The sequence below is a fragment of the Rhododendron vialii genome, chromosome 9a (genome assembly GCF_030253575.1).
Source record: "Rhododendron vialii isolate Sample 1 chromosome 9a, ASM3025357v1".
Classification (NCBI taxonomy): domain Eukaryota; kingdom Viridiplantae; phylum Streptophyta; class Magnoliopsida; order Ericales; family Ericaceae; genus Rhododendron; species Rhododendron vialii.
The window spans coordinates 17,188,651-17,260,739 of NC_080565.1; the positions used below are offsets into that span (position 1 = coordinate 17,188,651).

The window sequence follows — 72,089 nt, forward strand, 5'->3', positions numbered from 1 at the left end:
TCATGGTGGATGGAAGGATTATGACCATTTTAGGTGACTCCTCTATTCGTCCGCATTTGGACACTCCGATACAAGAAGTAGGGGCGAAAGCTGAAGAAACCTTCCTCACTAGGTTTAGTCTCGACGAAGCAGTTGTTGTCCAAGCCCTAATGGCTGATAGGAACTTTTACGTAAGTGCTTCTGCCATACGGATGATGAAAAAGCAAAACTACCTTCCCGGATGGGGTTTAGGCAAAAGGTTGAAAGGCATACCGCAATTGATTGACTTACCGCACAATCAATATGCCTTTGGTCTTGGCTACACCCCGACGCATGGTGAGGTGGAAAAGAAGAGAAAGGACCATGGAAAGAGCTATGGCAAGAGGAGGCACTGGTAAAGGGAAAAAAAGCTGGTGGTCCCAAAAACGCTCAATGGATGGTTTGTAAGAGAAGGAGAGGATTTCCCATTCTGCGGTTTTGTGGAAACATGGGAAGATGGAGCTTCCAAGCAAAGGTATCTTGGGTTGCAAATCTTCTTTGATCAAGAATGGATTGACAGTAACATAGAGGAAGAACCACGAAACCCATCTCCTGCCTCCAAAGACTGGATCGAGGTGTTGGCTGAGGTTGATCTACATATTCTATTTGGCAAGAAAGTGAGTCAAGAGGAGTACTATGAAACTATGAAGAAAGAAGACAAGGAAAAAGAGGCGATCCCCAAGATGCTATAGTAGCTGCAATGTCATGACATGACAAAACAATAAACATTACTTCTATTTTCTAAATCAAGTTAAGACATGTTTTGGGCCACTATCTTCTAAATTATGCTTATCGATGTTTTGATTCTTGAATTGCAATTGTTTTGCACCATGGTCTCTTTGCCAAATAAGGGAAAATTAAGAATCAAGTTCCTAGTGTTGTTAATAGAAAGGAAAGCAGGGACGAGCTTTAATTGCTTAAAACTAAGTTTTTGTCAAAATTAAAGAGAGGAGGCTTTATCTCCGTGAGAACACTTAGAGTTATCTTGTCCATTATGAAGGCACAAACACAAAGGAGGCTCTAAAGAATGTCTCCGCTAGAATCTTCTTCTAAGTACAAAACCCTATTTGAGAAATGCTCGTTGGGATGTCAAGAACCCAAACAAAAGTAAGAGCAAGCCTACTAGGACAAGAAATTGCAAAAAGCATCTAGGCAAAAGTCAAGGCATTGAAAAAGCTTGCTAGGGTCTCAGCCTCCATTAGGCAACTTAGGCAAAATTAATAGCATGTGAGAGGAGAAAAACCATGAGTGGACCCCCAACCCCAAAAGTTGTAACTTGGAACTATGTAAAAGGTATGTTCCCCTGATTGGGATACGTAGGCAATCTCACATTGAGATGCGGCCCAAATATGTTGAGAGAAGGAAGAAATGTCGTGCACAAATAAAATTTGTGCTAAGTGATGGGTATGGCTAACTCTGCGTATTGAGCTCGCAAAAGATGAGTATGCCATTTTTCAAAGGAATGATAGGGGCAAAGTTATGAGAATTATTGTTCATCCTTTCTGACTCGAAAGTCATAGATATAAGGGGCAAGGTCTATAAGATTCCTATATTTGGCAAAGGGACTGTGGAATATGGCAAAAGCAAAAGAGGGCGTAAATTGGTTATAAGCATAGGGAAGAAAGGAAAAGGAGATATCATTTGGTTAAACAAATCTGGCTTCCTTTAAGAAATAGAAGTAACAGCCGAAGGATCAATTCCCCAGTCGAGAAATCAAATCCACAACCGAAGGATTGCGGGCATGACAAAGTTTTCAATGAAAGTTGATCGATTCCCCGACCGTTAGATCCGTTCAACGGCCGACACTCCTTGTCATATCTTTTAACAACAGCCTGCTATAAAATTGTTTCAGGATCAACAACTCATGTTGCTTATCCAACACAACAAAAACCTGTTCAAAACGGTTTGTGATGCTATGTTCTAACCACTACATGCAATCTCGAGCCTGAAACGCATCCTCATTTCATAAAAACAAAAGTTTGATTACAAAAGCTTGTCATAGCATGCTATGATTGCTTTTATTTCAGAAATAAATATACATACTCCTGCCTATTGGTACTAACTATGCAGGAACAAGATGGGTGCAAAAAGGAAAAGAGAAAGGAAAAAGCCTAAAGACTACTGTCCACGGCCCTTCTTAGATGGGCACCGAGAAGAGGGAGGGCGAAAGCGCTCAGGAACTAGAATGTGAATCCTCTTTCCTCCACCTCCACTACTAGCTCTTATGCTCTCGCCCTCGTCGGCACCAACACTTTAAGTGATGGACGCCGTCGGTGCTCGCTCAGCCTCAAGCTACAAAACACAGTATGGGCGTTTAGATATGAAGAAGGATACGATATGGTAAAAAGAATTGGAAGATTTATACCTCAAGTATTTGGTTGTGTTGTCTCCGGACCAGGGCCTCCGCACTCTGGAACGCATGCAACCACCCTTGCACTACATCAGCAGGCACCTACAAAGGCATTGTAATGTTCAGTACAAGATACATGCGGAGACTAAAGGGAATTAAAATGGTTAAACTTTACAAAATACTTGTTGAACCCCAGCAGGCAGTATGTAGAATTGAGTCGCACAGGGATTAAGCATCAAACACTCCTCCTCTCCATTTACACTATGGAAAGAAATAAAGGTGAGAGCCGTGGCCAAATGGGAGGAGTGGTAGTTGCAATGGTAGCGGCTGGAGGAGTCAATGAAACAAGACGAAAGGCTGTATAGTCCCTCAATTTTAGGAACTTAGTCGTCGACCATCGCTCAAAGGCAAGAAGTAAGTTTTGTCTCGTTAAGAGGTGAGTGGACCTCATTCCTGTTGGAGGGGGAAAAGGAACAAACTATAGTGCCTCTACGCGTTGAAAGTACTGACTCGCTACCACTACAAGAAATTTGGGATCTCCCAAAGGTTTTTTTAGTAACGCTTAGAAAAACTGTCGGCATAGATGGTGTATAGTGACGGTTTGCAAAACGTTACTAGAAACAGGACTATAGTGACGGTTTTCATGCAACCGTTACTAGATTACAAGAGTATAGCAACGATTTTTAATAACCGTTACTCAAAATTGGATTATAGCGACGGTTTCCAATAACCGTTACTATAAACCCGACTATAGCGACGGTTTTTAATAACCGTTACTAAAAAATTTGATTAAGAAAAATCTGATTAATATAGTATAAATATTAGTAGGTGCTTCATTTTACACAAGCGAAGTTGGTTCGCGTGCGTGCATAAGATTGCGAGGTCTTGGGTTCGATTCCCAGGAGAAGCAAAATTTGTTGTACGCTACCATGCGGGCACCACATCAGTGCCACATGGGTGACATGTGGGTGCCACGTCAGCACCACATGGAGGACACGTGGCCATTATGTCCCACAACGGTGATTTTTCAAAAAAAAAAATGTCTTTAGTAACGATTATAAGAAAAATATATGTACCAATGCTCGTCAAAACCGTCGCTATACCTCTACAGTGATAGATATATTGCGACGGTTTGGCTGATGGTTAGTGAACCATTGGTATAGCCTTTAGCAATGCTTTTTGTGTTCTTTAGTGACACTTTTGACCGTTGCTAGATCCCGATTTTCTTGTAGTCTACTCTCTCTCCAAGGTATCAAGCTCTTGAAAAAGGTCCCTTCAAGAGGAAGTGCTAGCTATCTAGTGCTCGGGCTAAAGTCAACTCTAGGGGCGCATTTTCAAGCAAGTTGACCCATGAGTCAAACTGCACCTGTAAGAAGAGTTCATATCAAAATGACAGAATAAGAGGGTGATGGGGCAAAAAGACGATCATGCCATACCTGGTCCATCGTCAACCGGTCTAAGACTCATTACCAAGCCAGCAAGTCCATAGCAAGTGACCTCGTTTGTCGAGGTCCTCTCAGCCAGTGAGCCACCCATGGGACAAACATGGGCTCCCCATGCTTGGTAGGAGGTGGGAACTGAAGAAGATGCTCGAAAGCCCAAAGCTGCAAACAAAAAACATAAAGAGAGCATGAGAATAGGTACTATGAAATCTAAAAATGAGGAATGTGGAAAATCAAGGCACGTACCTCAAGAACGTGATGGTGCCCATCTAGTGACAAGCTGACCCTTCGAGAACAAGTGCTCAAGTGTCCATATAGCATAGCTAAGGCTGGAGTTCCCCAATAAAACTCTGCAATAGCATCAAGGTTCACCAAGGCTGCTAGGAACTGAACGTGGAAAGAGTTCTCTTTCTTGCAAAATAAAGTTTGCCCAATGAGGTAAAAAAGGAAAGCCCGTACCAGCTGCTGCACTGACACTTCTATCAAAATACCCTCTCGATCATACTGTGCCCGAAGCCAAAAAGGTAAGCCCGTACCAGCTGCTGCACTGACACTTCTATCAAAATACCCTCTCGATCATACTGTGCCCGAAGCCATGAATAAATGACATGTCCGCTCTCCAACACATCAGGAATCTTCCCCAAAAGGAATTGAAGGGCGCCCTCTCTCTCGTGAATCCTCGAGTCTTATGGGAGGGGGTCACCGCCAACTCTCAAACCTGTGAGCAAAGCAAAGTCACTTGGTGTGATCGTTATCTCCTTGGCTTTTGGAAAGTGGAAGGTATTGGTTATATCCCACCTTCTCTCCACCAAGGCCGTGGTTAATCCCTGCTCTGCTTTTGGGAGGCAAAAACCAAAGACCAAGCTCTCGAAGCCGGTTAGAGCCACCGCATCCTTGGCGTCTTGGGGAGTCTCTTATACCATTCATAAACCTGAGGGCAACTTCCCCATGCGTGCAACTTTTTGTTTTCCTAGCAATGCAAAACAAGAAAGGGTCAATGATATACCATAAGGAAAACAAGGATTAATTGAGAGCATCACCTATGTAGGGGGCATTTCTTAGAGGAATGAAAATTACCTTAATGTTGGTAAGACTAAGATGATGTTCGGGTTCACGATACAACACTTTGGGCAACGCATCACCAACGAAGGATGGTATCGCAACGAACCACCACGACCAGCTATATGGACTTGAGGAGCATAGGTGGCCGGGTTGAATGGAGGTAGAACGTCCTCATTGTCATCGGAGGAAGTCTCAAGCTCTGTTTTAAGAGGATCTGGCTGCGAAGAACTACCCCCAGTAAAAGGGGTGCGAAGGGCCATTGCCAAAATACGAGGAGTGCCCGTGTGAGAAATCCCGCCAAGGATGGTGGTTTCCATGGCTGGGGCCTTGCCTGCGTCTCTAGGCACAGTCGTGGACGGACTAACCGCTAGTGATTGCAATGTGGAAGTAATTAGCAGTGTGGCAGTAGCGGAGGCAGGAGGAATAGTGGTGGTGGTTATGATTTCCGGTAGAGGTGGTGGTGAGGCCATAATATCAAAAGAGGGGAAATATGGAAGAAAGAGGAAGGCGGCGACAAAGGATGTGGTGGTGGTGCACGACGGTGATCAGAGAGGGGAGGGGGAGAGTGGAGTTGGACGAAGGAAGGAGAAGAAGATATGAGAAAGAGGGGAAAATCGGAAGAGCGAGCCGCTGGATCGATTAAGCCAAACTTAAATTAATATTTTGACTTTTGACGTTCCCACGGTCGGTCCTTCAATCTCTTGGCCACCAAATCAATTTGTTGGCCAACAGATCGTTTTCATACAGAAGCAATAGATTTTGTTTAAAGCACCAATTAAGCAATTATGAAGTTTTGGTTCCATGACCAACAGAACCATTGACAGAAGATGATTGAAATAGCTTTGGGAGCATCCTCGAGCATGAGGAATCTCAAACACCGGTGTTGAACCCGCTTCAGGTCTTTTAAGTTCTCTTTGAGCAAAAAATTCACAATTGCCCATTGCTTGATCCTTAAGGATCATGAACTCCAAGTTCTTGCTCATCAAACCCAAGGATCCTTCGTACTACAAATTCAGGCTCTGTGCCCCAAATACTGTACTCTGGAAGTATGACAACTATCACGAGTTTTCTTCCCCTCTCCCCTTCTACTCCCTCTCTCCTCCTGACCGTTTTCTTCTCTCCCCAATTGGGTCAAATGGTGGTGATGTTTCTGGCGTCGCATGCGGCGGTGCGCGGTGCCTCCTCATTGGATCTCCCCCGTTGTCTCCAATTTTCGGGGAGATAGGGGCGGCGGTGAGGCTAATAAGGATGGCAGCTGGGTTTAGAGGTTAAGGGTTTTCTTTCCGGTTTATTTTTTCAATTTTTTTCCTTTCTTCCACCGGCTAGTTTCCCAGTCCGATTTGTTTCTAGTCTGGGTTTCCCCAGATTCGGAGGGTACGGTGGTGGGTGATAAGGTAGTGTCTATTTGATGGGTGCTGAAAGTGGGAGAATATTACTCATGGGCTTGGCTCATGGAGGGATTTGTTAGTTTTTAGCTATTGGGATTGAATAGGTAAGCTGTGGTGCCCCGTTTCATCGGTCGCCATGGTCATGTGTCGCTCAGAATTTTAGCCCAAGAGGATTTCTTTTCCGTTCGTTGTGCCCGGAGCCTGTCATGCCAGCGAGGGCTTGGCGGAGTTTATAACTCCATCGCTTCGGTTGTGGTTCGTCCATGCATCAGGTAGCATAGGGCATGCATCCAACGGTCGGAGCAGGCCGGCATGCTTATTAGGGCTACACAAGGTGGCACGACAACAGTCTGCTTGTATTCAGTGTAACGCCCCTAATTTTGGGTATGTTAAATAGATAATTTTATTGAAAATCTAAATAGAGTCTAGCTCATTATTACATCATAATCCCCATAATTATACAAAGAGAGGGAAACTAAGGTTCCTAACTACAGCTCCGCTTGCTCTTCCATCCTAGCCCGCTCTTTGGCTCCAAAGGCCTCCAAGGTGTACAACTCACCTGTCACGACCCTGACCCGCCCCTTGAGGTCTTAATCATGACAAATGCCAGTGATTTCTCACTAAGGCCAAATCACAAATCAAATATCACCTAAACAAGCGATTTTATTGATAACAAATCAAAGTCTCACATAGGTTTTACAAACCAAAAGTAAACTTATCAGAGCTGTGCTTACAAACTACAAACTCAAAAGCTAACAAACCATGTACAAAGCTAAGTGTCCACAAGCATAATTTCCTCTATACAAGTTTTCAAAAAGAAATACGACACATTCCAAAAGTAAAACACCACGCCACCCTACACGTTGCTTCCTGAAAGGTGGAAAAGAAAATACATAAGCCAAAGCTCATGTGAATGATTAATACATAACTCACATGCTTTCCATGGACAATGCAAAATAATTTGATAGAATTTCAAAACAAAGAACTCAAATCTATAGGCCAAATATAATGCACATACCGCTATTCAAAATTCAAAAGCTACCGGGCGTTCCCGATAGTGGATAAGCCATACGTCTATGCATTATCCCAAAACACACACCAACCTCAAACACCCTTGCTAGCCATTAAGCCGTCCCCTAGCAAGACCGGACGTTGGGAATGCCATTAAATAGATTCGCAAATATTTCACAAATAGATCCACCTTCCATTGGTATCCATGGAGTACACAATTTATAAAACATGTTCAAATAAGTTCGATAAGGGAAACAAGTTCAAAACCATGTGTTTAGGTATTAAATCACTCACCTCGTATCCACCTATCACCCGAACCTCCTAAAATAATTAGGCAATAACAACATGATTAGAAGATGTTAAACAAGCCTATTTTTATGAACATAAGGTCCTAAGGTAGACATATGAAGTTAGAAAGCTAGCCTCAAGAAAATAGTCACAGAATCTGCAGTTCTATCCACTTTAACGCAAAAACTGACTTTGCACAAGAATAACTAAGACACAATCTTCATGCATTTTTTTAGGTCTATGAGTCTAGTTTCAAAATCAGAAATCGGATCGAAATTTCATCACCTGAGCTGAAAAATATGACCGTTTCCGTAAAGTGCGACGATGCTGTCAGCACTGCAGATACCAGAACAGCAGGTCAGTTAACGATTTTTAACTCTTTCCACATTTTGAGTTAGGTTCTGAAAATTTTACACAATAAAGAAGACACATACAGGCATTTACAGTAAAAATATCAAGGTCAGGAAGTTGGTGAGAAAAATCCCTCAAGAACATGGCAGATTCGATTTTGTTGAAGCTCTAAATTGCCTACCCACAACCTGGACGAATTTCTGAATTAAAACCCTAAAATTCACATCAAAACTCATACAAAAGCTTCACAAAACATAAGTAAACTTGAACATACTCATGGGCTACCTCAAATATACCAAATTCATGAATTACACAACTTCAAACATGTCAATTTCTAGGAATTTAAAGGAGGTTCATGGGTTTCCAATCCAAACTTCAATCTCTACCCTAAACCCACTTAGATTCAGCACTTGTAGCAAAAATTGAACATCAAGAACAAGAAATCTTACTCTTCTAGTCATGTACTTACCAAATTAGGCTTCAATCCAAGTCTAAGAAGAAATCTCCAATTTTTCTTTTTTTTTCTTTCACTTCTTCTTCTTTTCCACCGAACGGTTCTCTCTCTCTCTCTCTCTCTCTCTCTCTCTCTCTACGTGATGAGGATGACGGGAAATATTACACGTTTCTTTCATTTTAACAGAGTGCAAGAAAAATTATCATGTGTAGGTGAGACCTATAACCACATATGTTCCATTTCCTAATAACTAGCAAAAGAAAGCCAAAATCACATAATTAACATCAAGTTCAACACATACTTAAATTCTAAACACAATTAAAAGTCGGGGTATTACATCACCTCGTTCATCTACAAAGTCTGACACATTATACCAGCGTCGCTCTCAGTATAATATGTCAGGGTCACCAAAGGAAACACCATGAGCTACAGGAGCTCAATAGAATAATCCATACCCTCTAACCCTTTAACTTACAAACATTAGATCATAATATTAACGATTTCCACATAGTACATGTATATCTAACAAAAACAGTTAACAATGACACATCCACATTCACTATTCAACTATCGTTGGTGTCCATGATTTCTAAGTTTCTCTTACGTGTCATTTCGTAGATCGTGTCACTGGTTTCACCTTTCATTTACCAAATCAACATTTTCAAAATCCGTTTTACACACCCAACATTGGTTCCGCCGCACCGATCTCCCGAGTATTCTCACAATGGTTCCACCGTGCCGGATTTCCATTGGCACACAAAATTTTGCAATGGATCCTCTCCGTCGATAACCAAGCCACACACCCAACCTCGGTTCCACTGCGCCGGTCTCCCGAGTATCCTCCCAATGGTTCCGCCGTGCCGGGTTCCCATTGGCACACACACACCACACAATGAGCTACCATGTCTGGCCACATTGCGGTTTCCAAAACAGTTCTCTTTTTCAAAACACATTTTCCCATTAACCACACCCTAGGTGTCATGTGTCTACTTTTTTGATTTCTGTGTCTCGTTTTCATGCAACGACTCCGCGGTAGGACTTTTCACATATGTAATCATAAATCATTCAATGTAATCTTGAAACTAAACTAGCAAGATCATCCAACTCTATATTACTTTATCATGCTCATATCACCACTTAAAACATAACGCCTTTGGAGTGGATACCATTTATGCTTTATCACACATCGAGACAAATAATCCTAGTAAACACGTATACATGCTCATAACCATCCTAAGATCAAAATATGAATACTTCTAATCAAGCGTTAAATTCTTATCTTTCAAAAACAGTTCTTTCCTCCTTTGTAGAAAGTTCAAAACAACATATGTTTATTCGAGTAAAAGTCAATTATTCCAACATACTCATACTTCCATTAGCAAAAATGAGTTTGTTAATTATCATGCATTCCAAACATTATAAGCAATAAACAACTTTATATACTTAGTGAAAGTGGTTAAGGATATTCTACGTATACATAGAGTTAGAAAGTAAGGACATTCTACCATTCTTCTTGGCGGTAGGGCGGCTATGGAAAAGTAAGTCGACTATCGGACGGAGTGACTTCCTACGGTAAGCTTCCGGTAGTTTCGAAAGAAAAAGGTTTCTCTGGAAACTAGATCTTGACTATACTACTAAACTTTTTGGATCGAAAGGGTGGTCGAGTGGTGGTTTAGTGGCAGCCTAGGATGAGTTTCTTGAAGAACTCAAGAACAACTCAAGAACACTGAAGAACAAAGTAAGAACACAAGATTTCTAGATAAAGAAGTTGAAAGGTTTCAAGGTGTGAGTTGAATGGCAAGAATGGGGTGCCATTTATTGCAAATGGATGGACTCTCCTCCTCCCTCTCATGGCCGCCCCCCCCCCCCCCCCTCTTCTTATCTCATTTTTTTGCTCCATGTCTTATCCAATCAAGCTTTTCAACAAGCCAAAGCCTTGTCAATCCATCCTAGGTGTAAGTATAGGTTATTATGGAGATTTCCTAAGGCTTGTAAGTAATTCCTAAGTAATTATAGTCTAGGTTAGCAAGTCTTGCAAGTAAGAAAGAAATAATAGCTAGGCTAGAGAGTAGTCTTTCCATGTCTAGTCAATCTTAGATCTAGGCTGTAGTCAATTCCTCGGTTGATTAAAGGCTAAAATTGTGTGCTTGAATAGGTTTAAGAATGAGTTGTCAAAGGTCACTAGGTTGAGTGCAAGGTTGGCCAAAAGGTGTATGTGAGGTTGCTTGCTAGAGTACACAAAACACATGCACACACATTCACTCTTCTCTCTCCTCTCGGCCTTCTCTCTCTCTCTCTCTCTCTCTCTCTCTCTCTCTCTTGTACTATGTATGTAGGTATGTATATATATACCGAGAGAAAATCTAGGAAAGTAAGCCTTAGAGGGTAATTATTAGGTTTAGGGCTATTAGTCTTAGGTTGGCATGCATGACAAGACTAAGTTTGCTTCTTTTGAAAGCAAAATGATGGCTTCCTATGGTCCATGATTTGTCTTGTCAAATCTATATATACATTGGCAAGTCTAGTTTCTATTATCTAAGGGATAAAAATTTCCGTAGCAACTATTATCCAATGAGTAGAGGAATATTGATGATAAGTAAGGTTGAAATGACTAGACATGAAGTATAATGATTACCTCCCTAAGTCTAAAAGGTTCAATTAGGGTTGAGAGGGGTCCATAAGGCTCAAAGATGGTCAAAAAGGTCCATCTAGAGTTAGGATATTGTAACTAGGTGAAGTAGTTCGGTTTCTCCAACTAATCGGTTGGAAGCTAATTCTACTTGCTAAGTAGGATTTCTAGCCAAGAAATATAATTTAAAGATTTTATTTTACTCATTAAGAAAATAAGTGCTTCTATAAGCATACTTGTCTTTAGAAAATGATTAGATTGTTTGGTGCGAAAAAATATAATTTTATAAGTATCAAATCTAATTATGACGGATTATTATAAATTAAAAAGAAATTTCAAAAGCAATCCAAATAATTAAAATAAAATTTAAATATTTAACAAAATTTTTATTTATCAAAAATCAGGGTCGTTACATTCAGTCTGTTTCCAACAGAGCATGATTGCTGTCTTTGTTTGGGTTTCGCCTGCCCAAGGTGGCTTGGTGGACAGATTACTGCACCACGTGACCCAACCTTGTGAGGCGGTGTGGATTGAGCTTGGCTCGGCATAGAATCTAGACACTAGCTTGTCTCTTTCTCCTTGTGTTTTTTCATGTATATTTTCTATGGTGGGTAGTTCGTAGATTTTTTTTATTGTATACATTCGGATGGATTCATTAAAAGTGCCATTTGGCATTACTAAAATAAACTTCGGAATGAAAAAATAATACTTCCTCAGTCCCTAAATAAGTGTCCGGCGCGCAAAACTAGGCTTTACAAAACATGCATATTTTTCATAAAAAAATTTAATTTTTTTCACAATCTAATAGAACTTATTGTTATCTATTGATTTGTGATAAAAAATTAATTTTTTTAACGAAACAAATGCATCTTTTTAAAGGTCTAATTTTACCCGCCGAACACTTATTTAATGGATGGAGGGAGTAGTAATTTGGGAAGGAGGAAGTACCACATACATGGCGGATCAAAAAAAAAAAAAAAAAAGGTACCACATACATGCGGATTAAAAAAAAAAAAAAATTTATAAAAAAAAAAATCGTATAAATTCGAACACATCAGAAACAGTCGCCGACTCTAATTCTCTCTCTCTCTCTCTCTTTACACCGTCGGTACCTTATAAAATTGGCTCAGAAAAATTCACATTCAATCCAATGCTCATCATCACTGCAAAAAGAATTCTCATCATCACTTCACCAATGGATTGACACCAGAGACCTTCACCCGTTCTCTCTCCAAATCCCATGGAGTCTCGAGGGGACCCACTCCTCCTGGAAGATTTCGGCCAGAAGGTTGACCTAACTCGCAGGATCCGAGAGGTCTTATCGAATTACCCCGAGGGGACGACGGTGCTGAGAGAGCTCGTGCAGAACGCCGACGACGCGGGCGCCACCAGGGTCTGCTTGTGCCTGGACCGGCGGCGCCACGGCTACGACTCGCTGTTGTCGCCCGGGTTGGCTCAGTGGCAGGGCCCGGCTCTGTTGGCTTATAACAATGCCGAGTTCACCGAGGAGGATTTCGTCAGTATTTCGAGGATAGGAGGGAGTAATAAGATCGGTCAAGCTTGGAAGACTGGTCGATTCGGGTAAAGCTTTTTTCCCTTTTCTTTTTATCCAAGAAAATTATGTTCTACACTGTCCTGGGGGAAATGGGAGTCGGGTTTGGTTTGACCATCACCAAGTGAAGTGCCATTACCGGTGAGAGGGTGTCCGGGTCAGCTTGCGCGCATTCAACTAATTCCCCGTCCGGTCAACTAATTTCCCATTTTACTGTCCAAGGGGTTATGGGAGTGTGGGGTGGGTTTGACCATCACCAAGTGAAGTGCCATTACCTGCTCTCTCTCTCTCTCTTTTGGTTCGAAGGTGTCTGGGCCAGTTTACGTGCACCTTCTTAATGTGATGGACAAAAAAAGAGAGAGCTTGACCGGAACAAAGGCCGACAAAGACCGTATTCAGAGAGAGCTGCTCCTCCCCTTCTCCGCCTTTAAGGCTTTAAGGTCGACCGTATGGTGTCTAGAAGCATTGGAAAGAAAGACGACCTCACCTTCTCGTAGATGGTGTCAATGAGAGCAATTTGAGTATCCCCCGTTGACCTTCTTTTGTAGATAGAATCTTCAATGAGTGGAGACAAGCAACCAACCTAATAAAGGGGCTTGTTGAGTAAGGCTAGCTTTCGAGCCCAAGCCCCTTTAGTATGATGAGAGGAAGAGTATGCGAGTGGGATAGTTGAGTGAATGAATGGCAGCACGGTGAAGGAGGTTAGTGAGGGAGAGGAAATGGCGCAGCCAGTAATGAAAGACACGCCCTTATATTGGGCTTGGGTATTAAGGCACCCTAACTACAGAGCTGCACCAAGTGATAGAGTTGACAGAGCAGGGTTTGTTTGGCTGAACCAGATACCCTAACTGAGCTAATCCCCTCCCATGGTCCGGTCAAAAGCACACGCCGGAACTAGGGAATTCACAACAAATTACTTTCTTGCGGCTTGACCGCAAGACTTAAATAGTGGTCAATTGTGTGGGGAGCAAACCCACCAACCAACCGGATTAACCCTGGGGCTGCCATTACTTGCTTTACCAACTGAACTAGGAGACAACTTCGCTTTTTTTCCCAAATTGTTTGTGCATTTTGTGTATGGCCCTGTTAAGTTGCTTACCAAAAAGAATGTAAGGAAAATGTGAAACTAATACCAAAAGAATGCTTAGCTAACCAAAATTTTGCGTAAGTTTTTTGGGTGTACTCTTATCTGTTGCTTCATGAAAAAAAAAAGGTGTTACGTACTATAAAGTTTGTAACTAATGAGCCAAAAAATATGCATGCACTAAAAATATGTGTATGTGAGCCAATTCCTTGGTATAATTTTCAAGGCCCGGGCATAAGAGACAGTGTGACCATAGTGGGCCGCAATAATATAATTTCAGGGTCTCCAAATTAATTGTATTCTCGTATTATGCTTATACACAAAATTAGTATGTGAGTTTATTACTGCTTTTGCCACAAAATTGCGTGGAGAGAATAGTGATGTTGAAATAATATCTTTATATCCAATGAAATGATTGTACTCACATTGTGCTCATATACAAAATTAGTATGCGAACATCATTGGATTTTCGGTGACGAAAAATTCAATGATGTTCGAATAATATGTGTAGTCGGCCGAACTTAATGTCCCGAACCCCTGTTCAACGAATGCGAACCGAGGCCGCACCATGGGGGTGGCCGTGTCCTCGATGCTCAGGTTCGGCTACAATCAGAGCCGGGAATGGCCCCCTACTTATCTGAAAGCTCGGCCAAGGAGAAGAACCTTCTGGTTCGGCTACCTTCAGGACTGTTATTCCCATTATTGCCGTTCATTCGTGGCATTACCTACTTTCAGGCTCGGCCAATGGCGAGACTCGGCCAACCGTGGTACCATGCGTCGCCCCACACGCTGAAACCGTTACGCCAAGAGATAATGATGAGCGCACATGGGGTGCCAGCACACACCAAAAATAGTTACTAGATCTCATCAGTGACGTCAATCGACTCGTGCAGGGCACATGCCCGTACTTGGAGAGCAAGTCAAGCAAATTTTATAAATACCAAAGGATAGCAGCCTTAAAAGGCACATGCTACTCAATCCTTAAAACCCTAGTCTCTTGCTTTACTCTCTGCACATTCTCATCCTCTCGCCGGAGGGCCTTGCCGGGCAACCCCGGCCAGGTCTTAGTCATGCGTTCACTGTGCAGGTTAGGGCAAGACGGCTAGGAAACACTTGAACCAATCGAAGACGAGCTCAGACCAAGGATCAACGGGCCACACAATTGGTGAACCCGACGTGAAATGCTTCTGATTCAAAGCGGCTCGAATCTCACTCAAACCACCCTCCTCTTCCAAAGAACAACCACAATCTCAGCCACGATGGGCGGAGATCTGACAGACGTTACCATCTCGGGGGCCAAAGATGCCAGCAGAAATCCAATCATTCCACCCCTGGAAAGGCACATGTACGTCTCGATTCCCGCTAGCTCTGAGCTATCTCTAGCTCAGGACGATGTAACGATGGCTTACATCTGCCTGTTACAACGACGGGATGACGAAAGGGGCAACGAACTGGTGCTCTAAATTGGCTCAAATGAAGCAGCACATACAAGAAGTCGCACCTGCCACATCCAGATCTGCTGGCGATAGAGGGCGGCGCAAGCAAACACCTCCCCCCTCCACCTCCTCCACCACCGCAGGAGCAGCCCTACGAGACGGGCTACTGCTGTTTAGTGAAGGACCGTCTTGGATTCACACCCGAGAAGGGCGATGCAAGAGAACCAATCCTCTATAGACAGCCAACAACCTCTGCGACGCACTGCTCAAGGAGCCACCAGGAGCAGAGCAGAATCTAGGGACACCACCGGGTCCTTCACAAGCACGTACTCTACCGGATGCGCGGAGTTCTCCCGCACCACAGCTTCCCACCATAGCCGAGGCTCCCTAGAGACAAAGCGACACGTTTCCGAGCGACTCGGCCAAATACCACTTGAAAACTTGGAAAACGAGAAGAGGACTCGGCGAGACGGGAAAGGCATCCGCATCGAAGAACATGATGATGACCAAAAAGTCCGTTGTGAGAGAGAGAGAAATCAATTGATGGACCACTCCGAGCAGAAACCGATTTGAGAGACAAACTCAGGCGCCGAGACCACGAGAAACCTTCGGACAAAGATTCTAAAGATAGAGAACACAAGAGGTCAAGGACCGACAGGCACGGCAAGCCACCGCGCCCGGGCTTTGAGCGTCAACTGAAGGACCTCGGCTTCTCGCCCTTCACACCCCATATAATTAACACAACGGCTGAACCCAACTTCCCCTTGCCCAAAGTTCACTAAATTTGACCCAAACACTTGTGAAGCCTACACGCACTTGATCCATTTTCGCCAAACCATTGAACTATGTACCACGAAGGACGAAATCAAATGCAAAGCATTCCCCGCCAACCTCGGCTCCCTTGGACTCCAGTGGTTCAACAAATTTGCCCGTTGGATCCATCCGGAACCTAGCCGACCTTGAATGGGTATTTAATACCTGCTTCATCACCAGCAACAGAACGCCAAGGAACCTGAATCCTTGTCACAAATGAGGAAGCTCCCGACGAAGACGCTCGGGCAGTATTCGGAGCAATATTGGCAACTTTTCAATAAAATCCCTGGGATCGATGAGTACTGGGCCGCTTGTTCTTTCAAAAACGGATTGGAGTCTGGCAGCAAGATCTTGGACGAACTCGCAATCCGTCCTCCGCATAGCATGGGCGAATTAATGAGGATTGTGAAGAGGTTCTGTGCCCTTGAAGAACTCTATGCAGACCGAGCAATTCAGGGGATTCCCAACCCAACTACTCCACTGCCGACAGTCACTCCTCAGCAGCTGGCACCAATTCCCACCCCGCAATCCCAACCCAATAAGCACATCAACAACATCAAGAAAGGAAAGAAACATCCACCGAAGGAACACGACTATGTGGCCGAATCAACAGTTTTCAAGGAACCAATTTGGTCTTTCTGCCAGTGCCCCATACAAAGCACTCTTGGAGTGCCTTGCATCTCAAGGACACCTCGACCAATATATTGACCGAGCCAAGACACCCGCTCGCCAGCCTCTCACAAACCCAAACTCCAATGAGCCACGAATGACTATCCACATCATCCATGGCCCAATCAACAAGGAATCCGAAACCACCATTCGAGCCGATCTTGATCGCGCTTCAACCTCCAAGTAGATACTCTCGGTGGGACCTGGGTCAAAACGACCACGCCCATAGGACGTACCAAAATGGACAATCACCTCCACCGAGCGTGGCCTCGAGATGGTACAAACCCATCATTCCGACGCCCTTGTGGTTACCGTCCAGATTGGCATCCATGATGTTAAGCGAGTCCTCATCGATCAAGGAAGTTCTGCAGAGGTCATGTATTACGACCCCTTTAAGAAACTCGATCTCCCAGAGTTGGCACTACAGCCAGCCGAAGTTCCCCTCTTCGGCTTCAATGGGGCCCCCATCTAGTCGCTCGGCTGCATCTTCCTGTCGTCGTTGGTTCAAAAACGTTGAGCGTTGAGTTCATCGTCGTCAACGCCGAGCCCATACAATGCCATTCTTGGCCGAACCTGGCTTCATGGTATGCAAGCCAGTACTTCCACCTACCACCATGTCGTCCGCTTTATCGGCGCAAACGGAAGGCAAGAGGATCTACGTAGCGATCAAGTCGCCTCCAAAAAGTGTTACGTCTCGGCCGTTCACAACTCGAGCAAAGCAAAGCAAGTCCAATGGGTCGAAATACCAGACATGGCAGTCATTGAAGACGTCTGCGAAAAGCCGAGGACAAAGTAATCGAAGACCTCGTATCCATGCCAATCAACGCGGACGGCTCTTGCTTCTTTCTACTCGGTTCATCCCTCAGTGACGCCGAACGCAAAGAAATGTTCCAATTCCTCAAGGACAATATCGAAGTGTTTGCATGGACCCCCTACGAGATGCCAGGGGTCGATCCAAACTTCATTAGTCACTCACTCAACATCAAAAAAGATTCCAAACTAGTCATCCAGTAGGCAAGACGCTCGGCTCCTCTTGGTCACCAGGCGTGGCATCGAAGCTGACCCCAACCAAATCAAGGCCGTTGCAGACTTCCGACTACCACGAACAATCAGAGAAGTCCAGAGACTAACGGGCATGGCGGCAGCTCTAAACCGGTTCATCAGCAAGTCATCAGACAAGTGCCATGCATTTTTTCACGCATTGAAAGGTAAAAGCCAACGCAATTTTGAGTGGACTCCAGACTGCGACACAACATTAGCCAGTGTTCTAAATGGTGGCCGCCCAGGCCGCCTAGGCGCTTGGAGGTGCCTTGTTGCCATGCCAATAGCCTTTGGCGTTTGATTTGGCGCCCAGGGAGGTTTGGTGGTGTTTGGCGGCCGCCTTGGCGGTCTTGGCGGCGTTGTCGGCGCCTTTGGAGGCCTTTCGTGGCCTAAAAAAAAAATAAAAAAAATAATACGGGGGAGGTGAGCGAAGCCCTGCTACTTATTGTTTTATTCAACTTATTTGCTAATTGCTACTACTTAATTTCATTTGGGTTTGTACTTTGAAGTTTGAACTTGCATTATGGATACATGAAATATAGTTTGATTGGATAATGGTTTGTTAAAAAAAAAAAAAAATCCGCCGAATTGCTTGGCGCCACCTAGGCGGCTTGGCGCTACCTAGGCGGCTTGGTGCTTGGAGGTGGGTCTCCGCCCGACTACTGCCAAACGCCATTTAAAACATTGACATTAGCCGAACTCAAAGGCTATCTTAGCTCGGCTCCACTTTTGGTGAAACCAAAAGAATTTGAGACTCTTTACCTGTACCTCGCCGTCTTGGCTCACGCCGTCAGCTTAGCATTGGTTCGGCGAGAAGGCGCCGATGACATGCCTATCTATTTCACAAGCAAAACGCTCCTACCCGCGTAAACACGCTACCTCCCTCTCGAGAAGTTGGCACTTGCACTCCTCTCTGCTGCAAGGAAGCTACTGCCGTACTTCCAATCTCACACTATAACCGTCCTAATGGAGCACCATCTCAAGAGCCTTTTTCGGAAAGCCGACCTCTCCAACAGAGTTTCCAAGTGGGCCGTTGAACTAGCAAATTTCGACATTCGCTTTGAGCCATGGACAGCAATTAAAGGGCAAATCCTCGCCGACTTCATAGCCGAATTGACTCCAGAAGACACGGACATCCTCAACACCCCCATACCACCCTAACCCGTTGAAGAATAAGAAACAGCCCAACAGCTTTGGCACCTTTTTCAAGTAGACATCTGGCGCCTCCATGTTGACGGTGCTTCCAACAACAATGAAGCGGGGGTAGGAGTGGTCCTGGTCTCCCCTTGTGGGACGCTACATGAAAGCGCTATCAGCATCGACTTCCTTGCCACAAACAATGAAACCGAATACAAGGCCCTTTTTGGTTGGTTTATGCACCGCGATAGCAATGAAGGTCGCTGATCTGATTGTCTTCTGCGATTCCCAACTAATAGTCAATCAGGTTTTGGGGAGGGACCCCACGATGCTGAAATACCATGCAACAGCGGCCGAACTCATCCAACAATTCAAGAACTTCAAGATTGAGCAAATCAGCCGCGAGCACAACGCCCATGCCGATGCACTCGCCAGCCTCGCTTCGGCATCTAAGGCTTTAGAATTCCGGACCATCAACTTCGATAGCATCGACCATCCAACTTTTGAAACAACTCCAGAAGTACTCAACATCGAGCTCAGTCCAAGTTGGTTGGACGAAATTGTTGCATTCCTCATAGACGACATGCTACCAGCAGATAAAAAAGAGGCTTACAGCATCCGGAATAAGGCTGCTTATTATTGGCTCTCCGAAAGCGGTCAACTCTACAGGAAATCCATTTCTGGGCCGTACCTACTTGTTCATCCAACACAAGTGCTAAAAATTCTTGCTGAGCTCCATTCAGGTAGCTGCGGCTGTCACTTTGGCGGTCGTTCCCTCTGTCAACGCGCGATGAGTTAAGGATATTTTAGGAAGAACATGAAGAAAGACTGCGAAGAGATTGTTCGCAAATGCCGACCGTGCCAGTTATTCTTCCCCATTCCTAAGCAACCTGCACAGAATCTCTCCTCAATAACCAAGCCTTGGCCTTTTGCCTAATGGGGGCTTGACATTGTCGGCAAGTTGCCAACAGTAGCACCAGGTGATTTCAAATATCTCATCACGGCAATGGATTACTTCTCGAAGTGGGTAGAAGCCGAGCCTCTTGTGACAATCACAGAGGCTTGACGTTCGGAGGTTGGTCTAGCGGAATATCGTTACCAGATTCGGCGTCCCTTATGCCATCGTCTCATACAACGGGACCCAGTTTGTCGGCAAAGACCTCACCAGCCTCTGTGCAGAATTTGGGATACATTTCTTTAACTCTACCCCTGCATACCCTCAAGGAAATGGACAAGCCGAAGCAACAAACAAGACAGTCTGTGCTGGGATTAAACGTTGGCTTAACTCCAAAAGAGGAAAATGGGCCGAGGAGTTGCCACGAGTCCTGTGGACGTACTGTTCTACACCTCGGCGATCCACAGGCAAGACACCGTTTTGCATGGCGTTTGCCATGGAGGCCGTAATCCCTCTAGAGTCCAGATTCCCCACCTTAAGGACTGGAAATTTCGACCCAAAAACTAATGAAGAAGTTGTCGAACGAGAGCTGATTCTAGCAGAGGAGAAGCGTGATGACGCACGACTGAAGCTCACCGAATACCAACAACAGGTCGCCAAGGGCTACAACCGTAGTGTGAGGACCAAAACCTTCAAGCCAGATGACTTGGTATGGAGGAAAGTTTTGCAAGCCAACAAGAAGACAAAATTCAAGCCAAACTGGGAGGGACCATTTCGTGTGGTTCGGATTGCTGGTGAAGGAGCTTATGTCTTGGAGGAGATGAACGGAAAGGTCCTCACAAACTCGTGGAACGCCTAGAACTTGAAAAACGCATATATGTGAAACTCCTCTAGTGTGCCAAGTCCTCGGCCACTATCCATTTTAGCTTATATTTTGTTTCGGCCCCAGGCCTTGATTTCCATTTTTGTGTTGCGTCGGCCTTGGCCACTATCTATGTTCATGATGGTCAAACTGTAATTCGGGAAAGTTCGTTTCAACTTGTATTCCATCCTAGTTTTTAATACAAGTACAATGTCTTACTCGGCAATTGATGTTCTTTACGTTCAATTTTTCCTAGTTTTTTACTAAAATTTTAACCCACGTCAGCACTTGCTGACAACCGCAAATGATGACTTCGGTCAGACCCACAAACAGCGCTTGCGCCACTGCTTCGGCCATTATGATGCCCTCGAAGGGGTCCCTAGAAGCACCCCGGACATATGGTCCACCGAGCCTAAGGCACACATTACGGCTGGAATTTAGGCTACGGTTTAGCTTGGCAAGACAATAAGGTCGGCCACAGCTCGGTTATACTCACGGTTCTGTGAGCAAACCACCCACAAACTTCAAACATCTAAGTCCTTCGTACTTTGGCTAGGGGCTGGCACTTTGGCCGAGCCCCAGTGTTTTAAATGGCGAAAGGCGTCCCCTAGGGCTTTAGTGCAAGGCGCAAGGGGCGGCGCGCGCTTTATTGACGCGAAGCGCAAAAAAAAAAAATTCTTTGCAACAAGGCAAATTTTATTAGAACAAGTTTTCAACACAAACAAACACTTGTAAAACTTTCAAATGTCATAAAACATAACATGTCAATGGTTAAACGAAAGTACCAAACACTAAACATATCATCCGTGAAAAGCTAACATAATAATGTTTAGCTTTAGAGACATAACAAAAGGATTAAAGGCAGTAAAATCTAGAGGCATGCATAGGCATTAATCATCATTCTCAGAACCAAGAACTTCATCTTGTTCTTCATCATCATCTGATGATTCTGATTTATATCCTTCCACATCTTCTTCCTCATCATCCGTCTCCCATTCTTCCTCTTCATTCTCCTCATCTATAAGAGATGTCTTTCCTCTTGAAGCCTTAGCCTTTGGAGTTGGTTTTGCCAATTTCGCGATAGGTGTTGAGTCTGTTGACTTTGAACTTGATGCTCTCGTTGTTTTCCTTGGTTCTTTGGCTCCAGAAGCCAAAGCAACATCATCCCAATTCAAATCATCACCATCACCCTCAAACACAAACTCTTCCTCCATCTTCCCAACCAACCATTCATTGCTCTGATCAATTTCTTTCAAGGATATGGGATCAATGTGATCACGTTTGAGGTATCGACATTTCAATGCTCTATTGTACTTAACAAATACCAAATCATTGAGACGCTTTTGAGCTAGTCTATTCCCTTTTTTTTTTGTGAATCTGCATTAACAATTAATTATAAAAGGGACTTAAATTCATGATCATACATAACTAAAGGAAGTCAGTGAATGCACTTGATTATCATATACTCACATGCTCAAAGACACTCCAATTACGCTCGCATCCTGAGGAACTACAAGTAAGGCTAAGAACTTTGATGGCAAATTTTTGCAAGTCGGGAGTGTCATGAGAGGCCCACCAGTCAGCTGCACACCATAGAATATAGATATTGGAAAACATTCTTAAAGTGCAACTCTTAGGACTTAAATTAGTTACTAGATTAAGGTTAACATGGTGTGATGGTGATACCTGGTGCCCTTGTACCTGTTTGCCTCTTTGCCATTGGGTTACCGAAGAGTCCTTCAGCTCTCTCATACTTCATCAAGTTAGCACAAACAAGGTCTTGTGTATCATTATTGGGAATCAACTTTGTGATACATTTGTATAGGCCTCCAATGACTTCTGGAACTTTGCAAGCCTCTTGATCTTTGTAAAAAAATTCAGGATTTAAGTAAAAACCAGCTGCATGCAAAGGTCAATGCAATTGGACATCCCACCTCTTGTCGATTATCTTAAAGACCTCATCATACATCGCCTTATTTTGATTGAAGGAATTTGCAATGGTTTCTTTAGCTTGATCCATAGCCTCATAAATGTATGCCATTGGAGGCTTGACTTCTCCATCAACCAATCTAAGTACCTTAACAAGTGGGGAAGCGAACTTGAGGGCAAGGAGCACATTCCTCCAAAATGAGGCCATTAACATGACTTTTTCTACATCATGTCCTTGTTGCTCTTTTGCCCATTTGCTATTGGTCCACTTCTCTGAAGTAAACATCTTCCTTAAGTTTCTCTTTTGTTCATAAACCCTTTGTAAAGTCAAAAAAGCGGTTGCAAACCGAGTTTTTGGTGGCTTAAGGAGCTCCTTCCTCTGGGTCAATTGCCTCATCATATTCAACAAACATGGTCGTTTATAAATATAACCGTGTATCATTATTGCCCTTTCCCAAGTTGTCTTCAAATTTGGTAACTTGAAAATGTCATCTAACATCAAGTCCAAGCAATGGGCAGCACACGGAGACCAAAACAAGTGAGGTCGTTTTACCTCCAACAACCTCCATGGTAATTGTTATAAATAAGAGGTGTTAGAAGTTAGAACTAGAATAATAAGTGATTTTCAATTTTTCATAACTTCAAGTAAGTAAAACAACCAAATAGCAAATTGAAATTCTCACCTGCCGCCACATTGGCCGCAGCACTATCCGTAACAACTTGAACCACGTTTGCTTCTCCAATATGCTCCACCCACCCATCAAGCAATTTATATATCATTTCTGCATCCTTTACAAATCTAGACGCACCCATAGATTTAGGAAACATGGTCCCTCTCGGAGAATTCACCAAAAGATTCATCAATGTTCTATTTCCCTATCAGTCCACCCATCGCTCATTAGCGTACACCCATATTGTTCCTGGTCTTTTTTGTGCTCCTCCATCAACTTGTTAACATGTTCCACCTCTTTTTTTTAGAAGAGGAACTCGCACTTGCTGATAAGTTGGTGGGGGCAAACCTGGACCATATTGCCCAATAGCCTCTATCATTGGTGCAAAACTATCATTGTTCACAACATTTAGAGATATCGCACAATCATATATCCACCTTGCAATAGCTTGATGAGCCCGGTCTTTCAATAGTTTCTTATGTGGTTCAATCTCATCAATTTTTGGCTGTCTGCCCTTGGCTTTTCTATTTTCCACCACCACCTTTGGTTCAAGAGTGTAGTAAGTATCAAGAGGCCATATGGTTCTTGGTTTCTTAGGCTTAGAATGAATAGATGCGGTAGTGCTTCCGTGAGTAGAAGATTTCTTAGAATGGGGATTGGATTCAACAATATCATCATCGTCGAGGTCATAATCATCATCATTCATTGCATCATCAAAATCTAGTATAAACTTAACTTGACTCTTTGCTTCATCCCTTTTACGTATGAGCTCCCTCATCTCCTCTCTAACCTTAGGTGGGCATCGGCGACATGCCGCCGTATTCCTTTTAGCTCCTCCGGCAAGGTGTTGCTTGATTCTTGACACACCCCCATTTTTCACTTCGTTACAAAAAATACATTTCAACTTGGTAGAATTGTGTGGATCAACCTTTTCGCAATACTTCCAACCAGGGTCCTTTTTACTAGTATTTTCAGATGTCATCTACAATTAACAAGTACAAATAATACCATAAAGTGATAAACACATATACATGCTGGGAAAAAAACAAAAAAACAAACAACGGAACAGCCCACTGGCCAGGTAAAAAAAAAACGGAAAAACTGACCTGGAGTGGAGTTACTGAAGTGCAGAGGAAAAACATAAAGAAAAAAAATTGCCCAGGAGGTAAAATAAAAAAACAAGAAAAAGAAACAGGCGTCTGAAGAAAAAGAAAGAAAAAGGAAGAAGAAAGAAGAAGAAGAACCAGAACAGCAGAACCAGAAGATGTCGACGTCCGAGGAGAAGGAAGAGGAGGAGGAGGAGGAGGTTACCTCGCTGAAGAGTGAAGCCTGAAGCTGCTATCTCAATCGATCGTCGATCGCCTGTCGCTGAAGCCGCTCTGCTGCTGGGTATGAATCGTGTATGATCGATTAGCCGATTAGGGTTGAAATCAGACTTAAAAGCAAATATTATTCAGTGCATCGTGTGTGTTTTCTGTAGAATCTGCACCGTCGGGTCAATTTTTGGATCATAGACAAAAAGTGTGCACTTCTGCGCCTCTGCGCCATAGCGTGCGCCTTGGCGCCTATTCTGCGCCTTGATGTTTTCCGCTATAGCGCCATTCTTCGAAGCGCATAACCTGCGCTGCGCTGTGCCTCGCGCTATAGCGCGCGCTTCACGTGCTTTTTAAATCACTGCCGAGCCCCAATCAAAAGTAGGGGGCACCAACCAAACTCTCGATCCAAACTCAAGTACTTTGGTTAAGGGTTGACAATAAGACCGAGCCCGAACCATAAGACAAGATCCCTATTCGACTTTGCAAAGATTTATATACTTTGGTTAAGGAATAGCATTTTGACCGAAGCCCCAACATCCAGTTTCTACTACTTTGGTCAAGGCTCGGCTACTTAGCTGAACCCAAACCAAAGTGGGGGCTACGGATAATTATCATTCAAGGCAACAACATAATCAAAACTTTCTCCAAGGCATAAAGTAAAGTAGAGCATTGCAGAAAAGGAATTCAATCGAGGCATTCATCCGTTCAAAATAAAGAGTTGCAAAATCCCCCAAGTAGGGAGGTAAGGTGTGGTAAACCGTTTGATGCCGACCCCCCACAAACTATTACAATTTGGCACGACAAACTCCAATGTTCGGAGCCATCCAGTCCATAAGATTTGAAGTAAAAAAGAGACAAGTATTTAAAAGAAAAGCGTTGACAACTGTGGTAACCGACCACCCCAAAGTCAGCACCTGCGGATGTTATCTTCAGATCTTTTCAATATTTCCAGCCTTGGCGTTCACCTTGGCATTAAGGTTAGCATTCGTAGCATCATCAGCAATAGCTTGGGCAGATCCACCCTCGCCCTCTTCACCGGAAACTTCTTCGATTTCCTCGTCACTCTCGAGAAACTCTTTCGGGGGGAGAGGCGCATTCTTCATCTGTGTACACCAGATTGAGTTCGGGCACAACCTGTGCTGGAATCTGCTTGGTCAGATTCATGTCAGCCTCTAGCTGAAGAACTCCGGCTGCCACAGCCACACCATCCTTGTACCCCGTCCTTTAGGCGATGGGCACCCTAAGCACGACCTCCTCATTCACCATCTTCCGAGCATCCCTCTTATACTCCTCCCCAGCTTGGTCAAAACCTGCCTGGTTGGCCTTGGCATCCACCTCCTTCATCTTCCTCTTCTCCCCTCTTTCATCCTCCCCAACTCGCGCTCAGCGGTCTTTGCCCTACCAAGATCTACGTCCCTCTCCTCCAATTCCCCATTCTTGGCCTCAACGACCTTCAGCTGTTGCTCTAGTGATTTGACCTTGTCACGTTCCAATTTCAGATCCTTGCAGTAGCGGGATCTTTCGGCAGTTGCAAGTGCAACTTTGTTTGTAGCATTGAGCAGAGCCTGCCCAGCTTGCATAAGAAGATTCATCAAGCTCGGGAAAATAAAAAGAACAAAAACAAAGAAAGTGGGGCTCGGACGAACCTGTACAAGGTAGGCACTCGCATGGACTAAGCTCGGCTCCTGAGGAACCTTCTCCATATCCTTCGGCAGGGCGAGACCTTGGAGCATTGTGACGGCAAGACCAGGGTCGGCCTTGATACTATCCTTAACGATCACCAGCCTCCCATCTACCGAAGCATAAGAAGGCGTAAACTCCTGAGCAACCACATGCTCGGCAGGACTGATTGATTTCAGAGCCTCCTTTGAACCACCAACGGCTGATGCCTAGGGCCGTTCTTTCTCTGAAGGGCGAGGAGTGGGAGGCTTGGAGGGAAAGAAGTCATGGGTTACCTTCTATCTTTTACCTTGGGGCTCGGTCGGGTCGGACCCCGCTTGCCAGAGCCGAGACGTTATCCCTTAGGTTCACGCGCACGACATTCCTTGACATCTCCTCGGCGGATTCGGGCAGAATGGTTTGGAGAGGCACGTCAATACCCGGTAGCACCTTTATTTGACTCTAATTGAACCAAAAGGAAGCTGGCTTCGTGAAGGTCGGGAACTTCACCCTCGGCTCTTTTCCCTTTTTCCCACCTTTCCTCGAAGTCTCGGCCTTCTTGCTCGGCTCACCTGCCTCATTCTCCTTCCTCTTAAGCTTGCCCTTGTAAGAAGGGATGTAGCCCAACATCGTTGGCATGTCTCGGCAAGCCTGCGATCTCAAGACGTCAACATTCTTCTTGGTGGATTGAGATTGCAAAGTCTTGGTGATGGCTCGGTGATCTGCAAAAAAAGGTGAAAACAGACAATATGCATGAAGCAATTCAACGAATGAAAAACAGGCACGACAAAATAAAGGAAAGAAGGAAATTGAGCAACCTCTGAAGTGTACCTCCACGTAGAAGTTTGCCCATTTGTCAGTGTTGGGCAACCCATCCATTAAGGGCTCTTTGCCTCGGCGCGTTGAAAGGTACCTACACTCGGTGCGGCCGTGCCGAGACATGATGTATGTGTCGAAGAGATCAGCGACGGAGAAGTCCAACCCGTGGCTTTCCTTTAATGCGACCACAGCCATCACGATAATAAAGCCATTGATAGCGAAGAAGTGAGGGACGAGGCTGAACCGAGCCAGGAGCTCCCTCAAAATGGGTGTAGAGGGAACCGAAGCCCAGCCTCGCAAATGGCCATAAGAGGAACTGTGATATGCTCGGGCCTGTGCTCCCTCCTATCCTTGATCCGGTCACTAGTCACTTGGCTAAAGATCACATCATCTGGAATGTTGTACTCTCGGCAGAAGTTCTCATATTCTCCGGGGACGCAACTAAAGAAATGGGCGTGAGAGCAAACCTGACCTCGCTCGTAGAGGTCGGCGACTTTCGTGTCAACAGCCAGAGCGGCATCGCATCCTGACTTTACAGATGTCGAGGCCCCGGCCCCAGAATTGAATCTAGATTTGGCCTCCGGCCCCCTATGTGGCACAGCCTCGGTCATGTTCGAAGCTATGGAGGAATTCTGGTGTCGGCTCCTACTCCTATCCAACCACTCTCGGATCAACGCATCGTCGGAGTCATCCCCCGAGCTTTCGGAATCGGAAGAGATGACAATCACTGGGTGAGCCAGACCTAACAAATCAAAAGGAAAGCAAATGAGAAACCTCATCGTCGGTAGAAAGACAAGGGTCTCGCTAAGTTCGGCTACCCTACTGGCCCACCCTAGTTTACTCTACGGACACAAGTTCGTAAATCTCTCGAAATTTAGATTTGGGGGTTCGGCGCTATCCAATGTCGGCTAGAGCCAACCAGCATCAGAGCTAGGGCTCGGAAGAACAGGTTGAATACAGGGATGAACATTACTGTTCATCCCCGTTTTCGTACTATTCATTCAAAACAAAAACTTCGAAGAAAATGTCAAAAAACAATGGAAAATGGCGTGAAAACTGCAGAAAAGAGAAAAATGACGTGAATCGAAGACATACCTGAAGATTTTGAGAAGATCTGATGGTGGATCTTCGAGAAATCGAAGCTGGAAGTAGGAAAGTGGAGAGATGCTCTGGCTATGGAGTTTTAGAGAGAGAAAGAGGGTCTGTAAGCTTTCTGTCTCCTTCTGTTGCCGCTTATATAGGGGAAGGGAAGGGGTTTCGAATTTCCCTCCCATTATTACACCGCAGAACCAGTGACACGTGGCTTTAATGGGGCAGTCGTGCAAAACCGTAGCGCATGCCAGGCGTCCTTTCATCTGCCGCACCCGTGCAGAAAATGACACCTGGCATTCATCAATTGGGGTGACACCGGTGGTTATAGCTTTCTTTCGAAGAGACAGAAGACTGCATGGTTCGGTCAAGCAGTGGCCACATCCACAATCATTCAGGTTCGGCAAATTCCAAAGTTCGATATCAATTCCTACCATGCAAAGGCATCGGCAGAAATTGAGGGGCGATTGTAGTAGGCCAAACTTAATGTCGTGAACCCCTGCTCAACGAATGCGAATTGAGGCCTCACCATGGGGGTGGCCGTGTCCTCGATGCTCAGGTTCGGCTACAATCAGAGCTGGGAATGGCCCCCTACTTATCTGAAGGCTCGGCCAAGGAGAAGAACCTTTTGGTTTGGCTACCGTCAGGATTGTTAACCCCCATTAGTGCCATTCATCCGTGGCATTACCTACTTTCAGGCTCGGCCAATGGCGAGACTCGGCCAACCGTGGTACCATGCGTCGCTCCACGTGCTGAAACCGTTACGCCAAGAGATAATGATGAGCGCACATGGGGTGCCAGCACACACCAAAAATGGTTACCAGATCTCATCAGTGACGTCAATCGACCCGTGCAGGGCACATGCCCGTACTTGGAGAACAAGTCAAGCAAACTCTATAAATACCAAAGGATAGCAGCCCTAAAAGGTACATGCTACTCAATCCCTAAAACCCTAGTCTCTTGCTTTACTCTTTGCACATTCTCATCCTCTCACCGGAGAGCCTTGCCCGTCAACCCTAGCCAGGTCTTAGTCGTGCGTTCACTGTACAGGTTAGGGCAAGACGGCTAGGAAACACTTGAACCAATTGAAGAGGAGCTCAGACTAAGGATCAACGGGCCACACAATATGTTTTCAACTAAATGGAATGATTGTACACTCTCGTATTATGTTTATACACAAAAGTTGTTTGAGAGTTTGATAGTGCCTTTGCCATTAAAAATGCGAATGCTTGAATAGTGATGTTTAAATAATACCTTTGGAACTAATGGAATGATTATCAAGTGTTTTCTACTTATGGCTTTGAATACTTGTGATATTTCTCTCCAAAGTTGATTTTATCTTTTGGCAGCGGTGAAAACTCAGTTGACTATAGATTGTGTCCGTAACTAAAAAGTATGTGTTCATAATGAGTAGTAGACTTCAATATGCAAGTTGCACATATATGTGCGTTGTCCTAGGGACTTTGCTTGTGTGGAATGAATTTATGCTTGAATTACATGGATTTTACGAAGGCTTTATTCGTTTGGTTAAACCCAGATTTGACTTATGTTTCGTTAATGACAGGTTTTGAATTTGAAAGCCACACCAAAGTGACTTGAAAATTTTGGTTAAAGGAAAGTCTCCATAGAATTGAGTACAATATAGGTAAACTTATTTCAATAGGAGTTTGGGCATAAGAGTGAAGAGGATTTTAGAGAATTCTTTACTCCAATCTGAATAAAGATATCTGATTTAGGACGGTTTTAGAACACTCAGAATATTGTTGCCTACAATAAGAACCGTGGTGCTTTTGGGTGGGGAAATAAGAATATTATTTGAATAAGTGTGCTTAGAAGAAGAAAGGAAGAATGAGAAGGAGAAGAGTGTGCACAAAGAAGAAATAGAGAGAAAGAAAGATAGAGGTGCTTCACCCTCGCAAGGGTTAGGTGGTTTCTGCAAGGAAGGACCGCAACCCAAACCCCAATTACAATGGCCTCAACCTTGTAAAACTCAATTCATTAATCAACTCTGTTCCAAAAGAAAGATTACATCTCAATTTATAATCCATGGGAAAGACTCTTCGAATTCCTAGAACTCTAAATGAAATGAACCTAATTAATGAATACATTCAAAAAGATGTGTGAATGAACCTAGATATAAATGTATACATTGAACCTACTAACATGTGTTTTAGGCACTTAATTTCAAAAACACCCCCTCAACTATCACGTTTTGTCAACATCACCCCCTCAACTAAAAAACTCATCAACATGACCCCTTCAACTATCAAAATCAAGCAACATGACCCCCTCCGTCCAAATCCGTTAACAAATATTAACATTTTGGACGGAAAATAGATAAGTTTAACAGGAAATGAATTTCTTAAGCTTAAAATGCCCTTTCCAAATCATCCCCCCCCCCCCCCCCCCAAAAAAAAAAAAAAAAAAAAAATTCTTGTCATCTCCTCCCATCCCCACATACCCAATCACCTCCGCCCCACCTCCCACCGCCTCAATCACCACCATCCCATCCTCCGTCGCCGGCGACCCAATCTTGCTCATTATCACCACCAAGAACCATGCCAGGATAGACAGCCCAATATCCATCTTGCTCATGTATAGAAAACCAATATACGAACTAGAGTGGCTCTCGAATTTCGTTGACAAACTCATCTTGCTCAGTGATGAATGTGATCATTCAGGCCCCCACCCCACGAACATTTTTTACTATTTAATGGGGTGGTGAAAAAGAAAGTACATGGGTGCCCTAAATGTTTAGTGGGCTGCCCATAAAATTCCCACGTACCCATTTATAACTATTCATTTCTCTATTCAAATCCATGCGAGAGAGAGAGAGAATTGCGGGTGTGGGGGAGGTGAAGGAGATTACGGTAGAAGAGTGAGACATCCGGGGATGTTATTGTTAGGAGACTGCTCGGAGCTGTGCCCAGTGGTGGCTTTGGGTTGTAGCAGCGGCAATGAGGTGCGGATCTGTAGTGGTGGCATGGGATGTGTGCGGTGGACTGATTTACGATGGGGGTGGTGGTTCGAGTGTGATGGTGTTATGGTGGTGATGGTGGTTGGGTGTTAGGTTGGTGGTGGTGGAGGGAGAGGAGAGAGAGATGGGAAGTAGGAACAACAGCAACGGCTGTGTGTTGCAGCACTGCCGCTCCGTGGCGGCGGCGGCGGGTTGTGATTGATGCCGAGAAGAGAACGTAGAAGAAAGGAGAAGGAAAAGTGAGATGGGAAAAGAGAGGAGAGGATTTAACATAACAAGGCTATTTTAGTCTTTTCACTTGTTTCCGTCCAAAATTTTTACGGATTTGGACGGAGGGGGTGATATTGCTAGATTTTGATAGTTGAGGGGGTTATGTTGACAAAACGTGATAGTTAAGGGGGTGTTTTTGAAATTAAGCCTGTGTTTAATGCATCTAGATGAATAATAATGCAAGCACTAAATTAATAATGACCCTTTAACTACCAAACTACTACGGCTTATCCTTGATCTACCAATCCTCATACGAACCATGCAGCTCTTGATTAGAGTCTCGGCAACTAACAAAATATCCTCATCTAGCCATTTATTATTTTGTGTTGTCCACATCAATATCAGTAAGGGCAGGAGATGCCGAGTTGAATATACTTATCGTCCATACAATTCTCTCTATCTAATCCTTTTCCTCGTTTCCCAGCAGCGTGAACTCCCTCAACCGTGCCATCAGGATGTAACCTCAACCTTCTTTATTGGCAAATTGTACCTTTCTCCCGCTTTCTTCCTGTGGTTACTAAAAAAAGAGTGAGGGCTTGTTCGTCAAGCTTTCGAGCAGCTCTCTCAACTGCCGCCTAATCCCCTCTCCACCTTTCTGTCTCTTGTTCAGCGAGCTATTGTTACTTGCACTACTGTTTGAGTTGTTGGTTATGATCAATTTGGGTGACGAGAAAAGGCAGGGAAGGAGATGAACTGGAAACAGGAAAACTGAATTAGCCAAAGGAATATTGGGCTTAGATTAGTGTTGTTTTAACCTTTTTTTAATGTTTGATTTCAACCTTTGAAAACCTGAGGAGTGATGTTTAATTTAGCGAATTTTTTCTGTCTTCGTACTTATACAGGGGAAAAAAAACCCATCTTTGTAGATTATATTTTAGCTGGTTTCGTTTCTCAGAATTTCACTGTGTTAAAAATTAAAATTTTCCCCCCAGTAACCAAAGAAGCAACAATTACCATTTCCCTCTGACGGCTTCATGGAAAGATGGGCCATGGCAACAAAATTCCCAGTTATTTCTTGTATTGGGCTTGGATTCTTAGAGCACAAGCATGCACAAGTGGTACATAGTGGGATAGGGTTCTAGCATTGGAAGGTGGTCCAGTTTTTTTCAGAAGTTCTAGGCTCTTGTTTTTTGTCTCATGAGAAGCAACACTTGGCCATTATTGTTTAAATGTTGGTGCGGTCTGCCTTCTTCTGGGTGTGCAATTCCATAGTGCTCTGTACGACAATGAAAAATGAAGAGCCTCCACTTCGTCATGTAGTTTTTCATCAAGACTGAAGCTTCCGGACACGTGGCTACAGTTCTTTGGAGGGGTTGGACAAAGCATGTAGATTTGCTGAGAATGCGCTACTTACCTCAAGGGGGCACTGTTCCAATAGGAAAGAAAACAACTTTATAGAATACAGAGTTTGGAGTTAGGCAAGAAACTTACAAGTGAATGGTTTCACTTTTATGGGTCTATGTTCCTGATCCTTTTTTGTGGGATTATTTTTATCCCATAGTATCCCTTGCGTGTTTGCCACTAGCCGACTTTTTAACATTTTACAGAATGCAACTTTAGGTTTCTTAGATGTGGCTTGCTATGTACTTGCTGTCTGGCCATGGATGTGTACTTCCATTGCTTTGTATTTAATTCTCTTTTTATTTTATGTGTATCTTCCATCTTTGATGGTGTTTTGTTGCTTTCTTTCTCAGGGTTGGCTTCAACTCGGTGTACCATCTAACGGACTTGCCCTCTTTTGTAAGTGGTAAATATGTGGTAATTTTTGATCCTCAGGGTGTTTACCTTCCGAATGTCTCTATTGCAAATCCTGGAAAGCGGATAGAGTTTGTTACTTCTTCAGCTCTCTCATTGTATAAAGACCAGTTTCTTCCGTATCGCGCTTTTGGTTGTGACATGAAAATTCCATTCGCTGGTACCTTATTCCGTTTTCCTTTGAGGAATACAGATCAGGCATCTAATAGTAAGCTCTCAAAGCAAGTGTACTTGGAAGAAAACATTTCTTCCATGTTTGTTCAGCTGTACGAGGAAGGAGTTTTCACACTACTTTTTCTTAAGAATGTACTCTCTATTGAAATGTATATATGGGATGTTGGAATTCCTGAGCCAAGGAAGGTCTATTCATGCTCCATTAACTCTGCGAATGATGACACAGTTAGGCATCGCCAGGCACTTCTTAGATTGTCCAGGTCAATAGATTCAGCTGATTCTGTGATGGATGCCTTTTCATTGGAATTCTTGAGTGAGGCAGTTGCTGACTCTCTTTCCCAGAAGAGGACAGATACTTTCTACATAGTGCAAACAATGGCATCAGCTACCAGTAGGATTGGTTCTTTTGCTGCTGCTGCATCCAAAAATTATGATATTCATCTGTTACCTTGGGCTTCAGTTGCTGCGTGCATCTCAGATGATTCATCCAATGTAATCTTGAATACTTTAATGCTTGTGTGAGTGCATGTGAGTCGTGCATATATAGCTGTTGCACAACATTAGAATGCGATAAACTGGTTACTGATGCACTTTCCATGCGACTAATATTTCAAACTTGATGCCTTAGGCATATAGTTGGTAGATACTCTTTGCTTATATATGTATATATTTTAATATTTATGGTGTTGATATTTGCTGGGGCACTGGCGCGTATCTGTTCAGCATTTGAGTGCTGTTGTGCAATGCCATGAACTGTGTTACATTTTTTTTTTCAAAATGAGATAACTGCGTTGTTTGTTGTGAGTTTTGATGTCCAATACATATGCCCTCTAAACAGAGCAGAAATACACTGAAACGCATTAATGCACCCATTTTGTTTATGTAAATTATCGTGGAAAATGATGGAAATAGGATAATACGTGTGGTACCAGCTAAGAATTACTTATCAATCTGGTGCTTCAGTGACTAATGCATAGAGGAGCATAATTGAATTTTATCACTCAAACAAAGCCATTTTATAATGCAACCATAGCGTGGGAGTGGTTTCCATCCAAAATTTAGGAGAAATCCGAAGGTGGAACTGAGAAGACTGGAAGTTCCTCTGTCGCCTCCATATTCTCATCTTGGCTGAGGCTTCTGTCAGATCTGTTTTGTGGATCTGGAATCTTCTGTTTGTTTCCTTCTTTATGTTTTCAATTAAATTATCTGATAAGCAGGGATTCTTGGAAGGAAAATAATCATAATGAGTGCCACGATGTATTATTCTTATTTTGGTGCTAAATAAGTAACCAGTCATGAGACTACTAGGTGATGCAGTTTCATATTGACATCTATGACTTTCCTACACCGGTAGGTGATTGCACTATCTTTAGTGATTTAGGAGTTAAGTAGCTGACGGTGGAAGTGCCATCTGGACCTTTAATGCAAGTGGTCAATTGGAAGTAGCTAGGGCAGTGGTTTCATGATCGTAGACAGGATGACATGGACTGGTAGGGCACATTTGTGCATCCAACTAACTTTAAACTAAGATTCTGTATATGCTGCTTCTAGTTTTATGGAAATTACCTACCTTTCTTCTCTAAAAATTCCCTTGGTTGCTTATCATATCAGATTCTTATTTTGTTTATTGTGCTGCTGAACAGGATGACATTCTTAAGATTGGAAGAGCATTTTGCTTTCTTCCTTTGCCTGTTAGAACTGGAATGGCTGTCCAAGTTAATGGGTACTTTGAGGTTTCGTCTAACCGTCGTGGCATTTGGTATGGTGCCGACATGGACAGAAGTGGGAGAATTCGTTCTCTCTGGAACAGGCTTCTTTTAGAGGACGTGGTGGCCCCTACTTTCACACAATTGTTGCTTGGAGTGCAAAAGTTACTAGGTCTAACAGAATCCTATTATGCTTTGTGGCCCAGTGGCTCCTTTGAAGAGCCATGGAGTATTTGTGTTGAGCATATTTACCAGAACATTGGTAATGCTCCTGTTTTGTATTCGGAACTTGAAGGAGGGAAATGGGTTTCACCATTGGAGGCTTTTCTTCATGATGAGGAATTCTCTGGAAGTAAGGAACTTGGGGCAGCTCTTGTACAGCTTGGAATGCCTGTAGTTCATTTGCGCAAAGATTTGCTTGATATGCTCTTGAAATGCGCATGTAGTTTTCAGCAGAAAGTGGTTACTCCTGATTCAGTACGACATTATCTTAGGGAATGCAGAAGTTTAACCACACTAAGCAGATCATACAAGCTTGTTGTGTTGGAATATTGTCTTGAAGACCTTCTTGATGATGATGTTAGTAGACATGCATATAACCTGCCTTTGCTCCCCTTGGCAAGTGGTGACTTTGGGTTGTTGTCTGAGGTCGCCAAAGGGGTTTCTTACTTTTTCTGCAATGATATGGAATATAAGCTTATTCAACAAATCTCATATAGGATTATTGATCGCGACATCCCTCCAGCCCTATTTGGCAGGCTATTATCTATTGCAAAGTCCTCAAAGGCGAACCTTATTGTCTTCAATGTTAATTATTTCCTGTATTTTTTCTCTAAATTTGTACCTGCTGATTGGAAATACAACAATAAAGTAATTTGGGACCCAAAATCTAATCTTAACCATCCAACTTCATCGTGGTTTGTACTTTATTGGCAGTATCTTCGAGATGGGTGTGACAAGTTGTCTTTGTTTGGTGATTGGCCTATCTTTCCATCTCTTTCTGGGCATCTTCACAGACCTTCATTGCAATCAAAACTGTTGAATGTGGAGAAGTTGTCTGAAACGATGCGAGACAGTCTCAGTAAACTTGGGTGTAAGATTCTAAGCAATAGTTACGGCGTTGAACATCCGGATTTATCTCATTATGTGAGTGATTCTGATGCTTCTGGTGTTTTGGAATCAATCTTTGATGTTGTCTCTTCAGATAATAGCATCACACATGCATTTCATACTGTTAAAGCAGAAGAGAGGGATGAGCTTCGTCAATTTCTCCTAGATATGAAATGGTATATTGGAAGCCATTTGTCTAATTCTAACATATGGAATTGCAAGAGGCTGCCTATTTATAGGGTCTATGTTGGAGAATCTCCTCACACCCGACAGTTTTCAGATTTGGAAAACCCTCCCAAATACTTACCACCAAGGGATGTTCCTGAGTGCTTTCTTGGTGCTGAATTTATCTATAGTTCGTCAAGTATCGAAGAAGAGGTCTTAAACAGATATTATGGAATTGAGCCAATGAGGAAGGCGAGTTTCTATAAGCAGCATGTTTTACACAAAGTTAAGGAGTTGCGTCCTGAGGTTCGTGACAGCATCATGCTTTCTCTTCTGAAGGAGCTCCCACAATTATGTATTGAGGATGCATCATTCAGAGATTGTCTGAGAAGTTTGGAATTTGTCTCAACGTCTAATGGTTCTTTGAAGTCTCCTGCTGCACTATACGATCCTCGTAATGAAGAATTATATGCTCTATTAGACGATTCTGATAGTTTTCCTTGTGGTGTTTTCCAAGAATCAGGCATTTTGGACATGCTACAAGGTTTGGGACTTGGGATGGCTGTCTCTCCTGAAACTGTCATAAAAAGTGCTCGACAGGTGGAGCAGTTAATGCATGAGGATCAACAGAGGGCATACTTGAGAGGAAAAGTTCTTCTTTCCTACCTAGAAGTAAACACATTGAAGTGGGTAACAAATCTACCAAATGAAGATCACGGAACACTGAATAGAATGGTGCAACGAGCAGCAACTGCGTTTCGGCCTCGCAACTTAAAATCGGACATGGAAAAATTCTGGAATGATCTCCGGATGATTTGCTGGTGCCCTGTCCTTGTTTCTTCCCCTTGTCAATCTTTACCCTGGCCTGCTGTTTCGTCGATGGTTGCACCTCCTAAGCTCGTAAGGCTTTATAGAGATTTGTGGCTCACTTCAGCGAGCATGCGGATACTTGATGGGGAATGTTCATCCACGGCCTTATCACAGCAGCTGGGGTGGTCTTCTCCACCTGGGGGTAGTGTAATTGCTGGTCAACTTCTTGAGCTTGGGAAAAACAGTGAGATCGTGACTGATCAGTTACTGCGGCAGGAGTTGGCCTTAGCAATGCCAAGGATATACACCATACTTCTGGGCATGGTGGGGTCCGATGAGATGGATGTTGTTAAAGCTGTTCTTGAAGGGTGTCGATGGATTTGGGTGGGGGATGGGTTTGCGACCTCGGAAGAGGTCGTCCTTAATGGTCCTCTTCATTTGGCTCCTTACGTACGTGTTATACCTGTTGATTTAGCTGTTTTTAAGGATTTATTTCTGGAGCTTGGAATTCAGGAATTCTTGAAACCCAGTGATTACGCCAATATATTATGCAGAATGGCTATGAGGAAAGGCTCCACACCCCTTGTTGCGCAGGAAATCAGGGCTGCAATATTGATTGCACAACATCTGGTTGATGTCCGGTCTAATGAAGCAGAAATTAAGATTTATTTACCTGACGTGTCAGGTAGACTTATTATTGCCACTGATTTAGTTTATAATGATGCTCCCTGGTTGCCTGGCTCGGAAGAGCCTAATAACTCGTTTGGAAATGCATCAACCCTGGCTTTAACTGCAAAAAGAACTCTTCAAAGGTTTGTGCATGGGAACATATCCAATGATGTGGCTGAGAAGCTCGGTGTTCGTTCACTTCGGAGGACGTTACTCGCTGAAAGCGCTGATTCCATGAATTTAAGTTTATCTGGTGCAGCGGAAGCATTTGGACAGCATGAAGCCTTGACAACTAGATTGAAACACATACTTGAAATGTACGCGGATGGACCTGGTATTCTCTTTGAGCTTGTTCAGAATGCTGAAGATGCGCGAGCTTCTGAAGTGACATTTCTTTTGGATAAGACACAGTATGGGACATCATCACTTCTTTCTCCTGAAATGGCAGACTGGCAGGGTCCCGCTTTGTACTGTTTTAATGACTCTGTTTTCAGCCCCCAAGATTTATACGCGATCTCGCGTATTGGTCAGGAAAGTAAATTAGAAAAACCCTTTGCAATTGGAAGGTTTGGGCTAGGGTTTAATAGTGTCTATCACTTTACAGACATCCCCACATTTGTTTCTGGGGAAAACATTGTCATGTTTGATCCTCATGCTTGTAACTTGCCTGGGATCTCTCCATCTCACCCTGGTCTCCGGATTCAGTTTGTTGGCAGAAGGATTTTGGAACAATTTCCTGATCAATTTTCACCTTTCCTGCATTTTGGCTGCGACTTGCTGCATCCGTTTCCTGGAACGCTATTCCGGTTTCCCCTCAGGAGTGGAGCTGTTGCTTCCCGAAGCCAAATAAAGAAAGAAGGTTATTCATCTGATGATGTCTTCTCACTCTTTTCTTCTTTTTCTGAGGTGGTTTCTGAAACACTCCTATTTCTCCGCAATGTGAAAACCATCTCCATTTTTGTCAAAGGAGGTAGCAATGAAATGCAACTTGTACATCGCGTCCACAAGCATTGTGTTCGTGATCCTGAAGCTGAAGCCAGTAGTAATTTGTTTAGCTTTATGCATGGAAATCAACAAGATGGAGTGGATAAGGACCAGTTCCTTAATAAACTGAGCAAATCTGTGGATACAGTTTTGCCATGGCAAACACAAAAGGTTGTGGTGAGAGAGCAAAGTTTAGCTGGTGGCGAAAAGTCACACCTGTGGATAACTAGTGAATGTCTAGGAAGTGGGTTTCTTAAGGAAAACCCAGAAAAATTTAATAACAAGTCTCACAAATTTATCCCGTGGGCTTGCGTTGCTTCATATTTACACTCTGCGAAGGTGGATACAGAATTCAGTGATATAGCAAACACAGAGGAACCTTGCATCCTTATTCCTGATGTACTTCAAGTTCCCATAGCTTCCATTCAAGATAGAAAGAATTTTGACGGTCGTGCCTTTTGCTTTTTACCACTTCCTATAAACACTGGTCTTCCGGTGCATATTAATGCATATTTTGAATTGTCATCAAACCGGAGGGATATTTGGTTCGGCAATGACATGGCAGGGGGTGGGAAAAAACGCTCAGACTGGAATATATACCTTCTTGAAGATGTTCTTGCCCCGGCTTATGGTCACTTGCTTGAGAAAGTTGCATCAGAAATTGGTCCATGCAATTTGTTCTTTTCGCTGTGGCCTACGACAGTAGGATTAGAACCTTGGGTATCAATGGTGCGGAAACTTTACCTGTTCATCGCTGACTTCGGACTTCGTGTGTTGTATACAAAAGCCAGAGGGGGCCAATGGATCTCAACCAAACAAGCTATTTTTCCTGATTTCACTTTTCATAAAACTGATGAGCTTGTTGAGGCATTATCTGATGCTGGTTTACCAGTAGTGACTGTTTCTAAGCCGCTTGTGGAGATATTTATGGAGTTCTGTCCGTTGTTGCATTACCTTACACCTCAATTACTGCAAACATTGTTGATTCGGCGGAAGCGTGGATTTAGGGACAGGAATTCAATGATCTTGACCCTTGAGTATTGCTTACTCGATGTAAGAGTTCCTTTTCAGTGTGATACTTTGTATGGTTTACCTTTGGTACCTCTTTCTAATGGTTTTTTCACGTCATTTGAGAAACGAGGGGCAGGTGAAAGAATATATATTGCGCGAGGAGATGAGTATGGTCTTCTTAAGGATTCAGTCCCTCATAAACTTGTAGACTTTGGAATCTCTGATGTTCTTCACGGGAAGCTATGTGATCTAGCACGAAGTGAGAATTTCAATGTTTCTTTTTTGACATGTGATTTGCTTGAAAAGCTCCTTCCGAGTTTACTTCCGCTCGAGTGGCAGCATGCTAAACAGGTAACTTGGGCCCCTGGTGTTGAAGGCCAGCCTAGTTTGGAATGGATGAGATTACTATGGGGTTACCTAAAATTGTCTTGCGATGATCTGTCAGTATTTTCTAAGTGGCCTATTTTGCCTGTTGGAAAGGACTATCTTCTGCAGCTTGTTAAGAATTCAAATGTTATTGAAGATGATGGCTGGAGTGAGAACATGTCTTCTCTGTTGCTCAGAGTAGGTTGCCTAATCTTGAGGAGTGACCTTGCGATTGAACATACCCAATTGAGAAGTTATGTGCAGCCTCCAACGGCTACTGGCCTATTAAATGCCCTACTCTCAGTTGCTGGTCATTCAGAGAACGTTGATGGGCTCTTCAGAGATGCATCCGAAGGTGAGATGCATGAACTTCGGAGTTTTATTCTCCAGTCCAAGTGGTTCAGTGAAGAGTCAATGGATGCAAGGCATATTGATGTCATCAAACAGCTTCCCATTTTTGAGTCCTTCAGGAGTAGAAAATTAGTTTGTTTGAGTAGACCTATGAAATGGCTTAAACCAAATGGTGTGCGTGAGGATCTTTTAGATGATAACTTTATACGTACAGAATCGGATAAAGAAAAAACCATTCTGAGAGATATGTTGGAGATTAGAGAACTTTCGAGGGCAGAATTTTATAAGGATTATGTACTCAATCGCATGCCTGAATTTATGTCGCATCAGGAAGCTCTCTTTGACATTCTAGAGGATGTTAAGCTTTTGATTGCAGAAGATAACTCTCTCAGAACAGCAGTTTCCAGTACCGCTTTTGTGTTGGCACGCAATGGATCCTGGAAGGAGCCATCCAGGTATGTGTTCATTTCTTCTGATCCATATGTTGGAATGGCTTTTTCATAAAATGACTTATTTTCCGATGAGAATGCTTTGGGGTAGAGATTAGATGAAGGCACGCAATCCTATGGTCCTTGAAATTTGTGAACTTGAAAAATGTGACCTGTGCCTGGAATTTATATTGTTTTAGTGTTTGTAGGACCCCTAGTAGTTAGGAAAAGGCTTTGTTGAAGTATAGAATATGCTGCTAAGGTTACCATACATCCAACATTTTTCTGCTTCTTTTATTGGTTGCCTATTCTGCTTAGTTGATAACCAGTACCTATCAGTGCCTTATGAATTATGTTGAATCTGTTACTTGAACTTCACTTTTTGTTATCTCGCATCATGCCCTGTCATTTGCCAGTTGTAATGCAAGTGCATATGGTCATGAAGGTGAACTAAGTTGAACTAAATACAGCTAGTAGCTATTTACTTCCTTTGGTGCAGTCGTAGCACAACCAAACCCCACACCACCCCCCACACCCCCCCCGCGGAGGCAGACTCTTTGTGTTATCAACTACAGTTCCTCCATATTCGTGTTTTTTATCTACATCTCAACTAATACTCTGGTGAAGCCGCATGAGATCAGTGCGTTTAGTGTCAATTATGATGTTTGATGTTTCAAAATAGCCTTGGCATTGATCATTTTACCCTTACATTAACTACTCTCTCCATCCCATTTTGTCAGTCTTTCTAGTTCAGGATGCCCAAAATGAGAGTTCTCTATGAAAACTCAAAGCATGACATGTTGTACTTTTCTTGTGGCCCACAGACAAAACTGCAGTGCACAAAATGAATGAGTAAAAAACTTAAAAAGTACCTGTGAAAGGATCTCAGTTAGAGCTACTGAGATGGAAAGTTTACTACGCTGCCTGCTAAAACACATTAGCAAGTCAACCTTCAGAATTTAAACTTTTTCCTCTTTCAGAAATTATGTACAGATGAGAAAGTAAGTACGTACATTGCTTTTGGCAGGCTATATGATCCTCGCATTACTAAGCTACAAAAGGTGCTGCAGAGTGACGTTTTCTTTCCTTCAGAGAAATTCTCAGATCCTGAAACTCTGGAGACCCTAGTTAGCCTTGGACTTCGACAAAGCTTGGGTTTTACCGGTTTGCTTGATTGTGCTAGGTCTGTTTCCATGTTGTATGACTTGAAAGACTTGGAAACAGTCAATTATGGGAGGAGGTTACTTGTTTGTTTAGATGCAATAGCGTTCAAGCTGTCAACGCATGAAGACCAGCACAACTGTGGTAATGAATTTAGAAGTGGCATTGAATGTCAGAACAGCAGTTCTGCTGATGATGAAATAAGAAAGTCCTTTCCACAGAGATCTGAGAATTGCTTTGCAGAGGGGCTGGACGTTGACTCATTTGTAGGAAACTTGATTGGTGACAGTCCAGGAGAAGAATTTTGGTCAGAACTAAAAGCCATACCCTGGTGTCCTGTTTATGCTGATTCTCCACCTTTGCAAGGACTTCCATGGTTAGGGTCAAGTCAATCAGTGGCAGCTCCGGTGAATGTGAGACCTAAATCACAGATGTGGTTGGTTTCATCTCAGATGAACATACTAGATGGCGAATGCCGCTCTTTGTACTTACAGAGTAAACTGGGTTGGATGGATCTCCCATCTGTGGATGTTTTATCCACGCAATTAATTGGCCTTTCCAAGTCCTATGCCCAACTCAAGTTACATTCCCCAGAGGCACTAGATTTTGATGCTGCACTTCAGAAGGAACTTCCTCCACTTTATAAAAGACTACAGGAATTCCTTAGTACTGATGATTTTCTGGTTCTAAAATCTGCATTGAATGGTGTTTCGTGGGTTTGGATTGGAGATGATTTTGTATCCCCAAATTCTCTCGCATTTGATTCGCCTGTTAAATTTAGTCCTTATTTGTACGTGGTACCTTCAGAGTTATCGGAGTTCAGAGATTTGCTTTTGGCATTAGGTGTTAGACACAGTTTTGATGTTTCTGACTATCTGCATGTGCTACAACACTTGCAGATGGATATGAAAGGGTCCACACTGTTATCTGATCAATTGAGTTTTGTCAATCGTGTCCTAGAAGCTGTTGCAGACTGTTACTCTGACAGGCCATTTGACGCTTCTACTGCCCCACTATTAATTCCAGATTCTTTTGGTTTTCTAACTCCTGCTGCAGATCTTGTTTATAATGATGCACCATGGTTGGAGAACACCCTTGTTGGGAGACACTTTGTACATCCAAGTATCAGTAATGACTTGGCAAATAGGTTGGGGGTCCAATCACTGCGCTGTCTCTCCTTAGTCAGCGAAGAATTGACTAAAGATTTACCATGCATGGACTACGCTAGAATTTGCGAGCTTCTGACATTGTATGGGAATAGTGAGTTTTTGTCCTTTGACCTTCTTGAGTTGGCAGATTGCTGCAAAGCAAAAAAGTTCCACCTAATATTTGACAAGAGGGAACATCCACGTCAGTCTTTATTGCAGCACAATCTAGGTACTTCTCTAATTCTGGTCTTAGTTGTTGCATCATGTGTCAATATAACATTTAGGGTAGTGATATTTAATTTGTCTTTCAAATTGTCATATGACCACATGCCTGTTCCATATGTAGAGAGTTGCACTAGCTTATGATAAATGTCCTACTTAGTTGCATGCTCAGTCTATCTGAATGAAAGTCTGGGACTTCTTTAGGGGTTGTGTGATTTAACTGCTCCATGTTGCTCTGCTGAATCCTTAATTCAGCTCATTGGTGGATTATGTCTGTAGCCTTTTCCAAGTTTTCTTTTTCTCAAATGATCTTATGTCATACACACATCATGGAAACTCTTCTGGATCAGGTGAATTTCAAGGGCCTGCCCTTCTTGCCATCTTGGAAGGTGTCAGCTTGAGTAGGGAGGAATTGAGTAACCTCCAGTTTCTTCCTCCTTGGAGACTGCGTGGTGATACCCTAAACTACGGTTTAGGTCTGCTTAGCTGTTTCCACATATGTGATCTCCCATCAGTTGTATCTGGTGGCTGCCTTTACATGTTTGATCCTCGTGGTCTGGCCTTTGCTGTGCCTTCAAGTTCTTCTTCTGCAGCAAAAATGTTCTCCTTGATAGGTAATTTGTTAGCACGCGTGCATGCATTCAGTATCATCACCACTTGGAGTATCAATATACAGCTATACTCTTGCATGGTAATATCTATGTTGATTTGTTGGGGTACTGTTATGATTCGTGGGGACAATTAGGGTAGACAATGATGGAATACAAAGAACTTTGGTATTTGAAATTTATGGTGCGATGAGCGTATGTCCATTATATAAGCTGTTCTTGTTGTGAACTTCTCAGAAAGGTTCTTGGTTTTTTGTAGTCTGAGAAGGTTCCCTCGTCTTTGGAGCTATCAGTTTATATGGTCTATCTCCTTGAAAGGGAACTTACTGCCCTACCCCACAAACTCAAACAAATAAAGCATTATTTTACTTCCGTAAGCCATATAGAGAGCAGAGAGTCGCATGTTTTATGGGATGTTTCAAAGCATGCTCTAATGTCAATTGAAGTCTATGGGATAGCTAGTTTGGTTCAAAAAGCCTGACCACTCATGGTCTCTCTCTCTCTCTCTCTCTCTCTCTCTCTCTCTCTGCTATTTTCTTCTTTATGACAGAATTGATCAGTTCGCTATGTCTATTCAGCCTCCAAGAGCAATTAAGAACTGACAGTTTCCCTAATCTGATATCAGGTACTAATTTGATGGAGCAATTTCTTGATCAGTTTAATCCCCTGTTGATTAGCCAAAGTATGCCATGGTCATCATCAGATTCTACTGTTATCCGCATGCCTCTGTCCTCTGAGTGCATGAAAAATGGACTTGAGTGTGGACTAAAGAGAATAGAAGATATATTTGACAAATTTATGGAGCATGGTTCTAGAGTACTTTTATTCTTGAAGTCGGTTTTGCAGGTAAGATCTGATATGGAATAACTCTTGTTAGTTGCCTATGCAGCCATTGCTTTCCTGGAGCCTGTAGGGCTGAGGAGAAGTCATAGACGAATCACAAATATTTAACTAATCGAAGCATTTATTAGAAGCTGATGCAGCAAAGTGGTTTTCAATCTGCTGTTTGTCTGCTGCATGCTTGAAATAGTTTAAACTACAGCTACCATGATGTAACCTTGACCTTGAGAACTGCTCTATCCCAGCCATTGTGAATTAAAAGCCAGAACAAATAAGGTCCCAACCAAGCATGCGCCTCATAGCAACTAGTTTCTGCATGATTTGTAATCCTAGTTCCCTCTGGAAGTGCTGTTATTTCAAGAAGGTTTTTTACCACACCCCCCAACACACATGCGCACAAAAGAAGGGGGGATACCACACCATAGTGCAAGGACTTTAGGGCCAATGAGCTTCACAAATAACGATTGGAATCATATTTTTAAATTAGTCTTTTGGCAAAGCAAATTTTGGAGAGATGGTCATTAGGAAATGTGGCTGCACCTAGTGGGACATAAGGAAAATAATTGGAGTGGCATCATCATTTCTGGTTTTTGCACCAGCATCTCATCAGGTTTGTAAAAAAGATTTCCTGTTTTTGATAGGTCTCCTGTTGTTAGAGTTGACCCCTTGAGAAGATGGATTTTTCATGTAACGGGAGTTTTTATTCATGTAGCTCAAATGGTATGTTGAGTATGATATCACTGTGTTTGCTTTAAAAATAACAAATTTCCAGGTCACACTATCCACATGGGAGGAAGGAAGCCCACAGCTTTCCCAGGATTACTCCATTTGTGTCGATTCTTCACTTGGTATTATGAGAAATCCTTTTTCAGAGAAGAAGTGGAGAAAGTTCCAAATATCTAGGCTATTTAGTAGCTCAAATGCTGCAATCAAATTGCATATAATCGATGTGAATCTGTATCAAGGAGGAAGTAGAGTTGTTGACCGGTGGCTCGTTGTGCTTAGCCTGGGTTCTGGTCAGACAAGAAATATGGCCCTTGATAGGTACGTAAGAAAGTGTATTCTTCTTGTTTTTGTTTTAATCACTACATTTGTTATTTGGTAACATGCATTATAACTTATGTCATGGTTTAATCACGAGATAATCATTTTCTTACCAGGCGGTATCTAGCATACAACTTGACACCTGTTGCCGGAGTTGCAGCACTCATATGTCGCAATGGTCAACCAGCTGAGGCTTATCCATCAAGTTCAGTTATGTGCCCTCTTCCATTATCTGGTTCTGTAAACATACCTGTCGCTATTGTTGGATATTTCCTTGTCCGTCACAATCGAGGCCGTTGCCTCTTTAAATACCAAAATGTGGAAGATTTGGCTGAGGCGCAGCCTGATGCCGGAAATGCACTGATAGAAGCTTGGAACAGAGAGCTGATGTCTTGTGTCCGTGATTCCTATATCGAGATGGTTTTGGAAATTCAGAAGTTAAGAAGGGAACCATCAATTTCTAATCTGGATTCTAGTTTGACCCGTGCAATTAGTGTGTCTTTGAATTCGCACAGTGACCATTATTCTTTCTGGCCAAGGGCTAGTGGGCATGCTCAGATTCATGAATCAGGTGGTGATTGTAAGCTATTTTCAAATAAGGTGCTCAAAGCAGATTGGGAATGTATAATTCAGCAAGTAATCAGGCCTTTCTATGCTCGTCTTGTTGACCTCCCTGTATGGCAACTGCACTCTGGAAATCTTGTCAAGGCTGAAGAGGGTATGTTTCTTTCACAACCTGGGGGTGCAGTGGGTGATAATGTGCTACCAGCAAGAGTTTGTACCTTTGTGAAGGAACATTATCCTGTATTTTCTGTTCCGTGGCAATTGGTGACTGAAATCCAGGCTGTGGGAGTTATAGTTCGTGAAATCAAACCTAGGATGGTTCGGGACCTTCTTAAGGTGTCTTCAGCCTCTATTGTCCTTCGGGCTGTTGATACTTTTGTGGATGTTCTTGAGTATTGCTTGTCTGATATTTGGGTTGATGAGCTATCTCATTCAAGTTCAGCTAATGCAATGATGAACACCTTTACCTTTGATAATGCATATAGGGCAATTAAAGAAGACAGCGGTTCGGGTTCTGCATCAATTCCAGAGTTGCACAAACTTTACGGAATGTCTACCCAGAATTCTGCCAATTCAGGAGGAGATGCACTTGAAATGGTGACTACTTTAGGAAAGGCTTTATTTGATTTTGGCCGGGTAGTTGTGGAAGATATTGGCAAGGCAGGTGGGCCCTTGGTTCAGAGAAACACCGGCAGCAGTGACAGTATCAGGAGAAATGGGGACCAGAATCTTCTACGTATAGCTGCTGAGCTCAGAGGGTTACCGTGCCCAACTGCAACAAACATTCTAGCGAAGTTGGGGGTTACTGAAATTTGGGTTGGAAACAAGGAGCAACAAACCCTGATGACTTCATTAGCGTCAAAGTTTATCCATCCAGAAGTATTGGATAGACCAATCTTGGCTGCCCTTTTTTCAACCTGCGCACTTCAACCATTATTGAAACTGCAAAATTTTTCTCTTCACTTGCTGGCTAAACATATGAGACTACTTTTTCATGTAAACTGGGTGAATCATGTGATGGACTCAAATAGAGCTCCCTGGTTTTCATGGCAGAGTACTGCAAGTTATGATGGTGAGGGAGGCCCTTCTCCTGAATGGATAAGGCTTTTCTGGAGAAGTTTTACTGGTTCTTTGGAAGATCTTTCCCTTTTTGCTGATTGGCCTCTTATCCCTTCTTTTCTTGGTAGGCAAGTCTTGTGCCGCGTTAGAGAACGTCAACTGGTTTTCATTCCACCTCCCATTGTGAACCCGAACTCTGCAAATGCTTCCTCGGAAACAGGAGCAGCAGAAAGTGATCTGTCTGAATTAGCTTCTGAGTTGTACCAGCCTTACATTTTAGCTTTCGAAGTTGCCAAGAATCGATACCCTTGGTTGTTATCGTTCTTGTACCAATGCAACATTCCCATTTTTGATGTTTCTTTCATGGATTGTGCTGCTCCATGTAATTTCTTTCCCACACCTGACCAATCACTGGGACAAGTTATTGCATCCAAACTTGTTGCAGCTAAACATGCTGGCTATTTTCCTGAAATCTCTTCATTTGCAGCTGCCGAGCGTGATGAAATCTTTGCGCTTTTGGCTTCTGATTTCTCTTCAAATGGCTCAAAGTATGAGAGCGAAGAACTGGAAGTGTTGTGTGATCTGCCTATTTTCAAAACCGTAGTAGGGTCATACACCAAACTACACGCCCAAGAGCTTTGTTTGATTTCTTCAAATTCATTCCTCAAGCCATATCACGAGCATTGCCTTTCTTACTTGACAGATTCCAATGAAAGCTCACTACTCCAAGCCCTTGGGGTTCCTATTTTGCATGATCAACAAATTTTTGTTAGGTTCGGATTGCCTGGGTTTGAATTAAAACCTGAGTCTGAGCAAGAGGACATTTTGATTTATCTTTATGCCAATTGGCAAGATCTTCAGCTCGATTCATCTGTCATTGAAGCCTTGAGGGAGTCTAATTTCGTAAAAAATGCTGAAGAACCTTCTCTGGAACTATCTAAGCCCAAGGATCTATTTGATCCTGGAGATGTTTTATTATCCTCTGTATTTGCTGGTGAGAGGAAGAAATTTCCTGGAGAAAGGTTTGGTACTGATGGATGGCTTAGTATATTAAGAAAAACAGGCCTTCGAACTGCAGTAGAAACAGATGTCATACTTGAGTGTGCCAGGAGAGTGGAGTCCCTTGGAGCTGAATATATAAAAAGTAAAGGGGTTGTGGACGAATTTGAGACAGATTCATTCAACTCTCAAAACGAAGTTCCTTTGGAAACATGGTTGTTAGCTGAATCTGTCATGAGAGCCATATTCTCGAATTTCGCGGTGCTTTATGGCAACAACTTCTGCAACATACTTGGAAAAATTGCATGCGTACCTGCTGAAAAGGGATTTCCAAATGTAGGTAGTACAAGAGGAGGCAAGAGAGTACTGTGCTCATACAATGAGGCAATTATATTGAAGGATTGGCCACTAGCATGGAGTTGTGCTCCCATTCTCTCTAGACAGAGTGTTATACCACCCGAGTACTCTTGGGGAGCGCTTCATCTGAGGAGCCCTCCAGCCTTTTCTATTGTTTTGAAACACGTGCAGGTATCAAATTGAGATTCCATCCATGCTTTTTGGAAGTTAATGTTCTATGCATATAAACATATAGTTATATATTGCAGGTAATTGGGAGAAATAGTGGTGAGGATACTCTTGCTCACTGGCCTACTGTGTCAGGCTTAATTACCGTTGAGGAAGCTTCTTTTGAAGTCTTAAAGTACCTTGACAAGGTCTGGGGTTCCCTCTCTTCTATAGGTAAGTTCCTCTTTTGTTGTTATACACGTCATACAGTCTGGTTGAATAGTTAGAATGATCAACTGGTCCAGGTTCCGATCATTGGGACCTCAATGTTTCAAGCAGTAGTGTCTTGAGAATATGGTCGATAGGAGGAAGGTGTAGCTGGATGAAAAATTGTGCACTTTTGATTGTCTTGTTAAATGGGAATCCCTTTCGGATTGCAGTAGTTTCCAGGGGACGAGGACTTTAAGACTCAGCAGAGGTCTCTTGTCCAAAATCCTGAAATTAGGACAAGGGGGATGGAAGGAGTTTGATAAATGGGAATCCCTTTTTGGAATATCAAAAATCTAAAATTTTGAAATTTGACTGTGTTTAGGTTAAGAAAACAAAAAGATGTTTGACTTTATTCATGACATGTAGAGCTACAAATGAACCGAGTTGTTCGTAAGCCAGCTCGAGGCTTGGCTTGTTCAAGTGCGACTCATGAAAATAAATGAACATGCTCGATCCAAGTATCTCAGCTCATTTGATATACAAGCTGAGCCTAGTCTGTACATTAATTTATAACAACTAATTGCTATTAATAGCATTGTTATAATAAATTTTGAAGACTTTTAACTTTTCCTGCCAACAAAAACTGTGTGTCATCAAGATCCTCTATAAAAAAACTGATGCCTCTATAAAGCTTCCACTTTTTCGATGTGGGACAAGAGTTTTTGTCCAAGTAAAATGCCTGCAGAAGGCGTGAATCCTTCTCCTTTAGTCCCACACTAGATATTCAACCCAAATGATAAAGCCAGAACCCTTGAACAGAGCCCAACCATTTTGCCGTTACGCTGTCTCTAGTGCCTGAATTTGGTTAAATATTTTGAGCAATTGGCAGCTGAGCTTGAGGTTTGCAAAAATTTCAGCGAGCCCAGTTCTTGCAGCTCGTTTCGAGTTTGAGCTGAGCTCGAGCTGACCTCATTTTTTGCGAGCCGAGCCTAACACTACAAGACTCATCTTGGCTCGTTTGCAGCCTTAACGTCATGCATAATTATGTGGTCATCCATCTTAAACATTCAGAACCATGAGCTTGGGTGTCATATACCGCCTTGGATTGCCTTTGTTTATCACATGCTCACTTTTGTTCTTGAAAGTTCATTCGGACAATGGTTCAAAAAGGAACATTATCTTTTTATGGCAACTTTTTAATTTGTCAAGGTGGTTTGATGGGTTTACCCAGATTTTCCGCTATCAATTTATTCAGGGATTCCTTCTGCAATATTGAAACTGGTAATTTCCAGTTCTCTTTATTTAAGAAACTTCCTCTTCGTGTCTATATTAACTATGGAGTAACGCAAAGAAGGCAAGAAGCTGATGGGTGAAGCTATGTGATGATCAAATTAACACCATTCTATCTACCAATTTCCTAATATTGGCTAAAGAAATAGGTACTAAAGGTATTTTATCTGTCTTTCTTTGCCAGACATAGCAGAGTTGCAGAGAGTGGCATTCATGCCAGCTGCGAATGGAACACGCTTGGTGACCGCTAGCTCTCTTTTCGTGCGTTTGACAATCAACCTCTCGCCATTTGCATTTGAGCTCCCTAGTATATATCTCCCTTTTGTCAAGATTCTTAGAGATATGGGGCTTAAGGACATGCTATCAGTTACTTGTGCAAAGGATCTTCTCTCAAATCTTCAGAAAGCATGTGGGTATCAGCGTCTAAATCCAAATGAGCTCCGTGCTGTGATGGAAATTCTGCATTTTGTGTGTGATAAAACCATTGAAGCAAACATGTCAGATCTATCCAACTGGGAATCAGGAGCCATAGTGCCTGATGATGGATGCAGACTTGTTCATGCAAAATCTTGTGTGTATGTCGATTCTTATGGCTCTTGGTATATCAAACACATTGACACTTCCAGGCTGAGGTTAGTTAACCCAGATGTTCCTGAGAAAATATGTACAGCCCTTGGGATCAAGATGCTATCTGAGATAGTTGTAGAGGTACGAACATGGTCTGCTGCAATTTGTTTTGCTATTTTATCAGTTCCATTGACTCGAGGAGAATTTTTTTTGTTTCATCTCTATCTAAACGGGCTAAATGTTTCTGTTTCCTAGGAGACTGAAACAAAACATGAGTGGAATCACAAATCATTGCCAACACCAACCGAAATGCACCCAAACAAGTCAAATTCTACGAAACAACCAAAACATTGAGTTATTTCAACACATAAGAAATATTTCTGCAAACCTTCTGAATTGTTTCAGACCGTTTTCTTCCTAACTAATTGAAACGACATACAAAAGTGAATGTTTGATCCTTGCATTGTTACATATCTAGGTTTTATTTTTGTTTCTGTGTAATATGATCAAAATCTCCAAATATGCTGTAGGAGTTAGATCACGGGGAGCATCTACAGAGCTTGGAACAGATTGGCTCAGTGCCAATAGTTGCTATCAGACAAAAATTGCTAAGCAAATCATTTCAGTCTGCAGTATGGAGTGTTGTCAATAGTATAAGCAGTGACATTCCAGACTTTGATAGTCTAACTTTGGAGGAAATACAGACCTCTCTGGTAGTTATTGCAGAGAAGTTGCAGTTTGTTCAATGCCTTCGTACTCGCTTTCTGCTTCTGCCGCAATATTTAGACATTACCCGTTTAGGGAATGAATCTAAAATTCTGGAATGGGAAGGCGAATCCAAACATAGAACTCTTTATTTTATTGACCGGTTGAAGACCCGCATGTTAGTTGCCGAACCACCGACTTATATGTCAGTTCTAGACATTATTGCAATTATTTTGAGCCAGGTTTTAGGTTGCCGAGTCCCACTTCCTATTGGATCGTTATTTCTCTGTCCTGAAGACTCAGAGACTGCAATTGTGAATCTCTTGAAACTTCGTCCCGAAAAAAGAGTAAATGAAGGCACAGGTGGAAAAAACAGTTTTCTTGGAAGAGTAATACTACCTCAAGATTCTATTCAAGTACAACTTCACCCTTTGAGACCCTTTTATTCAGGAGAAATTGTTGCTTGGCGGTCTCAAAATGGAGAAAAATTGAAGTATGGCAGAGTTCTAGAGGATGTGAGACCGTCAGCAGGGCAAGCACTATACAGATTCAAGGTGGAAATTTCCCATGGTGTGATTGAACCTCTTCTTTCTTCACACATTTTCTCATTCAAAGGTGTATCAATTGGCAATGAGGCTTCTTCATCAACCGCGGTGGAGGATAACGGCAACCGCAAAGCTGCTCAAAACAGGGTGCATGTCGAGCGGCCAGAAGGTTCTAGAAGTGGCAAATCAAAATCTACTCTGGTAATTTTCTGTTCTTAATTACTTCTTTGTTAATTCATTGGCCTCATATTGCATCTCTGGAAAGAATGGCACTGCCTTTGCTGTTAAATATCGCGAATCCATTTGAATGTTGACGTAATGTCATGAAAATTGATTTTAGTTCTATTTACGGGCGCTGTGTTCAGCGAATGCTGATTTTGTATTTAATGATCTCTTGTTTAATGCTGATATAAAACCATTACAAAAAATAATAATAATAATAATAATAATAATAAAAGAATAATAAAGAAATAGTAGCGTACAGTTCTCAAGTAGCCAATAGCTAATTATCTATTCAATTAGCTCCCATGTCACTCTAGCTTTCAAGCGCTGTTTAATAATCTAAAGAAATCAGCTCTCCAGTCCCTTGAGGGTATAGGTTTTCTACTGTTTTCCTTGAATCTAGAAAATTTTCATGAATGATCTCCTCCCCTTTTTCTTGGTTTTGTTTGGTCAAGTGTACTCGTGAAAGGTTTAAACCATCTGCACAAATAGCTAAATAAGGTGATAGGAGTTGGGGTTGGTTAATTGCTTGCTTCATGTTCAGAATCATGTTGTCGCAACTGCCAATTGAAAATTGCAGTCGGGTTGATGTTTTAAGAGTTACTTTTCCAAAACAATTTTCGCAAATTTCAAGAACACAAAATTCACCATTTTCACATCTTATTACTTTGTAGCAAGAAATGCTCCAAAAATCTTTTTTTAAATGTTTTCTAAGAAAATACTTAAACCAAACCAAACCAAACCAAACTGAGCCTTACGTCCCAATCACTTGGGGTCGGCTACATGAATCAATTTCTTCCATTGAGCTCTGTCAAGGGCCACTTGTTCACACAAATCCATTATACTCATATCTTTGCGCACAACAGCATCTAATGTCAATTTAGGTCTACCCCTCCCCGTAGCATTGCTACCTAGAGCTATCCTATCCGCTCTCTTAACTACTGTATCTTCTGGTCTACGGTAGACATGCCCAAACCACCTTAGCCTATTTTCCCTCAACTTCTCCTCTATAGGTGCTACACCTACCATCTCATCTCACGAACTGTTTCATTTCTAATCCTATCTCGTTTAGTCTAACCACACATCCACCTCAATATTCTTATTTCCACTACACTCATCTTGCTCACATGTTGTTTCTTAATAGGCCAACATTCTGTCCCATAAAGCATCGCTGGTCTTATGGCAGTTACATAGAATTTTCTCTTCAATTTTGTGGGTACCCTCTTGTCACATAGTACACCAGTAGCGCTTCTCCACTTGAGCCACCCCACTTGGATCCTATGGGTCACATCATCAGCAATCTCTCCATCTCTACTAATAATTGAGCCTAAATACCTAAAATGATCACTCTTTGGTATCTCCTGGTCTTGGATCATCACTCTTTCTTCTTTTCCAAAAATTGCAAGATAACAAGTTCTGAAAACCACAAAACCAAACTTCCTGAGAAAGATGTGAAGGAATATTGGCATTTTTTTGTGGAAATGCATGTGAAGGAATATTTTCTTCAACTTCTGTGCTCGTCTCTTGAACATTCCCTGTTTCTTTATTCACTTAGCTGTGGTTTGGTTTTATTTTATTTTTTTTGAGAAGGGTCATTCAGTTAGCTAAGAAGGGCTGTTTGTATGGTTGGCAGGCAAATAAGGATCTTCAGTATGGCCGAGTCTCAGCTGCAGAGCTGGTGCAAGCAGTTCATGAGATGCTTTCAACGGCAGGTATTAATTTGGATGTGGAGAGACAGTCCCTGTTGCAAACGACATTGACCTTGCAAGAACAACTGAAAGAGTCTCAGGCAACATTGTTGCTAGAGCAGGTTTGTATTACTTGATTTACCATAGTCTCAGTATGCCACGTTGTTATGATTTACCATAGTCTCAGTATGCCACGCTGTTATGATTTACCATAGTATCTTATGTCACATTGTCAAAGTTCCGGTTTCTTTTCTTTCTCATACGCCACAAATTATGAGTGGTACATTGTTGTTTTTCAAATGAGTTTTGTGCGACACTTTTTCAGAACTTTTTGAGCCGACAGTTTTCTGAACATGTGTTTTTAGGAATCTGTGTAAAAGAATCCTTTTTAGACAAAACATTAAAATGATGTTTTGACGTTCTTGACAACTATTTTTACTCGAAAAGAATCTGATATTAGGATGTCTTGGTTTACGAACCTAATTTATAAAAGGATTTTGCAAAACTGATATTACAGATTCCAAATATGATATTTCCTGTGTTCACGTTCAGTGGGCACGTATAACACTGTGCACAGCTGATAGAGCACTATGGCACTTAGTTGCACAAAGCGGGAGCGGGAGCAAAAGCGGGGATGGGAGCGTGGGAGCGAGGGAATACAGAAGCTCCCAAGGTTGAGAGTGTGAGAGGAGCGTGTACATATATTATGAAAATAATGTAGCATAGAGTATTCACTTTAAAAGTAAAATCATTTTCAGAAGTAAAAATATGGGCCAATTAGTCCTCTAAGTGTAAGAAATGGGCTAGTGTTACAATACCGTATGGTTTTCTTTTCAAGATATCATGACTTGGGCTAGATATATGAGTTCATCAAAGACTAATTAATAAAACCAAGTGATAAATCCCTGTTTTTCTATACCAAGATCATACAAAAGCTCCCCCATCTTTGAAAGGAGCGAGCTCCCATCTCAACGGGAGCGGGCTCCCGTTAAGCTCCTTAGTTGGGAGCACAAAAGCGGGCTCCTAAGGTGGGAGCGGCACCACTTTAGGAGCTCCCTGCAACTAAGCTATGACAACTTTGTATTGCTATAAGAGAGAGAATAAGGGACACACACACACAGACGCCCTGCATCTATCTGATCCAAGCGGATTCAAGTGCGACATATATTATATGTTCTGTCCAAGCTAAGGAACTTACTCCAATGAGTCCGGACAAATGATGATTGAGACAGAAAAATTACTCCTGGTTAGAATTTTGTCCCTCAACCCTTCTTTAGAGACAGTGGACCATTTGAGTTCACGGCAGGTGAAAGTATTTTATGTAATGGTTTTATATCCCCCACTGCCTTGTGAGAAGAGGGGGAACCATGACATGGAGCTGTGCAAGAGAGGGTTTCTTCTAGTATTCAACAAGATGTTCAAGATGCTGCCATGAGGCGTCATGACTTCTCTAGAACAATACTTGGGAATGTATGCTTGATTTGAAGTGATCCTCAATCAAATTGCGATGCTAGTTCATTTTGGGAGATCCAACCTTTTTAAAGGAACCTGCATGGAATGCACTCTAATTCAAGTGAAAGGGAATTGTTTTACAGCATTGCCTCATTATTCCCACCTTTTAAAGTATTCATAGTGTAGGGGTTCGATTTGGAGGGACCTTGACCTGAGTTAGTATTCCTCTTCTGCTGCTCCGTTCCCCCGCCTCTGAACCTGCAACAAGTCACTAGGGCTAGAATAGCCCAGTGACCCTCCAACGATCAAGTTAGATCTCAGAGGAGGATATAGGTCTAGGGTTAGGGAAAGATGGCATACTTCTCAAAGATGAGTATCCCTTTGTATTTATAGACCTTGGTTTACTTGGCCTCCAAGCTAGCGCGTGGAGGTCACGCTCAGGTAACCGCCTCGGGTGACATCATAGATGACGCACCGGATAAGGCAGTTACGGAGCACATGGCCAGGTCAGCCCTTCGCGAGGATTCTTCTCGATGATGTGTCTTATTAGGCGTAGGAGACTTGCTCGGGAGCCCTCGGTGTTGTGTCTCCGGGGTTGGTACGGAGCCCTCGGTGGTATGTCTCCGGGGTCGGTACGGAGCCCTCGGTAATATGCTTCCGGAGTCGGTACGGGGCTCGGTGGTATGTCTTCGGAGTCAGTACGGAGCCCCATTTATTTGGGCCACTACACATAGCAATTTGTGTGGGTTAGTATTGGAAAACTCGAAGATTTAATGCATTGAGTTTTCGAAATGAATTTGGATTTGAGACTTCCCAAATTAGAAACATGGGCAATCAAATAGAAGAGAGTTTGTAAACCAATTTTTTCAGTTTTATTGTTTCATTTAATTCCACACCACCGAATTGTCTTGCCCGAGTTAGATGTTTCTCATCGAGGCCAATATAGGCCCCAATTTCTGGCATGGTCACATCTTTTTTGTCTTCACAACAAGAGCAGTCTGTTTGCTTTGCAGGGTTACTTTCTTTACTTCGAAGGCCCTCTAATAAGTGCAAACTAGTGGTTACAATCATTGTAGAGTTTTTTAACTGAGAGAGCACAATATTGCAGGAAAAATCTGACTTGGCAGCCAAAGAAGCAGATACAGCTAAAGCATCATGGTTGTGCCGTATCTGTTTGACCAATGAAGTCGATAACACCATAGTCCCGTGTGGTCATGTTATGTGTCGGAGGTGCTCATCTGCTGTTTCCAGGTGTCCGTTCTGTCGTCTACAAGTGACAAAAACTATGAGAATATTCCGGCCTTAATTTATATTTGGGTACTTAACAGGTATTTGGTTGGATAAATTCGTGGTTTACGGATTTCCCAAGATTCATTGTGATGCAGCAAAATATTCTTTGTTGCTTTTCTTTGGGGAGGATATGTTGAGAATAAATGACGACAATTTCCTCTTGTTCGTGTAAATTTTGTGCAAATACCAAATGGAACCACAATATTCTCGTTTTCTACGAAGGTTTTCTCCCTTACATAAGAATAGTAAAGTGAATATTTTTGAGATCTAAATTTCTTGTACAGTGTGAACTTTCGAGATCCTATATCCAAAATTTACCCATTGAATGTTGCCTAGTAAAATTTTCTTGATTCTGTTTCTATTTTTTTTTTTTTAACCAAAGAAAAACCATATATATATAATGGGAGGTTCGCATTTTAACTAAAATGAAGACCATCTCATTTGAAACGGACTAGATATATATATAGGGGAGGGATCTAGGGACAAAGAATTTGCCAAAACAATAGACACTAAATCCTAGCCATTAAAATGGATGGTTGAGATTAAAAAATAAAAGACACATTCTCTTTCTTCCCCGTCAACTCACGTGTTCTCCCTCTTTAACTTTCTCCGCTCTCTCTCTCCCTCTCAATTTTAAATCTTAAAATGTACATAACTTTTGTTTTACAAATTTAATTTTTATAAATTTTATATTTCTGAAATCTACTTGAAAAACTTTACAAAATGAGATCTATAATGAATGTAAAATTATGTAAAGTAAATTTTTTAATTTTTTCATGTGGCAATAATTTTTTTGGGATCATGTAGAGGAATTTATTGGAAAAACTATTTTTAATATCTTTTCAATATTCCAAATTTTTTCCCATAAGAATAAATGAAAAAGTAACAGTAAAAGAGAGAACTATATAAGGTTCTATTTTCATAGAAACAAACCAAGAAAAAAATATCCTCAAGAAGTGAAAATTACTTCAAATCCGGAGGGATTTAGAGATTGCAAAAAAATTAATAGAACACATTTTTAGTTCTTGAGGATATTTTGCCGCATACTTCAATAAAAATTCATTATCATTCAAAATCCCTCAGGATTTGAAGTAATTTTCACTTCTTGAGGATATTTTTTTCTTGGTTTGTTTCTGTGAAAATAAAATCTTATATTGTTCTCACTTTTACTGTTACTTTTTCATTTATTCTTATGGGAAAAAATTTGGAATACTGAGAAGATATTAAAAATAGTTTTTTCCAACAAATTCCTCTACATGATCCCAAAAAAATTATTGCCACATGGAAAAATTAAAAAATTTACTTTACATAATTTTACATTCATTATGGATCTTATTTTGTAGAGTTTTTCAAGTAGATTTCAGAAATATAAAATTTATAAAAATTGAATTTGTAAAACAAAAGTTATGTATAATTTAAGATTTAAAGTTGAGAGAGAGAGAGAGAGAAAGAGAGAATAGTGACAGAAAGTTAGAGAGAGAGAGCGAGAGGAGAAAGTTAGAGAGGGAGAACACGTGAGTTGATGGGGAAGAGAGAGAATGTGTCTTTTATTTTTTAATCTCAACCATTCATTTTAATGGCTAGGATTTAGTGTCTATTGTTTTGGCAAATTTTTTGTCCCTAGATCCCTCCTCATATATATATATATATATATATATATATATATATATATATATATATATATATATATATATATATCAAGTAAGGATGCTCTCAATCTCATAGTTTCTGATCAAATTTTTATGATCCGAACCGTTCAATGTGTGCAGAATGTGATTTTAAGGGTGCTCGCGAGAAATTAGCAAAAAAACTGACCGGAAAAGGCTTGATTTGAGCAATTTTTATTTGAACCGTTCAATAAAAAACTGTTCGAAACTGTTCGGATCAAGCCCTTCCAGGTCATTTTTTTTGCTGATTTCTCGCAAGTACCCATAAAATCACGTTCTGATCACATTGAGCGGCTTGGATCATCAAAATTTGATCGGAAACTATGAGGTGTTTTTTTGGGTGTCTCCTGAACCGCCTCGTATATATATATATATACAAAATTTCAAGTAAGGACGCTCTTAACTTGTTAAGGACGTACCCTTTCCCGACCAATTTGCGATGATCCAAGCCGCTCAATATGTTCAGAACGTGATTTTAAGGGTATCTGTGAGAAATCAGCAAAAAAAATAAAAGACCGAGAAAGGGCTTGATCCGATCAATTTTTGTTTGTTTTTTATCGAACGGTTCAAATAAAAATTGCTCAAATCAAGCTTTTCATGATCATTTTTTTTGCTGATTTCTTGGCTATGTAACAGGAAACATAGACCCCTACTAATCATTACTCTACTTCCCTCGACACTCATTACCTATAAATCCAAATTCAAAATACCCAAAACGAACAAGGTCATATAGTTCTTGGCATTCTTGCCATGAGGGAGATGTCATTTGATGAATGTAATGCAACTATGTAACTTTTTCTTGAGAAAGAAAAAATTAATTGTTGAGAAAGAAGGTACCCAAGCTTTACGACAGGTATGGTCATTCTCAAAATTTAACCTTTCTTTCTGTTGTATTTTCACAGGTTAGTATTTTTCTTTCCAGTACTGTTTGGCTAGATTAGCAAGTAAGCTGACGGTGTTGTGCAAAACCTAATCTCAAAGCATTGTTAGATCATGTCTTGTTCCATGACAAGTAGCAGCTCTGGTAATAGCAAACAACATTCAAGACAGATGACAACCCAGCTTAACATTGTCTGTGCAACAACCATCAATCACCATCAGTTATCGAAGAGAAATGAAGAGTTGGTGAAGTCCTTAACATTGTCTGAAGCCAGAGTGTTGAAACTCCAGCTTTTTGTTGATTGTTATGTTAGTTATGGGCTTTGCCATTTGTTTTGCAATGTAATTTAATACGTTTCAAAGAAAAAAAAGATAGAGCAACTAGTCCTCATTGAAAATCTAATATTTCATCATGTCTAGTGCTTACTTGTCCTGACTAGCTATTTTAGGTGGCAGTTTCAAGAGGTTTGAATGGGATAGGACTTGCCATTTGTATTTACTTATCATATCTTCAGAGTATCCATTAGGTACTTTTGGAACATAACAGAACCATATGGCTCATTTTGCTGAGGAGAATATAAAGTAGACTGGTGAGAATGATGAAAGGAGTTAGACATATTGGACACAGTTCAATGCCCTGTTTGTTTTCTTTCCAGAGACCGACATCTCTCATCCCCTCTTATAACTTCTCTCATCCACTGTCCATTTCATTCCAAAAAAGTTGTCGACTCACCATTCAAGCAATCAAAGTTCGTCCAGATTACAAAAAAGAAAAACATCCTCGTTCAAGCAATCAAAGTTCATCCAGATTACAAAAAAACAACCAATTTTGCAACACCCAAAATCAAGTCTCCAAAAGATGTGAACAACACCCATCCGAAATACAAGCATCAAGTCCACTAATTGAATCCATGGGCCCTTTTTTTTATATACATCTAACAGCACAACTTTCATGAACAACTTCATGAAAATAATAGTCAAGCACAACTAATGGAAACCTACAAGAAAAGATACTGAAAATGTAAACACGTGTTTCATGAACCGGGTAACGACATTCCATTAGAAAACAAACAACTCCAAGCGAGTCGTTCTCCCATTCTGAAATGCTGAAAATATCTTTTTGTTCCATTTCTTCTTCTTCGTTCCTTCTTCAATCTAGTTTGAACCCTTTTTCCCAATTTTCTGGTGTGTGTGTGTGTGTGTGTGAGAGAGAGAGAGAGAGAGAGAGAGAGAGAGAGAGAGAGAGAGAGAGAGAGAGAGAGGCATTATGAGATACTATACCACATCTAGGAAAAAAAAGTTAGAGTGGAACCCCTTTCACAACATAAGTCAACCACACACAAAGTGGAACCCCTTGCATTTTGTCTGCAGAAACAATGCTCAGAAGTCAAGCGTAACAAGATATTTCATCGGAGAAAACACACAAAGTGGATTCTTCTTACATGTTAGCTTTCTCATCACAGCATTAATTTGCAACTTGCAAGCAGATGTTGTATAAAAATCACTGATCTAATCCACTAAAATGGTTCTACAGGGCTAATCCTAAAGCCAATAATATTCTTTCTCAGCAATCAATTGGGTACCTTCTTTCTCAACAATTAATTTTTTCCTAGCCACGGATCCATCAATGCATGAAATAACAATCTCCCCCAAATCAATTCATTTAATATTCAGAACATAAAAACTGCAAATTTTCAACAATATATGTTTGGAATGTGGGAGACCCCTATTCTTCTTTCCCCATCAAAAAAATATGTTTGTTTTTTTTGTACGTATTGTAGCAGGCCGAACATGAGTTCGCTATATAACGACCGAGCCTGTGCTTTGCCGAGCACGCACCTTGAGCACGGCTCCCGTCCCTGTTCTACGTCAACCATTTCTTTTGCCACGGACTCGTCGTCGGGTCATCTCGTTCTCGGCCACCTTCCACGGCGGTCGTTTGTGACTGTCCTCTCCTGTCAATCTTGTGCACGATCGGCAAAGGCGTGTTCGGCCACCCGCGGAGCAAGGCCACTGCCGACCACGGCTAGCCGCTGATTTGCATGTCTTTCCACGTGTAAAAGCGGTTATAACAGAAGATGATCGTGGGCGTACATGGGTGTACCGGCTCAGCCCTAAAAACGGTTACCAGATCTATTTGGTGACGTCATGATGACACTGCCTGACCCGCGCAAGGCACGTGCTGGTGTTTGGAGAGCAAGTGAAGGAGCTCTATAAATACCTAGCGGTGGAAACCCTAAAGAGGTACACGCTACTACATACTCACTCTCGTAATCTTCTGCTGACTCTCTCTGCACATTACTCATCCTCACGCCGGAGGGCCTTACCGGGACAATCCCCGGCCTGGTCTTTAGTCGTGCTCTCACTGTGCAGGCTAGGAGAAGACTCGACCACCAATCCACCAGCGGAGGAGGAGATCGAGGATCACGGGCCACACAATTGGTGAACCCGACGTGAACTCGCTTCTGATTCAAACGGCTCTCACATCCTCCAAACCCCCCACTCCTCCGTGAAACGACGACCAAACCACTCACCATGGGCGGAGATCAGACGGGTGTAGCTATCTCAGGGACTAAAGACGCTAGCAGAAATGTCATCCCCACAACACCCCATGAAAGGCACATGTACATCTCCCTCGCACCAGGATCCGGCCTCTCACCAGTCACGGACGACGTGACGACGGCCTACATCCGATTGTTGCAGCGTCGCGACGAAGAACGCGATAACGAGTTGGCCGCGCTAAGGGCGGAGGTGGCCCAAATGAAACAACACATGCAGCAAGACACCACCCCCGCCGCATCCAGATCTGGTGGAGGAGGGGGTGGAAGAAGGCAAACACCACCTCCACCACCACCGCAAAGACGTCAGGACGAGGAAGGCCAACGAGGGTCCGTGAAAGACCGCCTAGGCTTCACCCCGGCACCGGGCGACGCCAGAGAAATTATCCTTTACAAGCGACCCACCGCATCCAGAACACACCGCTCAAAAGAACACCGCGATCGAACCAACACAAGAGATACCGAGTCGTTCACAAGCACCTACTCCACTGGCCGCGCAGAATTCTCTCGCACAACGGTTTCACACCGTAGCCGAGATTTCGCGCAGACTAGACGCCATGTATCTGAACGACTCGGAGAAATCCCTGCAGAAAAGCCCGAAAACAGCAACCGTGGCCAACGAAACGGAAAGGGCGTGCGTATTGACGAGCCAAAGGAGACCAAATCCCGAAAGGACAGGGGGGAAATGATTGATGAACATTGCCGGGTAACAACAGATCTACGAGACAAACTCCGGCGCCGGAACCGCGAGAAGTCTTCAGATAGAGAGTCCAAGAGAACAAGGACGGACGAGCACGGCAGGCCGCCACGCCCTGGTTTTGAGCGGCAACTAAAGGATCTCGGCGTCTCTCCCTTCGCCCCCCACATAATCAACACGACGGCCGAACCCAACTTCCACCTGCCCAAGTTTACAAAGTTTGACCCTACCACATGCGAAGCCTACACCCATCTTATCCACTTCCGTCAAACCATCGAGCTATGCACTACCAGAGACAAAATCAAATGCAAAGCGTTCCCATCCAGCCTCGGCTCCCTTGGACTCCAATGGTTCAACAAATTGCCCGCTGGATCCATACGGAACCTGGCCGACCTTGAACGCGCCTTCAACACTCGCTTCATCACCAGTAACAGGACAGCCAAGGAGCCTGAATCCTTGTCCCAGACGAGGAAGCTCCCAAATGAAACACTAAGACAATACGCCGAGCGTTATTGGTAGCTGTTCAACGAAATTCCAGGAATCGATGAATATTGGGCTGCGCGTACTTTCAAAAACGGTCTGGAAACTGGCAGCAAGATCCTAGACAAACTCGCCATCCGCCCACCACACGGCATGGGAGAATTAATGCGCGTCGTGGAGAGATTCTGTGCTCTTGAAGAGTTTTATGCGGACCGTGCGGCCAAGGGCATCCCGAGCTGGACAGCATCCTTCACCTCGGCCGCAGCCCAACTGCCGGCACCAGCAATCATCCAGCACCCCCAACCCAAGAAGCAGGTGCACAACATCAAAGAAGGAAAAAAACGCCAGCCAAAAGAGCATGACTACGTGGCCGAAACCACCCATTTCAAGGAACCCATTTGGTCTTTTCTGAAAGAGATAATGAGGCAACCATGGTTCGAGTGGCCGACGGGCAAGCTCGGCACAGACAACAGCCAAGCTGATCAGAACCCGAGAAAGAAGTGCTCGTATCACAATGAGCTCGGCCACTACACGACGGCATGTGCCCCCTACAAGGCACTGTTGGAACGTTTGGTGACTCAAGGCCATCTCGATCAATACATTGACCGATCAAAAATGCCCACCCGGCAGACAAATCCCAACCCCAATGAACAGCGCCCACTAATACACGTCATCCACGGCCCAGTGTCAAAGGAATTTGAATCAACTCTTCAGGCCGACCTTAGCCGCGCATCAACTTCCAAGCAGGTACTCGCAGTAGGACCTGGATCCAAACGTCCACGGACAGAAGAGTTGCCCAAATGGACGATTACTTTTACCGAGCGCGATCTTGAACGTGTGCAAACACCGCACTCCGACGCCCTCGTCGTAACCGTCCAAATTGGAGTGCATGACGTCAAACGCATTCTTGTCGATCAAGGAAGTTCAGCAGAGGTCATGTACTACGACCTTTTCAAAAAGTTGGATCTACCTGAGTCAGCCCTACAACCTACCGACGTACCCCTCATCGGCTTCAACGGTGCACCCGTCTGGCCGCTTGGCCGAATCTTCCTCCCAGTCGTCGTTGGCTCAAAAACTCTGACCGTCGAATTCATCGTTGTCAACGCACCAAGCCCATACAACGCCATCCTTGGCTGAACCTGGCTCCACGGAATGCAAGCCATTGCTTCTACCTACCACCAGGTCGTCCGCTTCATCGGCGCCACAGGACGACAGGAAGATTTGCGGGGTGACCAAGTGGCCTCCAAAAAGTGCTATGTCTCCGCCGTCCACAACTTCGCCAAAGCCAAACAAGTACAATGGGTTGAAGTCCCCGACATGGTAGTAACCGACGACGTCGGCCAAAAAGCAGAAGACAAAGCAAAGGAAGACCTGGTCCAGATGCCGATCAACGAGGATGGCTCCCGATTCTTCCTCATCAGCTCTGCCATCAGCGAGGCTGACCGCGAAGAAATGTTTCAATACCTCAAGAAAAATATCTAAGTTTTTGCCTGGACCCCCAACGAAATGCCGGGGGTCGACCCGAAATTCATGAGTCACTCCCTCAACATCAAAAAGGACGCTAAACCTGTCATCCAGAAGGCATGGCAATCTGCAGCCGAACACGCCGACGCCGTCGTCGAAGAAGTCAAGCATCTGCTGGAGGCCAACGCCATCCAAGAAGTACAATACCCGACATGGCTGTCCAACACTGTGGTCGTAAAAAAGAAAAACGGCAAGTGGCGAGTTTGCGTGGATTATACCAATCTCAACGACGCTTGTCCAAAGGATTGGTTCCCCCTGCCGAAGATTGATCAACTTGTGGACGCAACGGCAGGACATGCTCGGCTCAGCTTTCTGAACGCCTACCGTGGCTACCACCAAATTGCCATGGACCCCGACGACAAGGAGAAAACTGCTTTCATCACGCCATATGGCATCTTTTGCTACTGCGTCATGCCCTTTGGACTCAAGAATTCTGGGGCAACGTTCAACAGAGCAATATTCAAGATGTTGGAAGAACAAATCGGCCACACTATGGAAGCTTACATTGACGACCTGGTCATCAAAAGCAAGAAGGAATCTAACCACCTGCGAGACTTGGCCTAAGTTTTTGACATCCTCAAGCTACACAAGCTATGGCTGAATCCTGAGAAGTGCACGTTCGGGGTAAGCGCTGGGAAATTCTCCGACACCTGGTCACTCGAAGAGGTATCGAGGCCGACCCCAACCAAATCAAAGCTGTTCAAAATTTGTGCCCACCCAGGACGATCAAGGAAGTTCAAAGGCTCACTGGGATGGCAGCGGCTCTCAACCGATTCATCAGCAAATCCTCAGACAAATGCCACGCATTCTTCCACGCCTTGAAGGGCAAAAGCCGACGCAGCTTTGAATGGACCCCAGATTGTGACTCAGCCTTTGCCGAACTAAAAGACTACTTGAAATCGGCCCCGCTGTTGGTAAAACCCAAAGAGTTCAAAACTCTTTATCTCTATCTCGTCGTGTCCGCCCACGCAACCAGCTCTGCACTTGTACGGCGGGAAGGCGCCGATGACAAGCCAATCTATTTCACAAGCAAGACCCTCCTTCTAGCTCAAACTCGTTACCTACCGCTTGAAAAGTTAGCCCTTGCTCTCGTCTCAGTGGCCAGGAAGCTCCTGCCCTACTTCCAATCACACTCAATCGTCGTCCTAACAGAATACCCCCTCAAAGCTCTCTTTCGAAAGGCGGATCTGTCTAACAGGGTCTCCAAGTGGGCAATTGAGCTAGCAAACTTTGATATCCGTTTCAAACCATGAACGGCAATCAAAGGACAGGTTCTTGCAGATTTCATTGCTGAGCTTACTCCAGTAGACACTGAACTCCTCAACACACCAATCCCAACACAAACCGTCGCTGAGCATCAATTGTCACCAGCACCTTGGTACCTTTTCCAAGGCGACATATGGCGTCTGCATGTCGACGGAGCGTCAAACAGCAACGGAGCAGGGGCCGGGGTCGTCCTAGTCTCCCCCTGCGGAACACTACACGAAAGTGCTATCAGCATCGACTTCCCCGCCACCAACAACGAAGCCGAATATGAAGCGCTCCTAGCTGGCTTACGCTCTGCCGTTGCCATGGAAATCTCCAACCTTGTCGTTTTCTGTGACTCCCAACTCATAGTTAACCAAGTACTTGGGGACTATGAGGCTCGGGATCCGCGGATGTCAAAATACCAAGCAACCGTTGCCGAACTAATCACAAACTTCCCCAATTTCAAAATTGAGCAGATCAACCACGAGCACAACGCACACGCGGACGCACACGCGGACGCACTTGCTGGCCTCGCATCGGCATCCACAGCCTCAGAATTCAGAACCATCAACTTCGGCAGCATTGGCCGTCCGTCTTTTGAGCAAACTCCAGAGGTACTCAACGTTGAGCTCGGTCCCAGCTGGATGGATGAGATCGTTGCGTTTCTAAAGCACGACACCCTGCCCACAGACAAGAAAGAGGCTTACCGTGTGAGAAATAAGGCCGCTTACTACTGGCTTTCTGAAAGAGGCCAATTATACAGGAAATCCATCTCCGGACCGTATCTCCTCGTTGTCCACCCAACCCAAGTGCCAGACATTTTGACAAAACTTCATTCAGGCAGCTGCGGATGTCACTCAGGCGGCCGCTCCCTCTGTCAACGAGCCATGAGCCAAGGTTACTTCTGGAAGAACATGAAGAAAGACTGCGAAGAAGTTGTCCGCAAATGCCGACCTTGCCAGCTGTTTTCACCTATACCAAAGCAACCCGCCCAGAACCTCTCCCCTATTACCAGCCCTTGGCCCTTTGCACAATGGGGGCTCGACATTGTCGGAAAACTACCAACAGCTCCAGGAGGATTCAAGTTCTTGATCACGGCAACGGACTACTTCTCCAAATGGGTAGAGGCTGAACCCTTTGTGACAATCACAGAAGCTGACGTTCGCAGATTTGTCTGGCGAAACATTGTTACAAGATTCGGAGTTCCTTACGCCATCGTATCAGACAATGGAAGCCAATTTGTCGGTAAAGATCTAACCAGCCTCTGTGAGGAATTTGGGATACGCTTCTTCAACTCCACACCAGCATACCCACAAGGGAACGGACAAGCCGAAGCTACAAACAAGACCGTTTGCGCTGGGATCAAGCGACGACTGAACTCCAAGAGAGGAAAATGGGCTGAAGAATTACCACGTGTCCTCTGGGCTTACCGTTCTACACCCCGGCGCTCAACCGGCCAAACTCCCTTTTCAATGGCATTTAGCATGGAGGCCGTTATCCCACTAGAATCCAAGTTCCCCACTTTGAGGACAGAACATTTCGATCCAAAGACCAATGAAGATGCAGTGGAACAAGAATTGATTTTAGCAGAGGAAAAACGCGACGACGCTCAGTTAAAGCTCGCCGAATATCAACAACAAGTGGCAAGAGGCTACAACCGAAGTGTTCGAACCAAAACCTTCAAACCTGACGACTTGGTTTGGCGAAAGGTGGTGCAAGCTAGCAAGAAGCAAAAGTTCAAACCTAACTGGGAGGGTCCCTTTCGCATTGTCAAGATTGCTGGTGAAGGTGCCTACGTGCTTGAGGACATGAATGGGAAAGTTCTCAGTAACCCATGGAATGCACAGAACCTCAAGAAGGCATACATGTAGCCGAAACCCCAACAGTGTGCCCCATGTTCGGCCACTACCTATCCTATTTTTCTTTCGGCTTCGGCCCATGTCTTTACAATTTCAACCTGTACTTCATGATTGAAGAATCAAAGAAATTTTATCTGACAAGCTTTCATTTTGCAATTCAAAGCTATTCTTTGTTACTTTATATATACTATCTTGGCTAACTCAGCCGACCACAAACGTTGACCTCGGTCACACCCACAAACGGCTCATATGCCTCTGCTTCGGCCACTATTACTGCCCAAAGAAGCAAAACGGACATCAGGCCCACCGAGCCCAAAGACACACAATACGGCTGGAATTTGGGCTCCGGTACGACTTAGCAAGACATTATGGTCGGCTACAGCCCGGTTACACTCACGCTTTGGTGAGCAAACCACCCACAAACATTAGACACTTTACTTACAGACTAAGGCCAGAAAAATTTACCGAGCCCCAAACTACGGTTGTATGCCCTCCACAACTTTGGCGAACAATCTCACTATCAACTATACTAGCAACTAGCCGAGACCAACACACGCTCGGCAAAGCTCTCTTTATTCTTTTACTCTACTTTGGTTCAAGCTCGGCAATACCTACAGCTAGTAACTTAAGCAATCAGACAAGAATTCCTGCCATCAGGCCGAACCCAAACCAAAGTGGGGGCTACAGGGTAACTACTACTCCATAAGCCAAGGCTCGGCAAACTTTCACATTAACACAAATCTAATGTGGCCCAGGCTCGGCATTTAACAATATTATGCATTGATTCAAGCTCGGCCAACACCAAATTGGGAAGCAATATCTACTTTGCAACATGTCAACTTAACTCAGCCGACCCAAAACAATAGAAGGGGCTACGGAAAACCTAAATAACCTCAAACAAATTTCAAATCGAGCAAAAATGACATTCAAGAAAGCGTTGCAGAATAGAAGTCATTCATTTCAAAAGATCAAGTAACGCAAGCTCGGCAAAAACTTTACAGCCAAAGACCATTACATCTGGAACGGTAAAGTCCGAACTTGGATCCGCCCAGTCCAAGAGTTCAACAAAGTACGAAAAAAAAAAAAAGTAACTACAGCAACATCTTTGCCGAAACCAGCATCCGCGTACAACTTCTCTCAACCTTGGGCAGCCTCTCCAACTTCAACTCCTGTCCCAGCTACACCTGCACCAGCACCATCTTCGGCAAGAGCATCCTGATTGACGATCACACGCTCTTGCTCGGCATCAGGAGCAGCTGTCTTGCCATCACTGTCTTTCTCCAAACCAGTCAGATCTTGCGCAATGACGTTGGCGTCGGTCAGGTCCTCAACTTCATCCTCGCTCTCGGGAAATTCTTCAGGAGCAAGAGGTGCACACTCCTCCTCGGTATACGGCAATACAAGCTCGGGAGTGACTGGGGCTGGAATAGACTCGGTCAAATTCATGTCAGCCTCCAGCTGCATGACTCCACAAGCTGCATTCACCCCGTCTTTGTATCTTGTTCGGTAGGCGATGGGGATCCTCATTCGGATGGCGTCATTGACCATGGACCGAGCCTCCCGCATGTACTCGGCACCGGCACGGTCAAAACCAGCTTGATACGCCGCCCCATCCACCTCCTTCATTTTTCTCTTCTCTCTCTTGAGCACCTTGGCCACCTCGCCCTCGGCTTTCTTCATCCTCTCCTCCATCTCATCTCTTTCCTTCTCAAGCTCGGCCACCTGCGCTTTCACCGCCTTTAAACTACCCTTGTAGCTTCTCACTTTTTCTCGCTCGACCTTTAAGTCATCATGAAAACGAGCGCGCTCTGCAAGGACGAGCTCGGCATTTTTTGATGAGCGGAGCAAGGCTTGTCCGGCCTATTCAAAAGTAAGAATGTGAGTTCACTTGACAGGAAATATGATGGAAAATAAAGAGAGCTGGGTTCGGGTCAAACCTGAACGAGGTAAGCACTTGCATGAACTATGCTCGGCTGAAGACCTTCAGGAATTTTCTCCATATCCCTCGGAAGAGCTAAACCATGAAGCACCGCAGTAGCAAGCCCTGGCTCGACCTTAACAGAATCTTCCACAGTGACGACCCTGCCTTCGGCCAAGGCGAAAGAGGGAGTGAACTCTTGAACGGCGACGGCGTCAGCCGAACCTAAAGGCATCTGAGCTGTCTTTGAGCCCCCAGCAGCCGATGACTCCGTCTTCTCCTGCACGCTCGGATGGGGAGTCGACGGCTTCGTCGGGAAGAAGTCATGGGTGAGCTTCTGCCTTTTCTCACCAGGCTCGGCAAATCCAGGTTCCTGTCGAACCGCTTTGCCATCTCGTATATTAACACGGACAACATTCCGACGGCCCATGTCACTGGCAAGATCGAACACGAGAGTTTTTAATGAAACGTTAACTCCTGGGTGTTCGGCCTGTTCTTCTCCGAACCAAAACTCTGCTGGTTTCCTGAACGTCGGCAACTTCACCCTCGGCTGCTTACTGCCTCCTGTTTGCCTCGCCTTCTTCCCTCGGCCCTGACCTTCTGTGCTCGGCCCCGCCTCCCTTCCCCTCCTCCTTAGCTTGCCCTTGTAAGACGGCTCGTAGCCAAGAAGCGTCGGCACGTCCCTACAAGCTTGAGACAAAAGAATATCAATGTGCGCCTCAACTGACAGGGTCTGTTGAGTCTTTGTTATGGCTCGGTGATCTGCAAAAGTATTCAACTGTTAGGAAAATCACATGCATCGAAAGAAAAGTTAACGTCGGCTGAGCAGAAGAAACGTAGTTACCTCGAAAATCTTTCGTCTTCGACACTGTATACTTACGTACGGTCTGGTCGCCGAACTCAAAGTTGCCCCTCACTTCGACATAAAAATTTGCCCATTTGTCAGTATCGGGCAAACCATCTACTAATGGTTGTTTCTTGCCACGTGTGGACAAGTACCGACGCTCGGTTTGGCCGTGCCTAGACATAATGTAAGTATGGAAAAGGTCGGCTACGGTAAATTCAAGGTTGTGAAGCTCCTTCAGCTTAATCACCGACATTACTATTCGGTAGCTATTAATGGCAAAATAATGTGGGACGATGCTGAACCGAGCAAGAAGTTCCCTCAAGAAGGGATGGAGAGGGAACCTCAAACCAGCCTCACATATCGCCATCAATGGGACAGTGATATGCTCGGGATGGTCCCCCCTCGTATCCGTGATTCTGTTGCTCGCCACTTGGTTGAGTATTACGTCGTTTGGGATGCTGTACTCTCGGCAAAAATCTTGGTACTCCCTAGCACTTCCGGTGAAAAAATGGGCATAGGGGCAAACTTGGCCCCTCTCATAAAGATCGTCTAACCTTCTACCCTCGGATTGGGATTCACTATGCCCTGAAAGGATAGGGGTTGGGGCGTCGGCCTGAGGGATGAATCTGGACTCGGCCTCTGGTCCCAGTTGAGGCTCGGCATCAGAATGGGTCGATGGTGTAAATGATATCTCAGGATCGGTTATGAACTCGTCGGCACAGTATTCAAAAACACGTTCGGCGTTCGAGTCACAGGAGTCGGACATATTTGAGGCAATGGACGATATTTGGTGTCGGCGTCTGTGTTCTTCCAACCACTCACGGAAAAACGTATCCCCAGAGACTCCCCCTGAGCTTTCAGAGTCGGAAGAGATGACAATGATTGGGTGAGCCAGACCTAACAAAAACAAGAAGAAAACAATGAGAAACCTCGTCATCGGCAAGGAGGCAAGGGATCTCTATGCTCGGCTACCCTACCCTATTTGTCCTTTCGAGATTCAAGCTCGGGAAGTTCTAAGACACGAAATGGGGCTCGGCCTATCTGCGCCCGATGCTGGGCTCGGCAAATCCCAACAAAGATCGAGCACGGCATCGTTACAGAACTCGTGCTCGGAAGAACAGGTCGAAGACGAAGATGAACAGTCGTTCATCTCCAGACCTCTTACTGTTCACTCAGAACAAAAAACTCCCAAAAAACCCAAGAAAGCAGAAAGGAAAGCATGGAAAAATGACACGAACTATAAGAGGGATAAAGATCGAACACATACCTGTAAATTTCAACGAGATTTGATGAAAATCTGCTAAGAATCAAGGCTGGAAGGCGAACGGGCAAGGAACGAAGCTCTGGCAATGGAGGTCTAGAGAGAGAAAGCAACGGTGGCTTCTCTCTCTAACTCCAGCTCTTTATATAGATGTAAGGTTTTGAGATTCGAGTTTCCCGCCCATGTCACTGTACCGCCGAACCTGCAACCAATAAACAGCTGACGCGTGGCCTGATGAGACGGGCTGGCAGAGCTCCACGCGTGCCCACCGTCTCCCTGTCAGCCGTACCCA

The 72,089-nt window shown here is 43.5% G+C and overlaps 2 protein-coding genes and 1 non-coding gene across 4 annotated transcripts; 1 reads left to right on the forward strand and 2 right to left on the reverse strand.

Annotated features, from left to right (window-relative positions):
* The first annotated feature begins 12,067 nt into the window (after positions 1-12,067).
* LOC131301671 (uncharacterized) lies at positions 12,068-57,200 on the forward strand. 2 transcript variants are annotated; one of them, XM_058328048.1, is made up of 13 exons: positions 12,068-12,574; positions 32,907-33,633; positions 34,785-40,768; positions 41,769-43,279; positions 43,623-43,886; positions 44,506-44,726; positions 45,493-45,764; positions 45,881-48,914; positions 48,992-49,124; positions 50,575-51,098; positions 51,488-52,408; positions 54,063-54,239; positions 56,678-57,200. In XM_058328048.1, the coding sequence occupies exons 1-13, from the start codon at positions 12,234-12,236 to the stop codon at positions 56,873-56,875; spliced, it is 14,307 nt and encodes a 4,768-aa protein (XP_058184031.1). In that variant the 5' UTR covers positions 12,068-12,233; the 3' UTR covers positions 56,876-57,200. The 2 variants fall into 2 exon arrangements, with proteins under 2 accessions (XP_058184031.1, XP_058184032.1); XM_058328049.1 differs by lacking the exons at positions 50,575-51,098; positions 51,488-52,408; positions 54,063-54,239; positions 56,678-57,200 and adding an exon at positions 50,310-50,520.
* LOC131301672 (uncharacterized) lies at positions 16,161-24,309 on the reverse strand. Its single transcript, XM_058328051.1, has 2 exons — positions 21,953-24,309; positions 16,161-21,859 (listed from the first exon to the last, which is right to left on the reverse strand). Exons 1-2 carry the CDS (start codon positions 22,045-22,047, stop codon positions 21,373-21,375), a joined length of 582 nt encoding a protein of 193 aa, XP_058184034.1. The 5' UTR covers positions 22,048-24,309; the 3' UTR covers positions 16,161-21,372.
* A 3,580-nt stretch (positions 57,201-60,780) lies between the features above and the next one.
* LOC131302220 (small nucleolar RNA R24) lies at positions 60,781-60,872 on the reverse strand. The gene has a single exon (XR_009191682.1). It is a non-coding gene; the product is annotated as a small nucleolar RNA R24 (small nucleolar RNA).
* Positions 60,873-72,089: the final 11,217 nt, after the last annotated feature.

Coding starts and splice junctions, on each gene's coding strand:
- LOC131301671 (XM_058328048.1), top strand. CDS start 12,234: ATGGAGTCTCGAGGGGACCCACTCCTCCTGGAAGATTTCGGCCAGAAG. Junction 44,727..45,492: donor TCTTGAAGTCGGTTTTGCAG/GTAAGATCTGAT, acceptor ACAAATTTCCAG/GTCACACTATCCACATGGGA. Junction 49,125..50,574: donor GGGTTCCCTCTCTTCTATAG/GTAAGTTCCTCT, acceptor TTTCTTTGCCAG/ACATAGCAGAGTTGCAGAGA.
- LOC131301672 (XM_058328051.1), bottom strand. CDS start 22,047: ATGACACTCCCGACTTGCAAAAATTTGCCATCAAAGTTCTTAGCCTTA. Junction 21,860..21,952: donor ATTGGAGTGTCTTTGAGCAT/GTGAGTATATGA, acceptor TTGTTAATGCAG/ATTCACAAAAAAAAAAGGGA.